The sequence below is a fragment of the Talpa europaea genome, assembly GCF_964194135.1.
Source record: "Talpa europaea genome assembly, chromosome: 4".
Taxonomy (NCBI): Eukaryota; Metazoa; Chordata; class Mammalia; order Eulipotyphla; family Talpidae; genus Talpa; species Talpa europaea.
The window spans coordinates 106,359,957-106,432,045 of NC_140070.1; the positions used below are offsets into that span (position 1 = coordinate 106,359,957).

Genomic DNA, 72,089 nt, shown 5'->3' on the forward strand with positions numbered 1-72,089 from the left:
CATAAATATGCCTTAAAGCACATAGGACAATCGATAATCATAGTGGTTACAACTACAAGCAATTGTACTACATGATTATTGAACAGCTGCCTTCCTATACATCATTTGTGGACCCAAACAATGGAAGGATCAAAGGAAATAATATGCTGTACTGGCAAAAAACAGCAAGCACCTTCCTATCCCAGTCACCACAATATGCTCTCTAAATGCCCAGTCCAAGACTAGCAGGATCAGTATAGTTTGAGTAATATTCGAGAAAACTGTCTCAGGATATTGCTAGGATACTGAAAGCCACCCCATGCAACTTACACTATATACTTAATACTCATTCTGCCAAAAACACCTATCATGGAAATTATTTAAGCTATGAAGATGGGAATTTTTTTGAAAAACAAAAAATTAAATATGATGAGCAATAATTACAAGATGCTTTTTTCATGTAAACAAAAGCACAGATATTTTGTTTCGTGATATTTCCTACACAAACAACAAAACAAAGCCTGTTAGAGAATTTCTTTTCCCTACTAAAAATGGGCTTATAAAAAAAGCATGTTCTGATTCCAAATCTAGGCTTTCCTTTACCAAAGGAGTCTGAGGAGTAACATCAATTGATCCTGAAAAAGTGCTGTGCAAGAGACCACTTATTGGAACACACATTTCCTGCTGCCAGTACTAGGAGGTCTTATCCTTATACTTCCATTTGGTCACCAGATAAAGTCAAAAAAAAAAAAAAAAAAAAAAAAAAAGAAAATAGGAAAGGAGAGAAAAAGGTGGGAGAAGGAATTAAGAGATTGATTATAGGAAAGAGCAAGAAATAAGAAAAGGCAGGTGACTTGCTTGCCCAACTTTGGCTCCATGGTCCTATGAGCCAAAATGCATACTCAGTGACATGGTATCTCACAGGAAAAGGGAAAAAAGGGGTAGGCTGAGAGAGGTCAGGCCATGTTGTTAATTTCTTTCCTGTACAAAGACAGTCTCTTGAGGACAAAGGCCTGCCTCTTGTAATGTAATGTCATAGTCCAGATGAGAGAGTTTCCTTCGAGGGAAGTTGGTGAGAAGTTCAAAACGTTCATTTGGATATCCTTTAGACTGGACATGCTTCACCAGAGCCTATGAGAAACAAGAGAAAGATAAAGTTGTTAGATGGAAATAAAAAGAGAGTGCATACTAAATAATTAAATACATAACATTCATTTTATCTTATCAGATGAGATATTCTTTCAGATAGCCAAAGTTTACCTCTGTGGAAGAGCCAATATCAACTCCTTTATCAACTCCAACCTGTATCCAATAATTAAGGACTATTAAGTGATACTGAAAAATACAGGGCTATTACTATTTTCCCCAGTAAACTCAATCGCTATTTATAAAATTGTTATCCTTATTTTTAAACATTTTATCATTTTCCTTCCCTCTTTTTATCAGGGAAGAGAAGTCCCTCATTCTACCAACAGCCAATCTTGCCACTTACGAACTGCTTTCCTGCACTCTCAGAAGCCTTGTTACTACAGAATATTCCTTCTTTAATAGATATCTTCAATGTCAGACTTAAACATGTTCACTCTCCTTCAACCAACTTTTCACTTGTCTACTGCCCACACTCCTCTAGATTCACAGCAAAACTTCTCATCTTCCATTCCCTCCCAAATACTAGATCAGGGAGACAGTCTGGATATCAGCACCATCAGGTAGAGCCTACTTATATTCCAGTCTGTCTGTAAGAATCAGCCTAATCTCCAATCTTAGCAAATAGCGACCTGCCCCAAGTGCGAGTCATTCATAAGCTAGGCTAAAGCAAGTCAGATTCATTTTCTTTGGAGCTGAAAAACAGAGGAGGTCCATCAGCTATGGACCTGACAGGGAAAGGCCCTCAACATCACCATGATGGTCCGTGCACAAGCTAAGAGGTGAACAAAAGCCATGGGTATATTGAGAAGAACGTATGAAGCAGAGGCTCACAAGACAGAAACCAAACATGTCCCACATTAAAAAACACACACAAAATAATAGCCTTTATACTTTGTTTTTAGATTTAAAAATTTTTGCTCTTTATTGAGGAAACATTGGCTTACAACACTTTATATGATTTACGGGAATAGGAAAAGAGAGAAAGGGTGGGAGAGGGATGTCGCTTCAGATGTATAGCACTACCCCAAGGCACATCAGAGCACCCATAGTCCTTTACCCTACGCCCCTGGGCCCCCTCCCTCCTTTGATCCTGCCTACATCATGCCACTCCTTCTAGCAGCCTGGACTGTGCAGTCATTGCTTCTAGGGTTTGTTTTGGTTTAGTTATATCAGTTCCTTTGTTTGTTTTCTTTATATTCCACATTTACATGAAATCATCTGGTATTTTTCTGACTGATTTCACTTAGTATAATCCCCTCCAGTTCCATTCATTTAGTCACAAATGGCAAGAGTTCATCTTTTCTATAGGTGAGCATATTCCATTGTATATATGTGTGCCACATCTTCTTAATCCACTGCTCTGCTGATGGGTACTTAGGTTGTTTCCATAACTCGAACAGCTTTGATTCTTAACCACTTTGCAGTTCCAGCTACTAGGAAACCCAGAAGGCCCCAACTCCTCTTTTCAAGGTAATAATTTCAGTTGGGCTCGTCTATTACATGCAACACAAAAAATCTTGACTGGAACAGAACCTGTATGACTTACCTAAGATAGTTTGGGAAGGAAATTAAGATTCACCACAGTTACATTTCTAATTAGAGGTCAGATAAAAAATCTCATGGCTATTTCAAGTAACCCTCACTAGATTAGATATACTTACTAGCAGTTTAGCTTGTTCTGGAAGAGTAATCTGTTCCCTTTTTCCATCTGGGTACCGCAACATCAGCTGTGCTTTTGGTCCTAAAGGCAGGGTTAACAAGAAAAAGATACATGGAGAGAGCTTAAAATAGAAAACTAATTTAAAGAAAGAAATAGACTGCTTCAGTAATATTCAAATTTTAAGTAAAGCAAGTATGGGATGTAACTCACCATTTACATCTATGCCCTCTACTATTCCATCTGATTTTTCAGGTGACATCTCCAATATTTCTGAATCCACAGCTGGTAATCCTTGGTGGTTTGTGGCTGTCCCGGGCTCAGTTCTGGCTGGGGGCTCTGTTAATGGCCTTCTGTTCTCCTCTTTTCTATGCCCCAAATCTTTGTGGGGAGACTTTCGGGACTTAGCAAGATTCTCTATCTCCTCTTCTTCATCAGAGCCACAAACGGATATGAACTCCTCACTGCCAGAAAAAAGTTCAGATTCAGATTCTTCATCTGAGCGGCTATCCTGTTTTGTCTGTGTTGAATCAAAATGTGTCTCTTGCAAGGAGGCTCTGATGGCAGCTTCTAGCTGGCTGTCTTCACTCGCATCTATAAGGCTCTCCTGCGAGATACAGTCATAAAACATGGGTGGAAAGAAAAGAAAACAGTTAAACCAAAAAATAGATAGTTAAGTCAAATAGAGCATAAAAAATATAATAGCTTACCATTATTCTTATCCGCTGAATATACATCTTCTACTAAATTTAAGTTATTTGAGGGCAATGACTTTGTCTTACACAGCCAGGTTGGAATGGATATTTTAAAAGCAAAAATAAAAAACTGTCATACCACCTGGCATAAAGATGCTGCAAAACACAGGTCTTTTTTTTTTTTTTTTGCATCAAAATGAGTTTTAAAAAAAAAAAGTTATTCCCTGTCCAGAAAAAGACAAAAATTAAGATTTTAAATACATATATAAGACCAAAACATTAGTCTTTAAAATGACTAAACAAAGAGAAGGATGGCTACTTTGATTACTGTAGTCTTCAGCTAGCACTGCTTGGGCACAAATATCAATAACTACTCAGCAAAAATCTAATAGATTTCTAAACTCAAAACAAAATACAATATAGTAAACATGGGAAAACAAATTTCAATACTTTTCTCCTTAAGTTCTAATGTCACAGATTTTTGTGAGTTTCTGAGTAGAACTTATTTAGCTCCAACAAAAAATACACAAAAAAAATCTGTAAAATAACCAAAACTTGAACACTAGGTATTTATGACATTAAGGAATTACCATTAATCTCTTATAGGTGCGCTCATGGTACTGATTATTAAAAAATAAAATTTTTACCTTTTGAAGATATATGCCGGTATTACTGAATGAAATAATGAATTCTGAGATCTGATTCAAAACAATGTAAAAAATGTATGGGTTGCTAACAAACTAGCAACCTAAGAAATTATAAACTAAGGAACCTCATTTTTTTTTTTTACTAACTGCCACTCACATAGTAAAGTATTATAGAGAAAAAATTTTAAATAACTCTAAGGTGACTTTCTACTAAAACAAGTATGTAGATGTGCCTATTTGACCTGCATGCATGGCACAGGAGGACTGAGGGTCTAACAATGAAATTGCACAATATGTAGTTTGATTTTAGGCTGTCCAGAGCAAACACTGCTGACTTCCTATCCAATATCCACTCTCCTCTGATTCCTTACTTCCAGAACTCTAATAATGTCTATAAAACAAAATATGTCCAACTAAAAATATTCAATTTACCAGTTTTCCCTTACAGAAAATATTTTTGGAATGGAACTAAAACAGCATTTACAGAGAAATTATAAAACTAAATGCCTAAAATATAAAAGAGAGCTCTCAAATGAACAACCAAAGCTTCCACCTTAAATAAAAACATATCTACATAGAAAATAAAATAAATTTAAACCCAAAATACACAGAAAGAAAAACAGAAAGAACAGAAATCAATGACTTAGAAAACAGGAAAAAAAAAAATCAATGAAACTGTAGCTGGTTCTTTAAAAATGAGTAGAACTCAAAAGCCTCTTGCCTGACTTAGGAAAAAAGTCACAAATTATCAAAAAGAGGATTAAAAAGGAGGACATCACCACAGACATTACAGTCATTAAAGGAATAACAAGGAAATGAATGAATAACTTTATGTCAACATATTCAACCCCTTAGGTAATGGACAAATTCCACCAGAGTAACCCCACACATATTAATGAAATTAAATCTGCAGTGTAAAACTAGCCATAAAGAAAACTGCAGGCCGAGGTTGCTTCACTCTAGATGCCACTGAATATTAAGGAAGAAATAATATCAATTCTACCCCAAACTCTTACAGAAAACAAGAAAAAATACTTTCACCTCATTGTGAAATACTTTCACCTCATGAACATACACACAAAAATTAGTGACAAAATTTTAGCAAATCAAACCTGACATCAAATATATCAAAAACCAAGTGGATTTTAGCCCAGAAATGAAAGGTTGGCTTACCATTAAAAAAGAAAACCACACAATCAGCTCAATACGTCTTAAACATAAAAAAATCATGACAAAATTCCCTTATGATAAAAACCCAGCAAACTAGAAATAGAAGGAAACTTTCTCAACCCAATAGTGTATCTGTAAGAAACATAGCGAACATCAATCTTAATAATGAAAGACTGAATAATTTCATGCCAACATGAGAAAAAAATTAAGGAGGTCCTAGCTAAAAAAATGAAAGGTATAAAGACTGGCAAGAAAGAAGTAAAATAAAACAATTTGCTGAAAACACAGCTATCTATATAGAAAATTCTAGAATTTCTATCTATATAGAAAATTCTAGAATCTTAAAAAAAAAAAACTGCTAGAACTAAAAAGTGAGTTTAGCAAGGCTACTAGGTCGATAAATAAAACTACAAATGGAGAACACATGCTATGTTCATGGATCTGAAACTCAGTATTGTTAAAGTGTTAATTCCCTTCAAAATGATTCATAGCCCAGGTAATTCCAAAGTCCCAGCAGTTTCTTTGTAGAAAGCGACAAGTGGATTCAAAAACTTACATAGAAATACAAAGGACCTGAAAAAACCACAACTATAAAGAACAAAGTTACAAGACTCAACACTATGCAAATCCAAGACTTATATAAGCTATAGTAAGCAAGTCAGTGAAATACTGATGTAAAGAAGCACATATCAATCATTAAAAAGAATACATAAACCCTTACCATACAATTAATTTTCGAGATGCAAAGGCAATTCAATGGAGAAAGGAAAATCTTTTCAACAAATGTTGATGGAATATGTTCACTGAGATAGTAAAACAAACAAAAAATCCTACTCTCCCCTGCCACCATAAATAAATACTTATCATGGACTTAACAGCTAAAACTAAAAAACATAAGGGGGCAAAATCTTGGTTTTGTCTAAGACTTTTTAGATAAAACAAAAAGTACAAAGCATAAAGCTGATAAAAGTTATTTCATCAAATTCTAAAATTTGCTCTTCAAAAGACATATATCATGAAAAGAATAAGGAAGCAACAAAATTTGAACAAAATTTGCAAGCCATATATTCAACAAAGGACTTATATCTAGAGTATAAAAAGAACCACTAAAATGCATTACGATATATGACGCCCCCCCAAAAATGAGTCAGATCCGAACAGACACTTCATCAGAAAAGTTAGCGATAAGCACATGAAAAGATGCTCATTTGTAAATTTTAAGTATGTTCAGTTTATTACATATTTATACTTTATAGCTATGCTTCAAAGCTGTAAAACTGTTTACAATAAAATAAACCTAACACTTCACGCACGCACGCATGCAAGCATATAGATGTGTCCACATGACAGGCAGTGCTGTAAGTAAGTTTACATTAAAGAATGATACTATGATGAATACTGTTAGTTTTCTATCTTATACCAACAGACTTCTTTGCTTCCTTATTAAAAGAACCTCAACTGTTTGCTCAAGAAAATGTGTCTTCTATAATACACAAAACTCTTATCTCTGGCCAGCTATTACTTTTGCAATAAAAGTTCCACACCCTTCCTCTTTGTCTATGCGTGCTTGGATAGGATACCTGGGAGTATAACACTGACCATGAGGACAAAAACCTATATTAACGATTGTGAGGGACGGGGGGAGCAAAGGAGTCCAGCCCTAGACACTTGCCTCTGGACTTCTGGTTGAACAAAGTAGATGTAGTCCTTGTTTAAGTCATTATTTGTTAGTGTTTCTTTTGTCATCATTTAAGAAAGTTTGTAACATTTAAAGAATTTAGTATGAGAAGTGGGATCTGAGGTGCCCATTACCCAAATCATCCTATATATTTATCCAACTTTATGGTCCTACATTTTTCCACTAAGTGCCTTAACTTATATTAGAGAGCCGATAAGGTTATAAACTCAATTTTTGTTGTAATTTAGTAACTCAACAAGCTCATGCTCTAGCTTTTGACAATATCAGCTTTATGACTATAAAAGATAAGTTCTCTTAGGGCAAAGATAAAACTGTCACCTTTTTTCTGCCTTAATAAAGAATTCTACCAAAAAAAAAAATTCTAAGGAAAACTTCTGACTAGTAAAACAAACAAAACCTTCTACAGATAAGGTGAAACAATGTTTTAGTTCTGTACTGTTATACCCACCTAAATAAAATGTCTCTGAGTAACGAGAGAAAAAAAATTCTGTACCACCCCTGGCAAGCAGCTATACATAGCCTTTCCTTAAATGGACACTTCATTCTAAATGAAAACTTAAGAAGCTGTTTCATCACTGCATGATATAGACTGCTAAAATGACATCCTCTAAAACTAACTGTATCCTCACTACCATCACACCTGAACAGAACTATTACCATTGTGAGATTTTTCTGAAGGTCTCTTACTTGTAACTAATCTTGATACCAATTATCAAATAGGTCTCTTCCTAGTAATAACATTATAGAAATTAAAACTTTGCACTCCGCTGTCCCCTCTCAGGGGACATTGGTAGCCAATGTCCAGAATGGTTCGGAGTGCAAAGGGTTATTTAAATATCAAAATAATCTCTGAGTAGGCCAGAGACCCAGGATCTAAAGCTACATAACCAATAATAATGCTCAAGCACACCATGAGAGTTGTTCTAGCAAAATTACTTCTTTCCCTGCTACTTGGACCTAGGTACCAAAACTTCTAATAGCATTACCCCCTTAAGTAGGTTCTTCTGTCACTCGTCTTGCCAAATCAGTCCTCTTGCTCAAATTGTCTGCTTCTAAAATCAGGTTTAGGTTACACGCCTATACCCTAGCTGCAAGGGAGACTGAGAATATCTTATGATTTCATTGAGAAGATAGACCCTTATGTGGGAAATCATTAAAATATAAGAAGGAAATCTAAGATTTGTATGGACACAAATTTTAACTATCCCCTATTTAATCTTTTTTTTCTTCTGGATTTTTTCCCCCTCTGAAGTTACATTATCTTTACTATCTTAACCCCAAATATTTTACACAAGACATTTATATACAATTACACCTAATTGCCCAACACTACTACTTAGTTATACTTACTGAACGGGCACATTTTTTGGGGGGACTGCTAGAAAGTCCATCCAATTGTCCATGTTCACCCAGAAATCCTGTTACTTGGTCCAAGAAAGAAGATACGTCTAATTGGTGCCATTCTACTAGCTTCTGACCTGAAGATTAAAAGCCAGGACATATAATAAAATCCAACACATTTTTTTTTCAAGATTTGCTTTTATTTATTTATGTATACAAGAACTGGAGTGTACACCTGAGATTTGGGGTGGGGGTAAAAGGAGTCACCAGAGACAAGAGTGGGAAGCAGAACAGGCAGATGTACTACTAAGGGGAGCAGTGGGTGAAATAGGAGAGGTCTGCTGCACCATATGTGGGTTAGCTCCCTAGCTGGGGATTAAACTCAGGCTCAGTGGTGATAGTAGTGAGACTTAACCCGTAGGCCACCAGGGAGGACCCTAAAATCAACACTTTTTCTGAACATTTTGATCAAGTATTTCTTTCAGCGTATGCATAATTAAAATTTACATATCCCCACTCTTCACCATCTTAAGTTACCATCTTAAGAGTTCCCAGCTATCACCATAGGTCCACTATCTTACCTGCTATTATCACTGTCATTTAGAGTGAAAAATTCAGCAAAGCAGTATCTATATAAAACTCAATGAATTAATAATAAAACCAGTTATATCTACTGCTTTTCTGGTAGGATTACAACCAGTAAATGAATCTTAGTATTTTAAATAGAAAATCTGATACCCTACGTAAAAATGACAAAAAAGATAAATATAACACTTACTCTTTGAAAGAACAGTATTATACAATACCCAAAGTTGTCAGAATAAGAACACTTCACCCAAATTACTGACTATTCTGAAACTGGAGCCAGTCAAATATCAAAGATCAATTACTTAGGTAACCGAAAGATAAAACTATAGATAAAGGCTGTAAGTTAACATAAATCTTACCTGTCCGTGGATCCAAAATAGAAACATAGGGGAAATCCCCTAGCTTATAAAATTGTATGTATCTCTGACCTTCTTCACTGTCATGATAAACCTGGTTAAATCATTGATACATATAAAAAAAAAAGTTAGTCTTTTAAAAAAAATACCAACTATATCTTTGTTATACACCAAAAACAATTCTCCAGCTATATATTTGGTATACAATGGGCTCTCACTACGTCACAGAGAAAAATAAAGATCATCTGGTTTGAATCCCTCAACTTCTTGCACTTAGTGCCTTCTGAAAATATTTATTAATATTATCAATCCACTCTTCCTTCCCAGTTCTGAAGAGGTATTGTTCTTCTTATTTATCTGACCACCTATATGAGTCCTGACTGTCACCCATCATCTTAATAATTCATAACATAATTCCTAAGATCATAACCTCAAGTGCCTAACATAGTACCAGGAAAAGATACTCAATCAGTGGTCACTGAATAAAATGCTACCATTCATTGAGTTTAGGAGCCTATAAACATATTGAGTTTAGGAGCCTATAAACATGAACAGGCAAGTTATTAACATTAGTAGTATATTTTATAGTGGGTAAAATTAACTTCTTTCATTTTTATTTTCTATGATTTTTCATAAATAAACAGAAACAAGAGCATGTAACCTTAGCTTGAAAATTTAAAAAGAAAACTAGAGCCAGCAAGAGTAAGTGATGAGTTGAACATATATAACTAGATTATCAAACTCAGCTAAAATCCAAGTCAGTCAAATCTTTCTCCATTACTAAAAGATCTACATTAGCACTATCAATAGGTGTCATTAAAGCACTTGAAATGAGGCTAGTCTGAACTGAGTCATACTTTAAGCGTAAAATACATGCCAGATCTTTAAGGCTAAACGCCCCCCAGAACTCATTACTATTTTAATTATTTTTATATTAATTTCATTCTTCTGACCTTTTTATTGTTTTTTTTAAAGATTTATTTATTTATGCATACAAGAGCTGGGGTACAGGCAAGAGGTGTGGGGGATGAGAGGATTCACCAGAGACAGATTGGGGAACAGAACAGGCAGATTGACTGACTGAAACACACTGCTGAGAGGAGCAGTGGGTGAGTCAGGAGAGGTCTGCTGCACCATGCAGGTTACTCCCTGGCAGGCCGGAGATTGAGCTCGTGCTACAGAGGCTGCAAATAGCTTCATAGGTTGCATCTTAACCCCTTGCGCCACCAGGGAGGCCCCTTCTGACCTTTTTATTTTTATTTATTTATTTATTTAAAAAGAGGGAGAAACTATACTTTTTTTTTTTTTAAAGATTTATTTATTTATACATATAAGCACTGGGTACAGTCAGAAGCGCGGGAGGGTGAGAGAATTCACCAGAGCCAGAGCGGGGAGCAGAGTAGGTAGACGGACCGAAGTACACTGCTGAGGGGAGCAGCAGGCGGCAGGAGAGGTCTGCGCGCCATGTGGGACCCTCCTCAGTGGCCGGGGAGCGGCCAGGGATCGAACTGGCACTGCAGAGGCTGTGGGCAGCTTCACAACCCAGCGCTCAACCGCTGCGCCACCAGGGAGGCCCGCCTGCTGACCTTTTTAAATGTGACTACTGGAACATTTTAAATTACACATGAGGCTCACATTATATTTCTATCGAATACTTCAGTTGTATACTATATCAAGACATACAATATCACATGACCTAGATCTTTTTTTTATCCCTCCTTTCCTTGGGAGTTCTTCACTGTTGCTCTTTCACTTATACTTACTATTTTATACTTATTATGGGCAGGGTTTTACATTTTCATGTTATAATTTAACTCATTTCTTCCCCTCACCCCCATCTATAACCTACTTCCTCCTCACCAATATCCTATTACCAAAAAGGTAAAATACTGCAAAAACTGATTCATCTCACCTGCCAGAAAATGAAATGTTCCCGGATTATATTCTTCACAGCTTCATTGCTCCACACATCACGGTTGAGGCACTGGCAGGCAAAGTCTTGAACATTTTGAATATTTATCATGAGCCACTTATTCTGCATCTGGCCACATTCTTTGGCCTGCAAAAGTTATACATCATTTACTAGCAGCAATTTCAAATTGGTAACTGCAATTCTGAATTTCAGAATTCAGAAATTTACCCCTTTTCACACAAATACTGAATTTTTTCCCTCAAGGGTGACCTCTAGGTTTTTTTGTATATGTATATACACATTATTTTCATTAATTCATTATGTGTATATAACACTCCTTTTTGAAGCATTTTTCAAATTTAAAGTAACTTTCTTTAAATTTAAAGTAACTATTATTTGTTGTTATGGTTGAATTTTTACTACACATTTAAACCCCTGAAAAAGATTCAACAAACTTAAGGTCAATGAGTCACATAATTCTATCATATAATCTCTTCCAGTCTCTATCCACAAACATACTTCTCCTTTAACCAGTGTATAAATTACTTTATGTTGCTTTATTATCTTCAAAATTTTCATACACATTTCTAATTACTAGGCATGTGCTAATTCTAGTTTGCAACACATCCTAAATATTTCAGTAAAAGTTGCTGAGGGCTTCTTTTTATGGGATCATTTCCTTACAAGTGGATTTTTAAGACTGAGATTGTAGGATCAAATATCTCAAATGATCTCCAAGAGACTCCCCAATTTATAACACAAACTGAAACATAGAAAATGCAAAAGGATGCACAGATAAGGCTTAGAATCATCAACAACTTACTGTTTCAAAGCTGCCTTTATGCATCAAATCAATGGGTGGCCGGAAGAGATCAGCAAGGGTAGTTAGTTTCTTATCTATTGCTCCTCCATTTCTTAATTCCTGTTCTTGCCGAACTATAACACAGGAGTTTAAGAAAGTTTTCAATTAACCACAGTCATAAATAAATTATGCAATATTAATTTTTAAAAAGCATCAACTGCAAGAATTACTTAAAATGTGCTTGACCTCAAATGCAAAGTTCTAAGAGGAAAAATACAAAGGGAGATTTGGGAAGCTAGTCTTAAGTCTTCGTGAAAATCTCTAGTCAAAAAAGGATAAAAGGAGAAATTTAAATTAGGATCATCCAATCAAAACAAATGCCTTAACATATTCAAAACTAAAATTAGTATGAGAAAACTTTCATCTCCCTTAATCTAGTTCTAAAAGGGATCCTAATTTATCTGTCATTTCTAGCTACATTCCCAATTTTTAAAGATTCTCAAAATAAGACAGGATGACCATTGTTGTCACTTTCTGTGAGGAACAGGAGTTGCTGCATGACCTAAATGAGTTTGGGCTCCCCTTTAACTATCTCCACAGTTATAACTCCTATCTGTGCTTCAATGCACTCAATATAAAGCAAGTAAAAAATGAAGCATGGTCCAAGAGTTTTTCATATATTCTATAAATATAACTACTATTCTTTCACATTTCATTGCTAAATCAGCATTAAACCTGCTAGAAGGCCATGATTCTTATTCTAACTTATGCCACAGAAAGATATAAATTTTTCCAAACAACTTAGCCAAATGTTTATACCACTTACTTTGGGTAGAGTGGCTTTTTCTTCTATTTTTTCAATCCCCTACAATAACCATTTTTCATTGTGGTCATTCCATTAAGTGGCAAATATCAGGGTCTTGAAGAAGACCCATTTATTTCATTATAGTCAGCATTTTAAATGCTCATCCAAAAACTGATTTTGTAAATTACCAGATTTTTTAGATTATCTTTATCAATCTCATTATTTTTGTATAACCAAGTAGGTTAGAATTTGGAATAATTCAGTTCAAGGGGAAAGTAGTAATAATCGTAGACTGAATTCATAATTTCACTTTTTAAATATGGTGAATACTCAAAGTAATTGGGCCTAATATTAATCATATAGAACAAATTAGGATATTAACCTATAGGGTAGCATATGGGTTTTTCTACCTCATGGTTTTTATCTGTGGGGGAGAACAGGGGAGAGAAAAAGACAAGGTAAGGGGAGAAAAAAAATGATAAACTGGTCTATAGATACCTACTAGTTTCAGTTTGAAAATCCCGGAAACCATCAAATATTGAGCGTGCAGGTCGTCGCCTTTTAGGAGCTTTAGGGGAAAAAACAGAATTGATACATTAATTTTCAAACAATTCTTCAAGCTTTTTTTTTTTTTTTTAAAGATTTATTTATCTATACAAGAGCCAGGGTACAGCCCAGATGCGCAGGAGGGTGAGAGGATTCACCAGAGACAGAGCAAGGAACAGAACAGGCAGACTGACGAAATACACTGCTGAGGGGAGCAGCAGGCGAGACAGGAGAGGTCTGCCATGCCATGTGGGTTTCTCCCCAGGGGGCCAGGATCGAACCCCCGCTGCAGGGACTTCAGACAGCCCCACAGTGCGGCACTCAACCGCCTGCACCACCAGGGAGGCCCCCTGATTCTTCAAGCTTTCTTAATAAAAGTATTTACTGTTTTAAAAAACTTACAGATTCATTATGGTACCTCCTTTGAAATACATGTATTTTCAAACACTGAAGGCATTCAGATATTATAACTCAGCCATCGTTGGCCAAGCCATTTCATTTCACAAATGAGAAAATTAATATCCAGTTAAGAGACTTGACCAAACTTATGTAAAAGATAGGAAGAGGGCCTCCCTTGTGGTACAAGGGGTTAAGTCTCAGCACTATGAAGCTATTCACAGCCACTGCACCATAAGTTCAATCCCCAGCCACATGAACACATGCGTGTGTTCTTAAATCATTATCAGATCATTTATATAAATTATAACAAATACGGACAATATGGGTAACAAGTTATTAAGCTGGCTTATGCCAAGCCTAGCCAGTGTATAACCAGAACAATGTTCCCTGTTATTAACTGATGACTAGTAAGATTAGATAGAAAGTGTTAAGTTGCCCACTCCACTTTAAAGCATCTTTCCCAACAGCCTGTATTATGCCACTACACATAGGGATAATTCTTTTTATCTAAGGACTATTGAGTAAAAAGAAAAAAAAATTAACAAAAAATACAGAACTATATGTAAAATCTTTTTCTTTAAAACATTACATTTATGCATTTATCAGTATTATCAGTATTAATATTTAAAAATCACAATAGTTTAGTTTTGTATTGAATTTTTAAATTTAAGTTCTATTTTATTTAATTTTTTTTAAACTTTAAATATTGAGGGCCTCTCTGGTGGTACAGGTGTTAAAGTCTCTGCGCTATCAAGCTATTATTGCCAGCCACTGCAGCATGAGTTTGATTCCCAGTCAGGGAGCTGACCCACATATGGTGCAGACGACCTCTCCTGTCTTGCCCACTGTTCCCCTCAGTGGTGAGTCTCAGTGGATCTGCCTGTTCTGCTCCCCACTCTGTCTCTGGTGAATCCTCTCAACCCCTACACCTTTGGTCTACATCCCAGTTCTTGTACGCATAAATAAAATAAATCTTAAAAAAACTTTAAACATTGAGTTACTTTTTCCTTTTTAAAGGAATGAGGGATGTTATTCTTTTCAATCTTGGAACTATTTTTGATCAAGAGTTCTTATTTCAAATATATCGGTTTCTTACAGGAAAATACAGCTTCTCAAAAACACCTTAAAACTAGTCTCAGATACTTTTTTAATTATAACAATTAAGAAAGTATGGGTTAAAAAAAAAGTATGGGTATCTTAGCATTAGATTAGGATAGCTACCTAATTAGTATATTATTGAAGAGGTAGTATATAAAAGACAGTATTCTACTTTCAAATTGCCCAAGGCAGGACAGTCAACATTCAACATTATTTAACACCTCCCCCCTACCTTCTCACGAAGGTCTCTAACTAGCCCCTTGTATGGATTAGTCTATCCAACCTCTTATTTCTTGGGCTCATAACCTGCTTGCATTTGTTTCCCCTTTATGTATGCGATATCTAAGCAACAACTTCTCCTCAGGTCACAACACTGGGCCATTATTACTCCTGCCTGCCTCTTCAATAAAGGGTGTCCTGACTCTTCCAAACAGCAAACATCAGTTCTTTATACTCTCATTTTATTGTGCACATAACAGGAATGCTGATCATGGAAGTCAAAGAGGCTAAGCTACAAAGAGCTGAAAGAGACTCAAAAAGAGCTTCACAGTCAAAATAGGAGAGTGGGACAAATTGAGGAAAAAATATATAGTGAGACGAGAAGTACTGTTCCGCATTTTCAAAAATCTCTTTAAAAACTGTCTTTAAGAAAAGACACATGGACTTTCAGATGTGCTTCTGTATAAATCTGTGGCTAATTCTAGGTCAAGCACATGAAAGAAATTAAAATTCACTGTCACATAGACATGTAGTTGTAAAAAGGAGGAGTATTTCAGCAGTGTTTTTACATGATTGTAAATATCCTCCTTTGATACCACACCAAATTTCATAACATGAATTCTGAACTTTTTTTTTTTTTTAAGATTTATTTATTTATGCAAGCACTGGGTACAGTCAGAAGCGTGGGAGGGTGAGAGAATTCACCAGAGCCAGAGTGGAGAGCAGAACAGGCAGACTGGCGAAGTACACTGCTGAGGGGAGCAGCAGGAGGCAGGAGAGGTCTGCATGACATGTGGGACCCCCGCCCGGTGGCCAGGGATCGAACAGGCGCTACAGAGGCTACGGGCAGCTTTGCAACCCAGCGCTCAACTGCTGCCCCACCGGGGAGGTCCATGACTTCTGAACTCTTAACCAGAGAACTTTTGTAGACTGTTCCACTAAAAACCCATTGGTCTACATGGCAGGCACTAAGATGATCTTCAATTATCCCCATCTCCCAGTATCTATAACCTGTATGTGAATAACTTGTATATGAGCAGGATCAAATAGAATGTGGCAGAGGTGATGGAATGAGATGCTACTTTCAAGATCAGGTTACAAGATAAGATACTGGCTCCCAACTTAGCCTCTTTGGTGCTTTCATTTGCTCTGCAGTTAGGAACAAATGCTAAATTCTGGAGCATTTGTTATGCAGTAAGATATATATACATATGCACACACAGCAATATAGAGTAAATATATGTGCAACCCACCTTGGAGTCTGAACAGATCTTGTTTAATTATGTATGATTTTGTAATGTCTTACATTGGTCATTTGAAAATATTTGTTCACTGAGTTATACAAATATTCCAAATAATGACCATTTCATTATGTAATATTTTTTTAAAAATCACCATTGTTAAAAGTCACCACTAATCTCATTAGAAAATCTTTACATGTCAGGACAAAAGTTCCAGAATTTAGCTTCCTGAAACAATAACTATCTGATAGATTCTGTGGGTCAGGAATCCAAGTATGGCTTATCTGGGTGCCTGTCAAGGTCCCAGCCAAAGCTATAATCATTTCAAAACTTCAAACATGTGGCTCTTGACTGGTTAGGAAGTCCTAACTTTAGTTATTAGAACTAATTGTAACTTGTAAAAGGCCTTTGGAGAACTGTTTTCTTCTTAGGGCAGTATTGATTTATTCACATTTTTAACTATCAAATTTTATTGATTAACCATTTGTTTGCAAATCTATATACTTTTCAGAAGCACAGCTTCACCTCAACATGTGCACATGTTTATACACCCTCTACAAAAGTTCCATTACTACTTCCTGGTCACCTTTACCCTTTCTATCTCCTCTCCTCTTCTCCCCCTTCCTCCCCGACCCCCATCCCCCAATATTTTTCACAGAGTCTAAGGATTATTTTTGTCATGTTTTGCCAATTTGTTTTCTTTGGTTATTTGTATTCCACAAACGAGTGAAACCATCCTGTCAGTAATTATCTTTCACGTTGACTTCACTTAGCATAATCACCTCCTCAAAGGACACGATTTCATCTTTTTTAATACCAAGGGGAAGGGGGGCAGTATTGATTTAATGTATGATTCTTAAAGTGTGGTCTGGGATTATTAACCTTTTCAGGGGCTCTGTTATGATCAAAGTTTTTTCATAATAATACTAAGAAGTTAGGGCCTCCTCGGTGGCGCAACGGTTGAGCGCTGGGTTGCGAAGCTGCCCGCAGCCTCTGCAGCACTGGTTCAATCCCCGGCTGCTCCCCGGCCACCAGAGGAGGGTCCCGCATGGCGCGCAGACCTCTCCTGCCGCCTGCTGCTCCCCTCAGCAGTGTACTTTGGGCCTTCTGCCTGCTCTGCTTCCCGCTCCGGCTCTGGTGAATTCTCTCACCCTCTTGCACTTCTGACTGTACCCAGTGCTTGTATAAATAAAAACAAATCTTAAAAAAAATAATACTAAGAAGTTATTTGCACTTTTCACTGTATTGATACTGGTACAATGGTTTAGAAACAATGACAGGTCAAATTGCTGTATTTTAATTAAAACAGGGCAGTGGCACCAAACTAGACATGTACAATTAGAATATTAGAAATTTCATATCCATGATACCTAACCATATAAAATCATTTTTATCCCATTCAAACCAGAGGGTAACAGTAGGAATGTGGGGTTTCAATGAGAACTCTTTTGCCTCTATTCAATAGTAAAATAGTACATAATCTATTTTCTCTAGCCTGCCCCAATGAATATTCGGCCTTTTCTCATGCAATAAAGAAAATACAGTTTCCAAGGGCAATACTCCTCAGTTTCATAATCTATTCATAACTCTTTTATGGGAATAAAATTATGAAGTGTTTTATTACTTCTGATATATTAATAGCACAATGATTGGCTGAACTGAACAGTTCAGAAAGTACATCTTATATTTCAATAATCAGAAATTATAGTATTCTTCCTCTCATCTTAATTTTTGAATCTAGATAGTACATTCTTTGATTTGTTGCTACAATAAATTCCAAAGCTGCCAAATTAAGGGCAGATCATATAAAAACCCCAACTGAAGTGCTTTTCAAATCAAAAGATACAACTTAGATTTTTTTCATTCTTTTCTTTCAACTTATTTCTTCTCCTTTATTCTAGTTTACCTTTTAATAGGCTAAATCGCTCTGGATTACTATTCTCATATGTACTATATTTCTAGGTATATAGAAACATTTCTAGGTATCTGCCTAATAGATTACTATTTTATTTCTATTTTTTAATAAACCAATTAATGCCTAAAACAATCTGGCTCAAAAGAGGGAAATAAGGGGCTAATTAAACTAAAACTATAAATTTTCTTCAAATCTGATTAAATGCTCCATTTTTATAATTTTCCTATGTACACAGATTAATTAATAATAATTATATAGATTAGGGATTACTTTACCCTTTGTTCAAAACTGGAATAGCACTTCTAGAAATTAGGAAGAATGAAGGCATATCAAGACAGTAAACACATGGCAGTCAAGTAGGTATGTTAAAAACAAAAAATTAACTGGAGTTTTCTATCTACCAATAGATTCAGTTCCATTACAACATAGCATTTTTTTGCTCATTTTTCTCCATTTGGCCTTCTGCAATAAATAACAACTTTGTAATCTGGTTCACTTCTTAACAAAGAACCAGTTTTATAACTTTCTATGAGGGGAGTACAGAGAATTGCAAGATAAGAATTGACTATACTTGAAGTAACAATCTCTGAGCAAGGGCCTCCCCGGTGGCGCAGCGGTTGAGCGCTGGGTTGCGAAACTGCGCGCGGCCTCTGCGGCGCCGGTTCGATCCCCGGCTGCTCCCCGGCCACCAGAGGAGGGTCCCACATGGCGCGCAGACCTCTCCTGCCGCCCGCTGCTCCCCTCAGCAGTGTACCTCGGTCCTTCTGCCTGCTCTGCTCCCCGCTCTGGCTCTGGTGAATTCTCTCACCCTCCCGTGCTTCTGACTGTACCCAGTGCATGTATAAACAAAACAAACAAACAAACCAGCAAACAAATAAATAAAGCACGCCTCTATAAAAAAAAAAAAAAAAAAAACAATCTCTGAGCAAGCCTCAACAATAGCTTCAACAATGATAACGTCAACAATAAAGTCAAATAAAGCTAAGGAAAAAAGATGAACTTACCACCAAACAAAGGTTCTGGTTCCACCAATATTTCTTGCTTTTGAGGAATTGGAGCACGAACTTCTTCTCTATCAAGAAAAAGATGAGAAAATATCAAAATGAAAACTTTGTTACCTGCTCTCTCTACATATATTGAGAATATTCAAATTAACAAGTAAAAATAAACAACCCACTATATTTAGTGACTTTTAGGAATAACAATAAATCATGATAAATAATTGTTGGACAGTTTCCATATAGAAACCAACTGGATTAAATTACCTGGCACAGATAGCTCAAATATTTAAAAAGAAAGAGAACAAAGAAAAATACGGGGGGAAAGATTGAAAATTTATCAAAGGGGGAAAATTACTTTAAAAATATAGGTTTAATAAAAGTATTATTACATTACCACTACATCAAATAATAGATCAGTAAAAGACACAATATATTAAAATCAGCTCAAACAGGTAATGAATTTGTTATAAAGAAGACTACATAGATATTACCTTGGATTATTTGTTGAATAGAACCTAATAGATAGATACAGAAAAACTACAAAATCCTTTGAAACCCTATAAATTCTTCAAAATTTACCTCTACAAAGTATACTAATGTTCCAACTCTTCCAATTAAAAAATGCTCATTTAAACATACTTTAGAGTAAAAATGGAAATGTCCCTGTAAATATCAGCTTAATAGTTTGAATTCAAATATTAAACACTGATGATTTATGTTCATAGCATTAATGACAGTAAGTTTCCAAATTCACTATGTTCCTGCTTATAACACAAGCCTATTTAAGATAGGCATTATGTTTTTGATTCAAGCATTTCCAATTCTAGTAACTGAGCTTGAGGCTCTGTTTTTGACAGTTCTGAATTTCAAAACACACTTTATGAAATAAAGTATGATGCTTATCAATCAACAAGAACAATTATAATATCCTCTAATCAAAGAGCAACCTTGAGACAGAGAAATCTACAAAAAGCTAAATAACTGAAAGCTAAAGGATAATTCAAAATTATCTTAAATACCCTTTCCCAAGAGACATTAATCTTTGTTCACTGCAGACTTTAATTTGAAGGGACAGAAAATGTGTCTGTAAAAAGATGTATTAATCCTCTTTCATGAAGAAAAACAAGCACATTATCCTAAAAAAACTATAAATTTAAAACTTTTACCTAAATAAATCTTTCCCTTTTGCTTTACTTCATTTAACAGTGTGTATATAATTACCTTAATCTATAAAATTTACTCAAAAATAAACCTTAATCTGATTAAGTAAATGAATCCGGGAGTTGGATTAAGTAGTAGCCTCTACACAGAAAGATTTAATTACACATAATTAAGGATATCAGTTACAAGATTATTTGCTACCTTCAAAAAATGGATAAAACAAAAAGATAAACTATACAGACTGAAAGTTACAGTTTGGGAAAGAGAGACCACATTAAAATGCTGATCAAATTAGGAATACAAATAACCAATTCAGTAGGAAAAGACATTTATCAAAACTAGTTTTAAACACAATTTTTAAAAAAGTTTTATACAGTGAGGATAGATATGTTTGCCAAAATCAGCTATGAATTCCTGTTATTCAAATTTCTATAAATTAAACCATGGTTTTATACTGATTTCCATTAAAGTTTGAGCTATCTTGGGGAGAATGGAACATTGTACTTGAAATACATGGCCACGATTGACAAGAAAAACTTTATTAAATATTAATAGTGATCTCTAAAGTTTATGCTTCATGTGGAAACAGTATTACTCTAGAATCTCAAGCTAGATCAATAAAAGAAGCAATTATGTCCTGAATGTTATTTGGCTTTTTAAATTTCTATTTAGTAAGAATACTCTATGTCTTTTGCCCATTTCTTGTTTAGTATTTCATGTTGTAAACAATGAGAGTTATAAAGAGTTATGTAAGGTCTCATCTAAGATCTTTTAAATTGTATAAAATATGGTTTCCCTCTAAGTAGCATTCATCTCTAATATTTTTCAAAGACTAATGGAATTTTACATAACAGGCACTCATCTCAAACTCTCCTAGGTATCAAATGTAAAGAGCAGAAACACCAATGATACTATTCTCTATGTATTCACCAATGATACTATTCTCTATATATTATAGGCTGCATCTGCTGATGGTTCTTCTAACGATCAACTTACATTTAACTAAGGTATAAAAGACTAGAATTATTTTTCACATGTTTTCAAGGAAACGCAAAACTTTCTGGAACAATGTAGAAAAATTTAGAATGTAGAAAGATTTAGAACACTTGAGCTTTATTGGACTTTACTTCCATAACTGCTACTTAGTTTGGGAAAATCACTATGTCTCTGCTTTCTCATCTGTAAAATGATATGAAATCCTATTGGTTTTTCTGAAGATTAAGTAACAGGCATGACAGTGCTCTAGAGAATTGAAAGTATCAAATTTTCTGCTTGCAAATTTTTAAATTTTTCAAAAACATAGGATTAACCTAATTGGCAAAAATGCAACAGTCCCATTTAGGCAAGGGGTATCTCCTAACAATAAATAAAAAATTCATACTCTGTATGTGGTCTGACAGTGGAGACACTTGCTGAACTGGTACTGGGCTCTTCAGCAATTCCTCCACCATCCAAAAACATAGTGACTGCCATCTCCAGATTATTGTTGCAGGCTTCAAGCATATGTTTCCCTACACTTTCACTTGCACCTGAAATAGCAAAAAGACAGGAAAAAAAGTTTTTTTTAAAAAAGACACATTCTTATATTCAGTTCCTGTTAGAGCACAGAATTTCCAAGCAAATTAATAATACTTTCCCCTTCCTTTTAGAATGAACAACTTACTTTTAAATTCATTTAGTTTACGTTTATACTTTTGGCTGATTAGTATAAAAAATACAGAACTAAAAAAGCAGCACCACTAAAATGCAGCATTCCATCACAATGAAACAAAAACTGAAGTATTTGCCACTTCTTTCAATAGACCAACTATATATTTGTTAATAAAGTGAAAAAAGAAAAATTAAAGACTACATTGTAGAAAGAAATACTTTATTAGAAATAATTTGTTTTAAAAAATTTAATAACAATGGAAGAAAAGTGAGATAGGGCTTTTTTCCAAAGATGTAACAGTCAAAACCTGGCAAGAAATGTCAATCCTCATTTAAAAGTGGCTTGATCATACACTCAATTACTAAGCAAAGTCTGTTAGATGCAACATAAATTGGGAAAGCACTCTCTCTAGGAAAAACAATTTTACAACATATATTAATAAACATAAAAAGGGCCTCCCTGGTGGTGAAGCTATTCATAGCCCCAGCCTACCAGGGAGCTACCCACATGGATACATGGCACAGCAGACCTCTCCTGTCTCACCTGCTGCTCCCTGCAGCAGTGTATTTCAGTCACTTTGCCTGTTCTGTTCCTGACTGTCTCTGGTGAATCCTCTCACCCCAGCACCTCTGGCCTGTACCCCGGTTCTTGTATGCATAAATAAATAAATCTTAAAAACCCATTCCAGTAATTTAGGCTTCCAGCCCAAACAAACAAATCTACATGTCCATAAATACATCTACTATACATTAGTCAATACTGAAAATCTGGAAAACAATGTTCAATAGTAGTAGAATCAAAACTGTAGAACCTATTTGATGGAGCATTTGTGGTCATTACAAAACATTTCATCAGGCTTTCAATTTTGAATAATTTTCCTTCTACCTGAATTATGTTCCTCTAAATCTCATTATGTAAGGTCTCTTGGTGTGCGTTTCTGTGTTTTTTGTTTGTTTGTTTGTGTCTCTTATCCTCCCAGCCCCCTCATCTGAAAATGTGTTAATTTTATTTCATTCCTGAAAGACCATTTTACTGGACATTCTATTTCAAGGCTGACAGCTATTTTCTCTCAGTACATTGAAGGTAGCATTCCAGTGTCCTCTGGCTTCTGTTGTTGCTGCTGGAGAATAAGTTGCCAGACTAAAAAACCATTTTTATAGCAATCGGTGGTTTTTCTCTACATTCTTTAAAGATCTTCTCTGTCTTTGGCCTTCTGAAGTTTCACTCTAATATGTTGGGGATGATTTTATTTATCTTCCTTGGGATTCACTGGGCTTCAACCCTGTAAAGCCTGTCAACTGTTCTCAATTCTGAAAAATCCTCAGTCATGGTATTTAAGTTCCCTTATTCTCCACCCATTCACACTATTTTCTTTTGGAACTCTAGTCAGATGCATATTAGAACTCTTCACTCTATGCTGATCAGTTTTTACCTGTTTGCTCAGTTTTTTATTTTAGTTTTTTTTTTTTTAATAACTAGAAGTTGTAATCCAGTTATACCAAATAATATGCTTGGTCATGTTTTAGAGATCTTTCTTCAAACATATTAATCAAATTTATTGGAATTACTAAGAATATAGGCTTTGTGCAGTCTCTGTGGGTCAATGTCTTACTTCTCCTGGCTCTTGCTTATTTGTGCCTTAATTTTTGTGCTTTTTGGGTAATATTTTACTGTGATTTTTTGGGGGGAGGGACTGAGGATGTTAATCTGTAAATTTTTTAAGGCTAGATTTAAGGTATATCCCTACTAAAAGGATTTGATTTGATTTTGTAAGGCACCTATGAACACTTTAAATACAGTCTTGGCTTCCAGACTTAAAGTTTCACAAGACGACATAGGAAATGTGAACCTGTTATAAATTCTCAGTATTTATCTCCCACTAATCCCAAGGTTGAAACATCGAAAACTGAGCCTCATAATGGAGAGCAGCTCCTTTTAGTTTCCTCTCCTCAGAAAGGCCAATCATTTTGTTCCTTGTTTCCTGTACTCTACAAGGTTATCAAAAGAAGTTCAAAATCATTCTGTTTGGCCAGATTCTATCATGGGGAAGGCTTATTTAAATCCAGCTAGCATCTGCATTCCCAATTTCATCTCACTTTTAGCCTCTGAGTACTTCTTTACTTTCTTGCCAGTAGATGCATTTTGAAAGACTTTAAGTACATATTTTATACAGGATTCTTTTTCAGCAGGAGATTTATTCATGTTATATCTCTATTTCAGTCCTACTGCTAGAAATGGAAGTGCTGAATGTACTTTTAATATCTCTCGTTGTCTACTACTACCAGTAAGACTTTAAATCAAGTCTTTAATACTTCTTACCCAGATCACTCCATTGGACTTTTTTTTTTTTTTTGAAGATTTATTTTTATACAAGAGCTGGGGTACAGGCCAGAGATGCGGAGGGTGAGAGGATTCACCAGAGACAGAGCAGGGAACAGAACAGGCAGATGGACGGACGGAAGTACACTGCTGAGGGGAGGAGAGGGCGAGACAGGAGAGGTCTGTCCCACCGCCATGTGGGTTTTTCCCTGGCCGGCCAGGAATTGAACTCGAGCTGCAGTGGCTGCAGATTGCTTCATAGGTTACGTCTTAACCCCTGCACCACCAGGGAAGCCCTCCATTGGACTCTTAACTGATCATCATTCTATCTTCCACCTTGCTGCTGAGATTATGTTCAAAACGCAAGTCTGATTACCTCCCTCCACCCCCATTCTCTGCCCCTTTCCCTCCACTCTTTAATGATTCTCTGAAACCTACAGTTAAATTCCAAAGTCCTTACTGATAACATCTCAGCTTATCTCCCTGGCTTGGACTCTCCTTGTCAGGTACTACACACCACACAATTCAGTAAAGTCATATGGAATTACATGCGTGGAATGCCCTTGCCCTCCTCACTTCCCCCTTTATCTAGTTCATGCATGTCAAGATTAACCTAAGTGTTACTATTCTCAATATGTGTGCTAACATTTCTTATATTCCCTCACTCCTCCTTTCCCTGTGATTTACTTCTATTACATATATGGCTACACTACTAAGCAGTAAATAAACTCTAGTTTACTTTCCTGGCTCCCTGAAAACAGTCAAAGCTTCATGAACACAGGGTTTGGTTTTTGTCTTGGTATCCACAGCACTTAGTATCCATGTTTGATTGAGAACATTGTCTAATAAGCGGACTTAGAGATAGCTCCTTCAGCTCACCCGTTAGTATATCAAGGAAAGAGGGATCAATCAGGCTTCAGCCAAAACAACTCTCCTATATCCTTTGAATTTTATATTGTGTATACATATATTTATGTTTTAAATTTCACTTATAAAGCAATACATTTACTCTGTGGGAATCACAAACAGCAAGGGGCTACTTAGGATAAATAAACTTAAGATAAAATTTCCAGTAAGAACATCACATACAAAATTTTTAGTGCTGTATCTCAAACAATATTAAGTGAAAACCACATGCTCCAAAAGCTGTTAAATGACAAAGTAGCTAGAGCTTTGTCAGCTGACAAAGACATACATCTAAAATGGTAGCTAAAAAAAAAAAACCTGAACAACATTATCTCATGAAACATGAGTGGAAAAGAGTATTACTATACAATATTGTGATTTAATGTTAAATAAAAAAACATGTTACAAAAAGCATCTGATCATTTCACCTTTAATCTAGAAATTTACATATTTGTTATTAAAAAACCTTTTTGGGAAACTGGACAAACAGAATTGTCTCACTGCTGTTTGCCTTATTTCTGGACATATATGGTAATTTAAGGTCTTAATTAAATAGGACCACAGAGGTTTTTTCCTTTACAAGAACTTCATATAATACTCAAATTTGAGAAGCTCTCTTCAACTCTCCTCTCTCCTTCATTTGAGAATATTCATTCAGCCAACCAGTAAGTCCCACAATTTGCATTTAATTAAAACCACTCCTTTCCATCATGTTCTTAGTCCACTGCTATAGTTCAAGGCTTTGACATCTCTTACAATGATTACCAAATCTCTTTGCTCTTAGTCATACTTCCCTTGAAATACTCCACACTTTAGAATAATGTAAATTTGAGTCTCTCTATTTCAATAATTGTGCAATGCGACATATAGGATTTTATCCTTATTTATTGCTCCCATTTTATACCCCTCTGCTTTCATTTCACCTTTATTCATCCCCTCCAGTCACACAGGTCTATACAATCTAGACAGATCCCCTAACTGGTATTTCATGTCTTGCCTTTGCGAGGTATTTTCAAATCAGTCCCCTTATTTTTCTTGACAACATATCTAATGCCACCTTTCTGTTAAGTTTTGAGCCTTCTCCCTCTCCTCACCCTGACAGAGATAATGGAATAGTTACACACTTTTCCATGGGGTCGTGATCTCTGTCCTTATCTCTGCTAGCTTTTCTCTCTTGCAAACTCTCAAAACTTATTTAACTGGTCAAGTTTTATTTTTCTTATACCAGTTATCTCTCCCTAAGTTCTCTGTCAATCTAAACCAAAAACTCTAATATGTACAAATCTGCATCTCACCATTAGAAAACAAACTTTTCTCTACAAAACTAAAATCTCAAAACAAAAACAAATGCAACTTTTTGAGGAGAAGGAGTAACCCAAATATTCCAATAGTCAACCTTATGTGAAGAAATTAAACAAAAACAGCAGCCAGTTTTTTGGCGAACAATTTCAAGACTCATGTGCTTCCTTATACACTCATAAAACCTGAGGCTTGGTTTCAGTGCTTTCCTAATTTTGACATTGTGTCCTGTTATACTGTAAAGTATTATACTTCTTTAAGTGCTGGTCTGTAAGTTCAATGTCTACTGTATCCCACTATTTTAGTTTACATTTCTACATGGCAGTATCTGAAAGTTAAAGGATCCTGTAAGTAGACTACTCTAGCTGCTTGTTCTAGAAGAGAGATGAATAAACTGCTGTTTGCATTTCTCAGAATGAACTCTAAAAATTAACGTCTCAAGGCATCTATTGATTGTCTCTTTTTAAAGAATTCAATGAATTTACCATATTGGCTTTTTCTCCCTAGGTGCTTGTGTTGCACTACAGTATCACAAAAAGTACAAACATGCTAAGGGTGGAGTGAAACTTCGTTCTGCTATAATAGTAACCAATGCTGGTTGTTGTCATTCCTTTTGAAATTTATTTGTTCATAAGAAAATTCAACTTAAAAAAAAATGACCACTGCATGCAAATAGATGTTCTCTTCCCTTTACCACCCTCCAACAGTCAGTCAAAACTCCAATTCCATTACATGGGAATCGTCTAAAGAAAGTGTGAGTTTTTGAGTAATAAAACAAGATACAAACTTAGAAAGTCAATCATCAGGAAATCTGGCCTGTCAACAATATGGTCTTTTATCCCAAGCCTTTCCTACCTGCCTTTCTTTTTTTAAGATTTTTTATTTATTTATACAAGAACTGGGGTACAGGTCAGAGGCGCGGGTGAGAGAATTCACCAGATACAGAGCGGGGAGCAGAACAGGCAGACAGACCAAAGACACTGCTGAGGGGAGCAGCAGGCGAGGCAGGAGAGGTCTGCTGCACCATATGGGTTTCTCCCTGGCCGGCCAGGAATCGAACTCGCGCTGCAGAGGCTGCAGACAGCCTCACAGGGCCACGCTCAACTGACTGTGCCACCGGGGAGGCCCCTACCTGGCTATTTTTTCCCCCATTTTATTATGTTGCATACTTACCAGATTAAACACTTTTTTAAAAAGTATTTTATTTTGTATAATTCTTACATCATTTTTCATTTTTGCACAATGTATGCATTTTCATTTTGGTTATATTCCCCCCACAATTGCACTCCCCCTTATTTTGACCCTAGTCTTTCCTCTCCCTGTCCCCCCGCCCCCTGTAATGTGTCTCTGGTTTATAGTTGCTTGTTGATTTTGATTTTTACTTTGGATTAATTAGTCTTTTTCCTGGTCCCTTATTTAGGTTTTCTAAATTCCTGCTATGAGTGAGACCATCCAGTATTTTTCTTTTTCTTTCTGACTTATTTCGCTGAGCATGATCCCTTCTAGCTCCATCCATGTTGCTGCAAACTGCATGTGTTATCTTTTTTGATTGCTGAATAATATTCCATTGTGTATATGTACCACATCTTCTTGATCCAGCCATCTATTTTTGGGCATTTGGGTTGTTTCCATAGCTTAGCTATTGTAAATAGTGCTACTATAAATATAGGGGTGCAGGTGCCCTTTGGAATTAATGTTTCTGTACACACTCTTTTAAAACTGTAAAAAACTAATGGAAAAAAGTTAAAGATGTATCTATTATTTCATATTATGAATTATTTCAGTGATATTGCTTCTTCCTAAAACCTAGTAACAATAAACTGAGAGTTAAGATGAGAATAAAGGGGTTGGTTTAGGAAAACTTCTTCCTCTGGCCAATCCTATACCCAGGAGTGAAGAGAAAACATTTTTGGGGCCTCCCTGGTGGTGCAATGGGTTATGTCTCAGCACTATGAAGTTATCTGCAGCCACTGCTGCAAGAATCTCATCCCTGACCAGGGAGCTAACCCACATGGTGTAGCAGACCTCTCCTGCCTCGCCCGCTGCTCCCCTTAGCAGTGTATTTTAGCCAATCCACCTGTTCTGCTCCCCACTCTGTCTCTGGCGAATCCTCTCACTACCACCCCTTGCACCACTGGCCTATACCCCAGTTTCTGTAAGCATGAATAAGTAAATCTTTAAAAAAAGAGAGAAAACATTCTCCCATATTTTCGTTTGTTTTAGGTGAAGAGGTACAGTATAGACATTAAGAGCCTGGGTACTCTTTATTAAATGTGAGTGTGAATTCTAGTTCTGTCATTTACTAGATGTGTAACTTTGAACTAGTTACTAATTTCTCTGTATCAGTTTCCTCAGTTATAAAATGAAATTATTACCAACTTCTCAAAGAGCTTGTATGAATTAAGAAAGTTCACACTGAAGAACTTAACATAGCTCTAATAAGCAAATAGTCAGCTATTACAAAATAGACTATCCCATTACATGGGGCATTCAACCTATGCATCAGTAACAAATGAAAAATACTGGAAGCACGAAGTGCGAATACTAATATATAGCTTATGGAGAAGCACATTTTGTCAGATAGTAAACAGGCAGAGTAAGACATCTCAGTTGTCTTTCTCTCACTCATCTGATGCCATGATTATGTGTCTCACTCATGTTAAACACTCATTTTAAAAAGAGGAAGCAGAATTACAATGAAGAAAGCAAAAAAACCATTGCTCTAGAAAACAGTGAACGTTCTGGATAAAGAATAAGCAATATACAAAAGCAATATGATACAAAGAACGTCGAATCAACTAAGCAGCACTCAGTGTGACTGCCGCAGAGGCACAGAAAACAAAGCATAGGCAATTATTCCAAAATTTTCAAGGTCCACATATCTATTGAACTAAAGATTAAAACAGAATTTATTATAGGGAATAACTAAGCCAAAAAAAATCTATAATAAAGAAAACAATAACTGCTATTTTGGAGACAGAGTAATAATCCACACTTAAACAGTTAATGTTATAATTTAAGCTATAGGTAGCATATCCCCAAGATGGCCCTCTTCGTATCTGTTAACAATTTGACAGGATAACTTCCATCACAGGAATTTGTCAGAATAATGACCCATAATGCTTTCCCAGAGTTTTTTTTAAGGAAGCACATGCTAAATACTGGCAAGACTGAAGAAGGTAGTATTAGAGAGGGATCCAAGATGAAAAGTACACCCTTCACTTCAAGTAAAAGCCAAATTATCTGAACCACCTGTGTGTGTAGAATCAGTTATTCTTAGTGTTATCACTGCGGTAACACTAAGTATATCATTTTAGAAACAAAAGTAATGGAATATTAAAAGTTCCAGTGGTTCTATGTCAGGATTAGAAGCATTTAGTAAGTGAGGGGCGTGAGTCAGGTAGGAGAACCTTCTCATATTTAGTGAAGCCAAGAATGTTACAGCAAGCTAAAAATGCACTCTCCGCACCCCCAAAGACTACTCACACTTTCATTTAAGACGACAAGAAATTAATAAATGCTGAGTATTCTGCAAGGGATGGAACAGTACTACACAACAAAAAATTGCCAATATGCTAATAACATCCCCACTGAGCTAAGTTAGAGGAATATTAGGAAGTGAATGAAGGTTAACTGAAACAAGGCAGTTAAAGGAAGAATAAATGATACAGGTTAAATGAACAGTGACAAACAGACTTAATCAAGTGACAAGTTTTACTATACCCTCACGTAAGTTTTGATGCATCGGCTATAAAAATCTGAACTTCTCTCATATTCAGAAGAACATATCTTTGTCAAAGGGGGAATTAAAAAACAGGTGTGCAGATTTAAACTATCTGTAAATTTGTTTAAATAGGTTATTTTGAGGCTCAAATGTTAAAGGCAGCAGCACAGTTTAATCTAACCCAGTCTCTCAGTTTATTCAGGTTGTTATAACAAAAATATAACCGGGGGGCTTAACTAACAAACATTTTACTTCTAGTACTTCGGGGAAGCTAGGAAGTCCAAGAGCAAGATTCCAGCAGATTTGGTGATACAGGCCCACTTCCTGGTTCACAGACAGTTGTCTCACTGTGCTCTCACTTGGTGGAAAGTATAAGTCCTCTCTCTGAGGTCTCTTTTTTTAAGGGCCCCAATCACATTCAAGATTCTACCCTCAAGAGTTATCTGACCCCTCAAAGGCTTTATCTCTAGTAATATAACATTGGGGGGTTAGGATTTCAACATATGAATTGGGGGGGCGGGGAGGGAGGACACACAAATTCAGTCTTTAAAACACAGTAATCTATAAGCTATGGAGTCTTACTTTACTTTTCTCACCACATGTACCCCTTTTATTTATCACTTGCTTTTCTTCTTTCCATTTGTTTTAAGCTGGCTAATGGTACCAAAGGAGATTATTTAACCCAGCATGTGGCTAATTTCTTGCTGCTCCCTCTTTACATTCTCTCCATTAACGACTTGATATAAAAAATAATTCAAAACCTGTAATACAGTCCCTTGTCTCCACTACAGATGTAAAAGTCAAAATATAATTCAAATTTTAATAGTCCCTTATGCCTATCCTCTATATTACTTTCAGTGCCATAAGAAGAATAATCTCTTCATTATTGTAACCAAGCAGGTGAGTGAGGGGCACCCCAGAACCCTAAAATCTGCCTGCTCTAAATAGGTTCTGCCATCCATTGCATCAGTACTAAAAAAAACTCTAGCACATCAGACTTTTAATGGAAAGGAAGTTTGATACAATTAGTGTGCAATAAAGAGAAGGAAAATAATATATAGTTTCCAAATCAAGCACTTGAAGTTACCCATCCCTTTGTGGATAAATGCCCAGCCAAAAAGGGTTGGCCCAAAGCAGGGCCACTGAGGTCCAAGAGCCTGCCACAAGTCTAAGGCACCACCTGTTAGGGACCCATAGGTAAAGGGCAGAAGGAGCCAGACAAGTCTGGAAGAAAAGGAGCAAAATCAAAATCAAGATAAACACTGCCATTGTTAACCTCCCCACAGGTCTCTCACCCATGTCTGTTTTAAGTGTTTTCTATGTCTCCCAAGTCCCTGGTACAAGTCCAAGACCGAGAAGCAAGTGCAGCTTCTTCACATGTCTCTTTGCTGGACGTGCATCCTCCAGGTCTCCTTCTGGCTCTCCATCCTGCTTCCTTTCTTCAGTCTTCTCTCCAGCTTCTCCTCCTCCCTGCTCAGCTCTACCCTTCCTGGGGTGGAACAGGGTACCTGGAACCTCCCCTTTCCCTGGGGGCCACCCTGTACACTCTTAAGGAACCAAAGTATAGCAGTCACAGAGGATTTTTAAAAAGGAAATAAAAAAACTTCCTCTATGGACCTCTCACTGCCCCAAAGGAATAGAACACAGATATGATAGCAACACAAGGAGATTACTTTTTGATTCTACATTGCCCCGGGGAAAGAATAACAAAGTTATACTATCCACCATGGAAAGTGGAGTGAGTGGTAGTTGGAAGAAATGAAAATAAAAGTTCGACCTCATCAGTTTCCCATCCTGGAGTTTTTAAGCATTTAGAAGTATGAAACTTTTTTTTTAATTATACAAGGGAAAGTTTAATATACAAGAGAAATGGAATGATTAAGTTAAAAAACAGATAAATCTTATTTTTATTGGATCAACAAAGTAAACTACAGTGAGCAAGGTAGTAAAATGGTGGAAAAGGCATGAGCCTAAGAATGAAGACACCAGAGGTCTAGCCCCTGCTCTGCTTTTACTAGATCAGTGTTACCTACTCACAATATGACCCTCAGACTAGCTATCTATTACTAGTTTGTGACAAGATAAAAACAACTGCCGCACAGGTATTTAGAATTGTTATAGCAATTTGATAGAGTAATTTCATATTTAATGAATCTAATAATAAAAAATTGGTGCCTTAAAGATTTATAGATGGCAAATTCTCGTGAGAAAATGCCCAATACTATTAGTCACTAGGTAAAAGCAAATTAAAACTGTTATGCCATACCATTAAATACCTATTAAAATGGATTTTTTTTTTAAAAACATATTACATGGTAACTGGAACTCACATTCATTGTTGGTGGAAATGTAAAATGGTACAGTGACTCCAGAAAACAGTCTGGCAATTTCTCAGCTATCTACTTATGATTTAATAATCTGTTGTATTTATCCATGTCTATACAAGGGAAATGAAAATATATTTACACACGTGTACACTGTTTTTATCAGCTTTATTTATAATCCCCCAAATTGGAAACAACACAATTATCCATTCACTTTATAAATGGATAAACTGTAGTATGTCCATACAATATTCACCAGCAAAAAGGAAATTACTCATACCACAGTGACATGAATGAATCTCACAGGCAATGTCCTAAGTGAAAAAAGCCAGATTCAAAAACCTACATACTGTGATTCCCTTTACATGACATTCTGCAAAACAAAACCAAGACAAAAAAGATGAGGCTACAGGTGGCAGAGGTGACTATAAAGAGACAGGAGAAATTTTTTTTTTTTAAACAACTGAGTAGTTTTCCGTTGTGTATCTATACCACATCTTTTTTTTTTTTAATAGAGGCATGTTTTATTTATTTATTCATTCATTTATTTATTTATTTATTTATTTATTTGCTTGTTCGTTTGTTTTGTTTATACATGCACTGGGTACAGTCAGAAGCGCGGGAGGGTGAGAGAATTCACCAGAGCCAGAGCGGGGAGCAGAGCAGGCAGAAGGACCGAAGTACACTGCTGAGGGGAGCAGCGGGCGACAGGAGAGGTCTGCGCGCCATGTGGGACCCTCCTCTGGTGGCCGGGAGCAGCCGGGGATCAAACCGGCGCTGCAGAGGCTGCGGGGAGCTTCACAACCCAGCACTCAACCTCTGTGCCACCGGGGAGGCCCAATTTTCATTTATTTTAAGAAAGAATTGGTACATGAAGATCAAAATTTTTAAAAAGGTCCTTTCCTAGAAGTTAGTTTGAGAACCACTGATCTCTGGCTCTTCAATTTCTCATTTGGTTAACTCAGAAACAGGTTAAGATGGTCTCTAAGATAGAGTTCAGACGTAACCAAAAAAAATAAATTCTGACTATTCAATGATTTTTTTGTTTCCTAAAATGCCTATCTAATACTTAATATTTGAGGAGTTAGCATACTACTGTTGGTTGAAGTTCTATCACAGTGTCTTGGCTTTCCTACCACAGCTTTGGTTTCTTCAAGTCTTCTCTGCCCTTTCTTCTTTGCAGTCTATCAGATATTAGTGTTTGTTTTGTGTCCTCGAGTGTATTATTTTCTCACACTACACTCTCTCCTACAAGATGCCACCTACCACTTTTATCGCTTCAACTGCCATCAATGTGACTCCTCAGATATAACTCCTCTTTCTAGACCCAAATATTCATTTACTTACTGAACAGCTTCATTTGGAAGTTCCCAAAATCTCCCCAACCTCCTACTATCCCATACTTTCATAAATAGCATCATTATAACCAGATGTCCAAAACAGAATCTTAAGCTTCATTAATTGACTCCTGACCTCTTCCCACATCTTTCAGAGTCCACTTCTCTGTTACTAACTTATTTTAAGACACCCGTTATCTAACTTATTTTAAGACACCCATTATCTTTCTTGGATTAATGCAACAACCTAAGGCCCTTCTTAATCTGGTACCCACTTCTCTTGAGCTCCATTTACTGCATCTCCCACTAGCTATGCTCCATTCATTTTTGAATTATTACCAATTCCCTAAACCAACTATCGCTTCTATTTAAACAAAAAAATTTTTTAACTATCTCTTTTTCTTATCTATTTGTGTATGTCTGTCCGTCTCCCCTCCAGGCACGTGCTCAAGTTCCTCTCGCCAGAAACATATCTTCTCTAAGTTTTAGTTAAGAAAATATTTCTGGGGCTCCCCGGTGGCACAGAGGTGAAAGACGCAGCGCTATCAAGCTATCAGCAGCCACTGCAGCACGAGTTTGCTCCCTGACCAGAGAGCAACCCACATGGCACAGCAGACCTCTCCTGTCTTGCACTGATCCCCTCAGCAGTGTATTTCAGGCAATCTGCCTGTTCTGCTCCCCGCTCTGTCTCTGGTGAATCCTCTCAACTCCCCACCCCCCACACCTCTGGCCTATACCCCATTTCTTATATGCATAAATCTTTAAAAAAAAATTTCTTCTGGGGTCTCCCTGGTGGCGCAAGGGTTATGATGCAATCTATTAAGCAACCTGCAGCCACTGCAGGATTCAATTCCCGACCAGCCAGGGAGCAACCCACATGGCGCAGCAGACCTCTCCCAACTTGTTCGCCACTCCCCTCAGCAGTGTACTTTGGGCAATCTGCCTGTTCTGTTCCCCACTCTGTCTCTGGTGAATCCTCTCACCCCCCCCCCCCACACCTCTGGCTTGTACCCCAGCTCTTGTATACACAAAAAAATAAATCTTTTAAAAAAAAAATTCTTCTGCAAAGTCTTTCTTGCCCTCCCCACTTCTTTTGTGCTCCTATAACTGCTCCCTATCATTCTCCCAGTTTTTGAGGACTCTATGTCTTTGTTCATGGTAGTTATCCCCCGAATCTGAACCATACCTGGCATATAGCAGACTATCAAGAAATACTTAAGTTATTACTAAGAGTCCACTCACAACACAAAAGATGTATTACCTCCCTAAATTTCTACTCAAACATCATCACCTTTTAAAATAGCTCTCAAAATTCTAAGTTTTCTTTTGATATCTAAAACACTTGAAACAAACTTCCCTGACAAAGAATTCAAACACATTTTAATACTAACACAAGAGAAATGTAGTACATAAAAATGTAAATGGAAATTGGCAATAAAGTCAAATATTACGCACACCAATTTCTAATTCTTGTAATAAATATTGCATTCAGTCAACAACTTTAGAGAAAGATTAAACTAAGATCTCTTCAAGTGTGGTCCTACAATGGCATTAAATACACAAACACAAAAAACGCCAACTATGTACAAAGCTTTGAGGAATTCTATACTAGCAACCTCTTTTACTCTTCCTCAGCCTCCACTTGCTATTCGCTCACATTTTGTCCTTACCTTCTATTTTACCTATTCTGTAGCATCTATGTGCCTCTCGTCTCATAAACTATTAATCATAATTATTAAGTTATTAAATTATTAATCATCTGTGCATTTTGTATATGTGTGGCTGGATGTCAGCTCAAGTTAGTGTTAATTGTGTACCAACATGGTTCAAAAGATTTTTTAAATTGTTCTTTCGAAATTACCTCCAGATCCCGCAGTAATTCTTTCTTGTATTTTGAGAACTGATATGTCTGCCAGTGTCAATCATTCAAAGCCATATATGATGAATATCAAGGAAGATCAAACTGAGTAATATTGTAAAATGTGGTACATCTATAAAGTAACAAAACTGGTTTCTTATGTAACCTTAAAACAACTGGAAAGGCATCAGTGGATAAGGTGTATAGCCTCTCAATCTTTGGATTACTTCAAAGCCCATCATTTCCCTTGGCTACTTGCTTATCAAAGAATTTGACCATGGGAAAAAGTTGACATAACAGTAACTGAAAATTGCAGAATTCTAAATTATATATACTAATAGCCACAATGTAAAAATAAATATATAAACACTATGCAAAATAATATAAACACTGTTATTCTGAGAGTGAATTATTTTTCCTTTTTGCAAAATTAGTTCAAGTTGTTCTGACATTTACTTAATATTTTTAAGAATCAGAATCATTTCATACTCACATATTATATACAAATTTCTCCTGTTTAGTGAGAAAACTTATAACTTTCAATTTTCTCTTCTATTTTTAAATTCCACAGGTAAAGTGAGACTCATATTTTTGAAAATGCTTTGCTTTTACCTGAATATTCGGCTTCCGGACAAGTAAAACCATCTTGAAAACAACATAAGTTCTTAAAGTCAGTTTAGTTAATCCAGCAAAGCGTAAGGATCAAATAACTTTTTATCATAAATACTAAAATTTACAATATATATGGACAAAATCACAAATATTCTTTTGAAAATAAGTAAAGGGCCTCCCCGGTGGCTCAGTGAGCGCAGCACTATGAAGCTGTCCGCAACATCTGCAGCACGGGTTCGACTCCCAGATGGGCAGGGAGATAACCCACATGGCGCAGCAGATCTCTCCTGTCTTGCCCGCTGCTCCCCTCAGCAGCGTATTTCTGTCAATCCGCCTGTTCTGTTCCTGGCTTTGTCTCTGGTGAATCCTCTCAACCTCCTGACCTGTACCCCAGCTCTTGTATAAATAAATAAATAAATAAATAAACAAACAAACAAACAAACAAATAAATCTTTAAAAATGTGAAAAAGGTTTAAGGGGAGGGTAAATCATTTGTTTCCAATAATTAAACACTATTTTGTTAAAAAAAAAAAAACCTCAAAAATTACTAGTAGAAACTCATGATATACTAAGAGGAATCTAAGGTATTTTCCCTTTTGCAGACTTCCACGGAGCATTATCTACTGATGGTCTCCAACTTGAGACAGGAATAAAAAAGGCCCGTGACCAGGAAACAAGGCTTGTAGACTTGCAAACTAATAGAACTGAAGCAATTAAGTGAGTCCTTCATCTCACCACAATTGGGGTGTCTATTCTCAACAGAAATGTTGCATTGGAAGAAACAATATGAGGTGAAAACAATCAGGTTCCTGAAGGGAGAGTAGTTAGCATTAAAAACTGAAATTAAATCATTTATAGTAAAACAAAAGCAAAATTAATGACAATGACTTCTGTATCTTATTTACTACAAACACTTTTCCATATAAGCAAAAGTTACTTATATATACAATACTCTTCTAATTTTCCCAAGAATGATGAGCTGCTTAGAAACTGGGAAATGCATTACATCTCTCAAACATAACAGTCCAATCACAGAATATTAAGAAAAGTATTTCATTCCTCGTTCCAACTTTATTACATATTTTACTTTATCAGCTTGGACGGATGTTTCATGCCCACAAACTACATAACGCCTCAAAACATCTAGTTATTACAGAGTGAAAAATAAAACTAGCTTAAATTTTACATACAGACATATAACGGCAACTTGCATGCAACCCGCAGTGGTTAAAATATAAAATTTTACATCGAACTCGAGGAAACGCCTTCGGCATCGAACCAATTACCAGAGAAAGCAGAAATCTGCTAGCGGAGGAAACTAACACTCTGACCTCCTTCCAAAATGACAAACCAGAACGGCAAAATTACACTCAGGCACATGGAGTACTCGTCTCTCAAATCACTCCACAGAGAACTTCATCATTTGCTCCGCCCTCTAATAACTCATGCAAAAAAAGTTCAGCACCACCAGAGAGAAGCAAGACAGAGAATTCACAGAATGGCTCGGGGCCTTTCCTCCAGCGTTCAGAGCATCTGCGTGTGCCCTCAGCAAGGGTCCCCAGCAAAAGAGAAACCGAGGGCTTGGGGGGATACGGACACCCAGAAACTGATTTTCTCTCAAAGAACTTTCTGCCGCCATCCCCATGTCATCAGCGGGAGGCCCCGGCGCCATCGCCTCAGCCTTTCAGGTTTCACTACGGGGAGGCGGGACAGGCCACCGGGATTCCTCCAGGCCGCCTCCATGGAGGGACTGGGGGTCTTCCTCCCCCTCGTTCTCGTGCTCCAGCCCCAGGCCCGCAGACGCCCCTCGGCGCCCCCCCGCAGGCCTGCACCGGGGTCGGCAGAGGCGCCGCGGATCCCCCAGCCTCGCGGCCGCGGCGGGAGGGCCCGGGCGCGCCAGGGCACCGCGAAGGCTCCGAGGGGCCCCGAGGGGGACAGGGGCAGGCCGGGGCGGGGGGCCGGGCCGGGGGCGGGGGGCGGGGGGCGGGGGGCGGGGGCGCCTGGCGGAGGAAGAAAGGAAAGGGCGAGCGCGGGATGCGGCGCCCCGGGGCTCGCGGAGCAGCCCGCGGCCGAGGCGCGGAGGGCGGTGGCCCGGGCGCGGCCCCCACCTCCCGCCCGGGTCCCCGGGCCGGCGGGGGCGGCCCGGCGCGGCCCCGGCTCGGGTCTGGGCCGGCAGAGCGCGGGCGGGGACGGGCCCCCCGCCGCCCGGGGCCGACGAGGAGGGCGTGGGCGGGGGGCTCCCCGCGGCCCCGCGGCCCCGCCGCCGCCTCTCCTCAGGAGCCGGGAGCAGGGGCAGCCCCGGGGGAGGGACGCGACGGGGAAGAAGTCCGGGGCAGACCGGCCGCCCGCGCCAGACCCCACTCTCCGCCTTCCGGTAACCGCGGCTCTTACCGGTGATGGCGGTGAACTGCTGAATTAACCCCTTCAGCGCCGACGACGCCGCGGAGCCCCCGTGGGCAGCCATCTTACCGCCGCCGCCGCCGCCGCCGAACAACAACACAGACACACACGGACGGCCCTCCCCCACCTCGCCGCGCGCTCTGCGCAGGCTCAGTGACCGCCCCAGGCCCCGCCCCTCGCGGCCCCGCCCCTCGCCTTGCGTGCGTCGGCGCAGGCGCGCCGGGTGTGCGGGCGCTCGCCGAGTTCTCGCGCGCGGTGGCTGAGGCGCTGCCGGCAGCCGCGTCCCTCTGTGCGCGCCCCGGCGCCCCTCTCGCCTCGTCCGTTCCCGGTTTCTGAGGGAAGCGTAGAGCCTGGAGGGTAGTAGGTTCTTGGCGTTTCTGCTTCACAAACTTTGTAGACCGAAGCCAGTTATTTTTTTTCTTTAACGGCTTCACAGTCCTCTGCCGGATTTTCTGCAGCTTCCATCAAAATACAAACCCTGCATCATCGCGCTGAAGCGACTTCGCATCCGAACTGATTTCTTGGTTAACCTAGTGCGGCAACTCATCCAGCAGTAGTAAAATGCCAGTAAAATATTCGTGCCAATAAAGCATTGTACTCAGAGTCTGACATGTAGTAATTTTATCTTTTTATAGTACGTCTTAATGAACTTGTTCCGTCTGCTTTCTTCAGTAAATCCAATTTATTTCTCCAATAAATTTGTCAACACTTACCGCCTCTCAAGGTCTCACTCAGTGTCCTACGTATAAGACGAGGAGATTCATGTTTATAAAAAGAGAATATGTAAATACAATAGAGAAAAGAAGTGTATAGAAAGTGGACTGGAAATGTGTCCTCAAAAACTAATTGTGGTTACCCCTAGAGAGGGGAGCAAACGTTGGGGAAAGGGTGAAAGGGACTTTAAGGGATTTTTCTAGCCTTTATTTTTAAACAGATAATATCCGTGTGTTACTTTTAAAATTTTAAATATTAAAAAACTTATGTAAGTATGATGCACTCAGATCTAATGATCCTCCACCTTGAGAATAAAGTTCAAGAGACTCAGTTTAGGTTCTAGATTCCCATTTCCTACCCACTTGTTTTGCATCTATATAGGAAAATGGTCCATTGAAAGATGGGCTAAGTCATCTAGAGAACTGACCCATCTTAAAAGTCTCTAAATGAACTCGTGGAGCAAATTAAGAAATAAACAAGTCAGTCAATGTAACTATAGCATTGTAGTTTGGAAGAAGATACGGTTGATTTATTTATAAGAAAGCAAACTCTTGGTCAAGAGTATTGTCAGTTTAATAACAAAGATGGTACTGACACAACCTTCCAGAATGGGGTGGTTGTTTGGGTAGTTTGAGAAAGGGACTGTAGTGGCAGTATATCTATGTAGAGCAATTGTAGAGCAAGATACCTATGATCCTATGCCGACGGGTAGAGTAGAGTCCTGGAGCCCTGGGTGGCTTTCTCAGGCTTTTATTGAGCTTGTACATGTGTACATGTAGTGCAGCAACCAGGTACACAGCAGGAGGAGAGGAGAGCCAGGAGGCCAGCAGGCCTCTAAGGCCCGGGACAAGTCTTCACTCTGGGCTTCTTTCTCCCCTTCTCTCTCACTTGCTGCATCTTCTTCTCTTGGCAGATGTCTCCATACTGAGCCATGGCCCACAGAAGTAAACAAAACAGCTTACAACAATGTAAGAACTTCAGGTGCCCCATCAGGCAACGCAATCCTGATGATGGCAGGGCAGAAAAGCCTGAAAACCTTTTACCCTACAGGAACCCAGCCCTGAAGCTATTTGGTTCACATGACACAGATGTGCAAAAAAGGAGGGCAAAGTCAGAGCCAAGAAACAGTATGAACTCTTCTTTCCTGCAGGCCTCAACCCTAAAGGCTATGTCACTGCAGCCAACTACATAAAATCAGTCTCCAAACAAAATGGTATATCATCATTGACTATGAAAATTAGATGCAGTCATTATTGTACCTCCAGGAGACTAACAGTGAGATCTGTAGGTTTATTTCTAAGGTCTTAAAATTCCAATTTAGTGCTATCATTTTTAGAGTAATCTTGTGATAAAATGGTGAAGATTATAGCATCCACAACTCCAGAAAGGATTTTGTAGAAATTTAAAAGTAAAATAAAGTGAAGCAGAAAATTAGTAATACAACCTTAAAAGTTTTTTTTTGCATTATTAAAGCGTGTAAATATCCCTAGAATCACAAGAAAACATATTTGAATACCTCCCCAAATCACAGAAAATGTTTTTTAAAAACATGGATTAATCTCAAAAAAGAAATTAAACTGCAAAAAGACATCGCATTAAGAAATGGATACCATGGTTTTACTTGACAAAGAACAAATATCCCAAAGTTTAAACATCAGTTACTAGTGTAAGGATTTATTACACTAGGATTTTGTTTTTAATATTGGATCTCATTTTCAAGACTCCTGTCTCAGAACTATTTTAACATATTACTATATTTTAATGGAATGACAAAATAAATGAACTAGAAGAAATAATCAAGATAATCCAATTCAGGACTTGAGTTTTATCTTGAGAGTTTGAGAGAGTTGTTCAAGGTCATAGGGTAGTGAGGTAGAGCCTGGAATCCAAATTCCTTGGGCTCTAGACATATGTACTGTACTTTGTAAATTTAAATGGCAATATTTATTCTGTTTTTAAGTACAGATGAATTACATAATTTAAATTTTTTTCAGCTATATACTGTTGACGCAAGACATACCTAAAACAAAAAGATAAAAAAAAAAGTTGAAGGGCAAAGTAGAAAAAAAAATGCAGAGGTAGTATGAAAATTAGAGTAGCCATATTCACTTCCGACAAAATGGACTTTAAAGCAAAATGTATTATTAAGGATAAACAGGGTCACTATATAATGATAAAAAGAACAAATCACTAGGAAGATAAAATAATTCTAAACCTGTATGTACCTGACAAGAGTCTCAAATGTAAATTAAGAAAAAATACTGTTTAAAGAAGAAATTTGACAAATATACAATTATACAAATCCCTTCTTTTTCAACCAAAAGTAATAAACCTATGGAGGATTCTATTTGAATACACATGAAACAAATTTAAAATTGTGTAAAGATGACAAAACAAGTCTCAACAAATATCAAAGTATTGCAAATAAACACGTTCTGCAAAACATCAACTAAATTAGAAATCAGTTTAAAAAGTATAATTTTTAAAACACTCATGTTTGGAAAGTTGAAAACAAGCTTCTAAATAAATCATTGACTGAGACTAAATAAAAATGGTATATCATGCAGGGGCTCAACAAGCAATAAACGGTCATTTGTTTTATAAATTTACAAAGAACCAAAATTTAACGGTGTGGGAGGGACATGCGGGAATCACAAGAGACCATAAAGGATCTGGGAATAGTAACAGTAGGATTATCTCAATTTCTGGAGCCAAGGGGACGAGGAGAGAATAGATACTGGGATCCCAAAGGAGAGAGGTCTGGTTTATAGAGCAGGCCAACTTTCAAGCAGTGACTTTCTGCCAAGGGTCACATCCACCCTAAAGCAATCACACAGAGGAGGGACCACAGAAATAATTAGCCTGACCTGGCTCTCCTCTTCTTCTATCTCCTGCCAGGAATAATCATTGGCAGAACTCAATCAGAAGACAGAAGGCCCTACCAGAGGGTGCCTCAGACTATGACAACTTTTCAGTCCTCAGCAGCCTAGCTTTGGGGCAACCCTGTGGGACTGGGCATTTACCCACAGGGGATAGATAACTTTGGGTGTTTTATTAGAAAACTATTACTCTTACTTCTCTCCTTTCTCTTTGCACACTAGTATATTAAAGTTATTTCACACTAACAAAAAAAAAAAAAAGGAAGAGAAGGGAAGAGAAGGGAAGAGACGGGAAGAGACGAGAAGAGACGAGAAGAGACGAGAAGAGAAGAGAAGAGAAGAGGACACAAGGCACAGCCTCCCATTGAGGTACTCTGTACAGGCAGCCTATGGGGCAGAGAGCAGAAGTAAAAGGGGAGAAAGTGGGTGGGTCTATAGGAGCAAGGTACAAATGAAAAGTGGAAAATATTTAAAACATAATGGTCAGGCCTCCCTGATGGCTCAAGGGGTTAAGACACAGCACTATGAAGCTATCAGTAGCCACTGCAGCACAAGTTTGATCCCTGGCCAGTGAGCTACCCACATGGCACAGCAGACCTCTCCTGACTCGCCTGCTGCTCCCCTCAGCAGTGTATTTCCATGGATCTGCCTGTTCTGCCCCCCCACTCTGTCTCTGGTGAATCCTATCACCCTCCAGTATCTCTGGCCTGTACCCCAGTTCTTGTATGCATAAATAAATAAATATTTTTTAAAAAATAAGTTAATAAAGAAATAACAGAAGTAGGAAGGACAAATGCAGATAATGCAGATCAATGAAACAGAAAGCAAAAAACAAAAGAGGACCCATAAAACCAAAAGTTGGTTATTTGACATAACAAGTAAAATTTGAATCCTTTGACTAACTAGATTTTTAAAAAGAGATATAATATTAAAAATGAAAAAGGAGACACAGTAGATACAGCAGTATTTTAAAAATTAAAGAACATTAAGAACAATTTTATGCCAATTAATTAGGAAATAGATAAATTGCACTTTCTAGGGAAAATATAATTTGCCAAAACCTACTCAACTATAAGTAAACTTATGACCCTTAACAAAACTGAGTCCACCACACAAATAAGCAACCAGTCTGAGATGATTTTCCAAGTTATTTCTACAAAAAAAAAAAAGAAAAAACAGCTGATCCCAAACTTATACAAATTAATCCAGAAAAGGGAGCAAAGGGGAAAAATAGCTTGTTCTACGAGGCTAGCATAACCTTGATACCAAAACCAAACAAAACAGTAAATAGACTCAGCCTCACTTAAAGGGTACTGAAACAAAAACATTAAACTAAACCAAAACAGATCCAGTTACACATGTACACATACACGCATACATTTATGTACACATTTTTAGTTGGTTTTATCTTAGTTGTGTAAGCACAATTTTACAGTAAAAAGATCTTTCAATACAGCAGCTTTCCTGCCTGCCTGTGACTATGCAGGTATTTTTCTTCACCAACCATGTCCCTTGCAAAGCAGCAGCGGCAGCTCTCCTCCCAAGAGTGCACACCTGTGATGATGAGACCTATCTTAACAAACCTGTCCCTTTCCAGGGCAGCTCTTTCTGCCCATTTGATTCTGTGCAAGCATCCTTTACCTCCCTTCCCATTTTATAATAAGCCTGCCTGTTCAAAAAAAAATATATATATATATAAATCTTTCAGTGTAATTCATGATACTAGAAAAATTATTAAGAAACCATTTGATTGGGTACAGAAAAAAACATGGATATAAAGCAGTATCATTCATATGCACGCACACACACACACACACACACACAAACTCTTAATGATTTAGGCAGAGAAAAATACTTCTTTAACCTAATGAAGTTTATCTACGAAAAAAACACAAAATGAATGGCATTATACTTAATAAAACACTTAAAGTCAAGAACAAGATAAATATGCACTCTTATTTTTCCTATTCAATAACATCCTAGAAGTCCTAGCCATAACAGTAATACAAGAATGAATATATAAGAATGTTTAAAGAAGAAAAATAATTATTATAGACTATGTGATTACTCACAGAGAAAATGTAAATGAACCAACAAAAGAATTTTAGAACCAGTAAAAGAGTTCAGATCTATTTCTTGGTATAAAGTCAATGTACATATTTAAAAGCTATTTCTAAACAAAAGCAACAAATAGTTGGAAACTATAATTTTAAAAATATTCTATGCACATAGCCGTTAAAAATACACTGTAGCGTCTTCCCTGGTGGCACAGGTGGTCGAGCACAGCACTGTGAAGCTCTCCGCAGCCTCTGCGGCGCAGGTTCGATCCTGGCTGGCCAGGGACAATCCCACATGGCGCAGTAGACCTCTCCTGTCTTGCCACTGTTCCCCTCAGCAGTGTATTTCAGTTGATATGCCTGTTCTGCTTCCCACTCTGTCTCTGGTGAATCCTCTCACCACTGCTTCCCTCCCAATCCCCACACCTTGGGCCTATTCCCCAGCTTTTGTATGCATAAATAAATAAAATAAATCTTTAAAAAATATACAGTGTAGCTAAGAATAGATTTAACGAAAATATAAAATCTCAAATGAAGAAATCTACTATATTCAGGTATGGGAAGTCTTCCAGTTTTCTATATATGACCAATAAACTCAATGTAATTCCAATCAAAATCCACTGAATTTCTCAGTTTTTTAGTAAGATGATTTTTAAAATTCAAGAGTAAAGGATCAACAATAGAGAAAACTTTTAAAGCAGAAGAAAGATGGAAGTTTTGCCCTCTTTGATATCAGGAATTATTAGGAAGATATCCTCACTAAGGCTGTGTGCTACTGGTGGGTCATAGACAAATGAAGATCAAACTAAGAGTCCAGAACCATATGCAAACATATGGGCACTGTGACAGACATGATGTTACAAATCAGTGGAGGAAAAGGTGGACTAAAGCACCAATGATCTTGGGATCAAATGAAATTGCAACCCAACTCCATATCAAATTCAAGAATAAATTGTAAATTTATTAAAGATATAAATAAGGAGGGCCTCCCCTGGTGGCGCAGCGGTTGATTGCTGGGTTGCGGGGCTGCCCGCAGCCTCTGCAGCGCCGGTTCGATCCCCAGCCACCAGCGAGGGTCCCACACAGACACACACACAAAAAAAGATATAAATAAGGAGAACAAAACTTTACAACTTTCCAAAGAAAATACAGAGGCTTATCCTAATGATTTCAAGCAGAACTATTTTGCACAACTTCTTTCACTTTGTGCTCCAGGGAGCACCATTCACACAAAACATAAGGGAAGCCTTGAAGTTGTGGTTTACCAAAGTCCTCTTCAGGGACAGAAAGCTTTTTTTTTTTAACATATTACAGAGACAGGTTTATTAGGAAAAGGAGAAAGAAAGATACCTGCAAAGTCACAGATAAGCAGGGAGGACAGCTGCCTGGAGAGAAAGATGTTGTAAGGAAAACATACAATTACAGACCATACAGGCAAAAAATAATAAATCTGACTACAATAAAATTAGAAATGTTTGTAATACAAGGAGTGAGACTGAGATCTGAATCTACACAAACAGCAATGATAGTTTGCTAAGTAATTAAAAATAATATATATATACACATATATATAATCAAACAAATTAAAATAATTCCACTTTTTTCCCCCAGAATTTTCAGGAGGGCCCAGGATTACTGCCACCAAAAAGGTATATTACATCGTGGGACGGCACTAAGTTTTTAGGGTGTATGTATTCTATCAGAAAATTCCAACTTAAATAATAAAAAAAAGTCAGGACAGCTTCTCTTTCCATTATCACAGGGTTTCAGCTTTGTTTCTTGATTTTTTCCTCATCTGCAGAGTTTTGTCCTAAACCGGTAACAAGATAGTTGCATTGCAAATACAATATCGAGATACAATAATATCCAGAGGAAAAAGAGAAAATTTATCTCTTCTGCTAGGTCTTTCTCTTTATAATGTGAAAAGGAAATATTTTCTAGAAGTCCCTTAGAAGACTGTCCCTCAAAATTCATCTGTCTGAATTGAGTCACAATTCTGTTTCTAAACAGTCCCTGCCAAGGGATATGTGAGAAACATAACTGCTTAGTAAGGCATGTAGCTCTGTGGAGGAAGGTGGATACTTCCCTAAGGTTTGGTGCTTTTAGGAAGAAAGGAGGGGATTGGGTGTGAATTTAGGCCATCACCAGAATCTGCTCCATTCATAAAGCTTCACTCTGAACTTGATGAAATATTCCTCCCCTTCTCTTTGTTCTGATTCTATCTTTATCTAGACTCCTTCTGAGTAATACTTAACCTTCTCGGGTTCCTTAATGCCAGGAAAGTGATGTAAAAGTATGCTGGAAACCCCTATTTCTGAAAAGATATTTTAAAATTGGTATTTTGGTTTTGGATTAGCATTTTATCTTCTTACGGCTTTTGCTATTTCCAGAACTTTATTTAGGGGGAGAGGAAACACAATCCAATCTCTAAATATGAACTTACTCATTTTTTATTTAATAACAAATGCAACCTCTAACAAGGGAGTCTTTACTTTCTTTTATCTATCACCCTGTGTTTGTCTTAGGAAATTTAGTCATCCGGTAGGATTCTCATGCTTGTTCTCATCACCATCCTCTGGTATATGTGTGTGGTCATTTCTTAAGAGTCAACTTTTTTTTAAAGATTTAATTTTATTTATTTATGCGTACAAGAACTGGGGTGTAGACCAGAGGGGTTGGGGTGGTAAGAGGATTCACCAGAGACAGAGTGGAGAACAGAAGAGGTGGATCAACTGAAATACACCGCTGAGGGGAACAGCAGGAGAGACAGGAGAGGTCTGCTGTGCCATGTGGGTAGCTCCCTGGCCAGGGATCGAACTCATGCTGCAGAGTCTGCAGACAGCTTCACAGTGCTGTGCTTAACCCCTTGCGCCACCAGGGAGGCCCTGATCAATAAATTTTAACACAAGAATATTCCCATTGTAACTATCAAAGCCACCAAGATGTGGAGCATTTCCATGACTTTCAATATCTGGTATGCTTCCTAGTCTAGTTAATATCCCCAGTCAAGGTTCTGAAAACAAATAGATGTCCTAGTTAAAGCGGATAATTTGAAAAGAGGGTTTATTTACAAAAGCATGGGCATGGTGTGGGGAAAGCACAGGATGGTTCCTTGTAGCAATGCCAAGAGCTGTTACTATTTTTTTTTTTTAAATGTACTTGTAGCAAGGATTACTATTAAACACCACTCACTTGCCAGAGATGCTTGTAGTGTTAGTGAAAAACTTGCCTTCATGTAGCACAATGCTGTTAGCACTTGTAAGTGTGGAGAGCAGGAAGCAGTTACCAGAAGCTGGAAAGGGAGGCTCTGTGGCTCCTCACAAAAGCTATGACTTTCAGTTAAGGACCACAGCCAGCCAGCCACACCAGGGTGGTTTCTGCAGAGGAGCCAGCAAGATAAATAATGTAATGTCACTCTTCTCTCTCTGGTTCCCTGCTAGGACTCCCCGAGGCACGATTCAACTAGAAGTCAGAAGGCAAGGGAGCCCCCTGGTTTACTCCTTACAGGTTATCCTCTTGGATCATTCCCAGGACAAGTATGGAAAGTGAATCATAAGTGTTAGACAAGTGTTAGACTTATTAGGGAGGTTAAGGAAAAAGTAGCAAGACCTCACATGCGAAGCTTTTGGGAGATGGCAAATGGGGAGGAAAGATCATTTCAAGTTCAATAGTTTCTCAGTTCATGCCAATGACCTGTATTAGTTAAATATTGATACACATCACTAAAATATAGTGTCTTGAAATAACACATATATTCTCTCACAGTTAGGAGACTAGACATTAACTTCATTTTCTGCTAAGGGTCTCACAAGGCTGCAATCAAGATGACAACTAGGGCTGGGTTTTGCAGATTCTGGGTTTTGCAGGTCAAGGAGGAACCTACTTCCCTACTTACATGGTTGTTGGCTGCATTTGATTCCTTGCAGCTGTAGTACAGGGGACTTCAGTTTTTTTGCTGGCTGTTGCTTGAAGGCCTGCTCAGCTCCTGCAGGCCACTCACAGTTCTAGGTCTCAGAAACTAACATCAGCAAGCATTCATCTTTGGAAGATAAGGACCCCATTCTGAGTGGAACTCCTATAAGCAGATCTGAGGTCCAGGGAAAGCAAAACCATTGCAGCAGTGGAGAGAGGTGAGTATGTAAAAGGGGATAGAGATAAAAAGTTGAGAGAAATTATATAGACCTACAGTAGCAGATTTAGAACAGGTAGTTCCTTTAGAAAGTGGAGGCAATATTCCTTAGTAGCAGCTACTGGTGATGAAAGACAGGAAGAAAGTGGTTGCAGAGAAATTGGACAAACAATGAAAAAAATTAAATCAAACCATACCTTACTTCCTCTACCAGGGTTAAGCATCAAGTAATTCAAATATTGGGCCTCTCTGGTGGCTCCAAGGGTAAAGTCGCAGCACTATGAAGCTATCCATAACCACTGCAGCACGAGTTTGATCTTCAGCCAGGGAGGTGATCCACAAGGCACAGCAGACCTCTCCTGCCTCACCTGCTGCTCTCCTCAGTAGTGTGTTTCAGTCAAGCCACTTGTTCTGTTCCCTACTCTGTCTCTGGTGAATCCGCTCACCCTCCTGCACCTCTGGCCTATACCCCAGTTCTTGTATGCATAAATAAATCTTTAAGAAAAATTCAAATATTGAAATGTAAAAAATAAAATCATGGACATATTTGGAGTGGGGTGGGGCAAAGGGTGAAAGCCTTTATTTGCTGTGGAGAAAATTCTTGTAACAAAAAATATTCAAAATCCGTTTTTAAAATGGTTTTAAAAAGTAAACTATATTAAGATTCAAAAGTTCAGCATGGAAAAACAAAAAGCATTATAATCAAAGTCAAATGACAAGTACGGCATTGGTGTCAAAATATGAAACCAAAACTCAGTAACTAAGACCCCAAATTTGAGTTTATTGGCTTAAGGAAGGGACAGGCATGGGTGGTCAGATGGTCAGCATCACATAAAGTAAATGATTTCTGATATGGGGTTTCAGGACGCAAGATGGTATTAGTTGTACTGGAAGTGTGTTTACTAGTGTGAGACTGCTGTTGATTAGCCGACTTTCAAAGCATGAGACTATCATTGATTGGGTGGTTTTTCAGAGATGGAATCAATGAACCAAGTTGTCATTGATTGATTAAGCAGGTTTCTAACCTGTTCTGTTGGCTGCTACCATGGTTACAAAATAATCTTTTCCTAGGAGTGGGGAATTCTTTTATTCCCATGGGGAAATTTATTTTTGCAACTCATTACATAAAAGAGCAAGCTTCCTGATACATGAAGAACCAAAAAAAATCAAGAAGAAAGTCCAGCAATACAATAGATAAGCAAAAGGGACCTCCCTGGTGGCACAAGGGGTTAAGCACCGCACTATGAAGCAATCCTAAGCCTCTGTAGCAGGAGTTCGATCCCTGGCCGGCCAGGGAGCAACACACATGGCGCAGCAGACCTCTACTGACTCGCCCGCTGCTCCCCTCAGCAGTGTATTTCAGTCAGTCTGCCTGTTCTCTTCCCCACTCTGTCTCTGGTGAATCCTCTCACCCCCTGCATCTCTGGCCTGTATCCTAGCTCTTGAATGCATAAATAAATAAATCTTTAAAAATATATATAAGCAAAGAACTCCAACAGGAAAATAATTACAAATAGTCCTAGAACATTGAGGGGGTAGGGGAAAAACCAGCCTCAACCTCATTCAAAAGAAATGTTCTCTGCAGTAAGTGCTCTCAAGAACCTGGAGAAAAATACAAACTCCATTCATAAAATTAAGGTAAGATGTCAAAATAACTTTCTGACATTTAAAGCCACCAAATTTAGAATAAAATTTTCAAAAAATACACGATACATAATGACTTTTTTATGCCTAAGAAGAGGAGTGGTTTGTTCAGCTCTCATCTTTTTGGTTGCTTTTGCTATCATGCAACATTAAAATTGCCACTTCTCCACCTAGAAAAACTCAAGTCTTAAAAAACAAAACAAAACAAAAACTCAAGTATTAGGTAATTAGACCTCTCTTTTTCTTAGTCTATGATCTGTTCTTATCAGGCCAAAGGGAAATTTCTCAGTTTACGTCATATTTTAAAAGGTACTACTGAAAAAAACTCTGCAAAACAAACAAGTTCAACTGTTTTAAAACTTTGAAGCTTAAATGGATAGATCAGCAAGACAAAAAATAAGTAAGGACACTAAAGCTCTTAATAAGGATCTAACCTCATGGGCTTAACAGACATCTATAGAATACTACACCCCAAAAAATCTGAGTACACATTTTTCTCAAGTGCACACGATCATTCTCCAGGATCGATCACATACTGAGACACAAGAAAAATCATACCAACCATCTTCTCTGACCATGAAGACTAGAAATAAACCGTAAAAAGAAGGCAAGGAACCCTCCCACCTCATGGGGATTGAAACCCACACTACAGGAAGACCACTGGACTAATGAGAAGATCAAAGAAGAAATTAAAAAATACTTTGAGTTGAACGACAAGGAGGACAATAATTTCCTAAATGCATGTGATGCAGCAAAAGCAGTGATAAGAGGGAAATATATAGCAATACAGGCTTATATCAAGAAACAAGAAAGAACTCAAAGAAACAACCTAATCTCACATGTCAAAGAACTAGAAAAAGAACAACAAAAAACCCCTAAACCAGTAGAAGAAAGGAAATAATAAAAATCAAAGCAGAAATAAATGAAATCGAAACTATAAAAACAATCCAATAGATCAATGAAACTGTTAGGGGGAAAAGGATGTCCTAAAGCTTATTCCATACAGGCTTTGTGGACTCCACCCCCACTCCAGACCAAAACCAAAAGACACTGGGAACTCCAAATCCCATCACATCCAAACAGAAGGTTGCTGGAACCTGAGGGTGGGGTTAAGCAGCCAGGTTTGGTAAAACCGGACATGTGGGCTTTGGAGGGGTTCCCCCATTTTGGCTCTCCGTCAGCTTGCAGCGCTTGGCCAGCTCTCAGAGTGCCTTTGGGTTTCCAGGTCAGCGGATCGGGTACGACTCATTAAAGACTTTATTTCCCTATTTTCTCCCTGAGTTGTACATTTCCTTAATTCCCTTTCCCTTGTAAATAAACCTTTTATTAACCTTTTGTGTGTGCCTGTAGTGGAGTAGTAATAAGTCCCTTTTAAGCACTCCGGTGAGGACCCACAGCCAGGCAACCCGTTTTATATTGGGATTGCTCCGTAACAAAACCAAAAGTTGGTTCTTCGAAAAAATAAATAAAATAGACAAACCCCTAGCCAGGCTCACAAAGGAAGAACGGGAGAAAGCACAAATAAATAGAATCACAAATGAAAGAGGAGAAATCACAACAGACACAGCAAAAATCAAAAGAATAATCAGAAACTACTATGAACAGTTATATGCAAACAAGTTCAACAATCTGGAAGAGATGGATAAATTCCTACAACTTCACAATCACCCAAAGCTAGATAAAGAATAGAACACCTTAAACAGACCAATTACAAGCAGTGAAATTGAAATGATAATCAAACCCCTCCCCAAAAACAAAAGCCCAGGACCAGATGGATTTACAAATGAATTCTACCAAACATTCAGAACCGAACTAGTACCTATCCTTCACAAACTCTTTAAAAATATTGAGAAGGAAGGGATAACATCAAACATGTTCTATGAAGCCAACATTATATTAATACCAAAACTGAGCAAGGGCAACACTAAAAAAAGAAAACTACAGGTCAATCTCTCTAATGAATACTGATGCAAAAATCCTCAATAAAATTTTAGCCAACAGAATCCAACAATGTATCCATAAGATAATTCACCACAACCAAGTAGGATTTATTCCTGGGACATAAGGATGGCTCAACATCCGAAAATCAATCAATGTAATCCAACACATCAACAAAAAGAAATATAAAAACCATTTGATAATATCAATAGAAGCTGAGAAAGCTATCAACAATGTACAACACCCATTTATAATAAAGGCCCTTGAAATTCTCAGGATACAAGGAACATACCTCAACATCATAAGGCCATATATGACAAGTGCATAGCCAATATCATTCTCAATGGTGAAAAGTTGAAAGTATTTCCATTAAGATCTGAAACAGCCGCTGTCAGGGCCAGGCTGTGGGTCCTCCTGCGGCCAGTGCAGGCCATGGAGCGCCCAGGGCCCAGTGAAGTGACAGGCTCGGACCCGGCAGGACCCACAGCTGGTGGTCACCATGGGCTTCACCGGGTTCGGGAAAAAAGCCGGCACATTTGATTTGGAAGCAATGTTTGAACAAACTCGAAGAACAGCTGTGGAAAGAAGTCGGAAAACACTGGTGGAACCAGTATTTGGAAGGCTGGGGGAGAGGTGGCTGTCAGAGCTGTGTCCACCATTGACTGTTGACCCAGACAGTATAGAAAAATGAGACATACAGTGAATGTGCCTGCTGCTGTTGAATCTCTGCATTAATGAGTTGTATCAGACTTTAATGAAGGCTTTAATTCAGATTTTAATTTGATACCAGATGGTGGCAATTCTAGGTCTTCAAAGGAAACAAACTCCTCTACTGCTTTCTTTGAATCTGATTCAGATCATTATTACCTGAGAAAAGGAATAAATATAACTTGATAGTGCAGAATGGACTAGAAATCAGAGACAGGGCTTCAGGAAAAAATTTAAGTGAATGTTGTTCTGGTACTTGTCATTGTTGGTTTTAAAATTATCTATATTGTATAGCAATATTTAATATTTGAGAAGAGAGCTTGATGTCAAATAATTTTGGTCTTTGGACGAATGAGTTTTTTTTTGTGATGAAAAGACAGCTATCTATAATATTGAAAAACTTTAATTATTATGTGAAATTTAAACATATGCAACAGTATAGTATGAACTCCCTGTACCTATAAAACACATTTAACTACTGTGAGAATTCACTTCTTTCATATTACACAAATCTTAGACTCGTTAAAAAAAAAAAAAAAAGATCTGGAACAAGACAAGGATGTCCACTCTCACCACTGCTTTTCAATATAATACTGGAAGTCCTAGCCAGAGCAATAGGACAAGAGAAAGACAAACAAGGAATCCAAGTAGGGAAGGAAGAAGTCAAACTATCACTATTCGCAGATGATATGATAATATACAGAGAACCCCAAAAACTCCACAGAAAAACTAATCAAACTAATCAATCAGTTTAGTAAAGTAGCAGGATACAAAATCAACACACAAAAATCAGTAGCCTTCCTATATACAATCAATAAATCTGAAGAAGAAGAAGAAATCAAGAAAACCATTCCTTTTATTATTGAAACAAAAAAATCAAATATTTGGGAATAAACCTAACAAAAGAGGTAAAGGATCTATACAAAGAAAACTATAAAACACTGTTAAAAGAAGTAGAAGACACAAAGAAATGGAAAGACATCCTCTGCTCATGGATTGGAAGAATTAACATTATCAAAATGGCCATCCTACCAAAAGCAATATACAGATTCAGTGCTATTCCAATCAAAATTTCAATGACATTCTTCAAAGAAATAGAACAAATATTGATGAAATTCATATGGAGCCACCAAAAACCCCAAATAGCCAAAGCTCTCCTGAAAAGAAAAGAAGGGAATGGAGGTATCACTCCCAGACTTCAAGCTATACTACAAAGCCATAATCATCAAAACTGCATGGTATTGAAACAAGAAAAGACACATGGACCACTGTAACTGAATAGAAAATCCAGAAATAAACCCACAGATTTACAGTCAACTAATCTTTGACAAAGGAGCAAAGAATATGCAATGGAGCAAAGAAAGTTTGTTCAATAAATGGTGATGGGAAAACTGGGTTGCTACATGCAAAAGAATGAAGCTTTACTACTACCTCACACCATGCACAAAAACCAACTCAAATGGATTAAAGAACTAGATATAAGACCTGAAAACATAAAATATATAGAGGGAAATATAGGTGAAACACTACATGACCTACACCTCAGTAACATCATTAAAGACACATCAACCAAAGCAGTGATGGTGATGGCAAAGATAAACAGCTGGGACTACATCTAATTAAAGAGCTTCGATACAGCAAAAGAGACAGTAACCAAAACAAAGAGACAACCCACGGATTGGGAGAAAATTTTTGCACACAACACTAATGATAAAGAACTGATCACAAAAATCTACAAAGAGCTGACGAGACTCAAAAAATGGGCAGAATAGCTGAAAAGAAACTTCTCCAAAGAGGAAATGCAGGAATCTGAAAAAATGTTCAGCATCACTTGTAATCAGGGAAATGCAAATCAAAACTACAATGAGATACCAACTTACACCAGTAAGAATGGCACATATTAAAAAATCTAGCAACAACAAATGTTGGTGAGGATGTGGAGAAAAAGGAACTCTCCTGCACTGCTGGTGGGAGTAAAAAGTGGTCCAACCACTCTAGAGAGCTGTGTGGTGATTCCTCAGTCTGCTAAAGATGGAGCTTCCATATGATCCAGCAAATCCACTCCTAGGTATTTACCCAAAGGACACAGAAACATTAATTCCAAAGGGCACCTGCACCCCTATGTTTATAGCAGCACTATTTACAACAGTTAAGCTATGGAAACAACCCAAATGCCCCCAAATAGATGACTGCATCAAGAAGATATACATATACACAATAGAATATTACTCAGCAATCAGAAAAGAGTTTTCATGCAATTTGCAGCAACATGGATGGAGCTGGAAGGGATCATGCTCAGTGAAATAAGCCAGAAAGAAAAAGAAAAATACCAGATGGTCTCACTCATAGCAGGAATTTAGAAAACCTAAATAAGGGACCAGGAAAAAGACTAATTACAAAATCAACAAGCAACTATAAACCAGAGACACTCTGGGGAGGGTGGTGGGAAGAAAGGAGTAGGATCAAAACAAGGGTGGTAGGAATTGTATGAGGACTATAACGAAGATGAAAATGCATACATTGTGCAAAAATTAAAAATGATGTAAAAAATACATAAAATTAAAAAATTTTAAAAAGATGAAACAGAAATAAAAAAAACTTTAAAGTTTAAAAAGTTAAACTCTTTCGTAGATAAGCAAGTAAAATTCATGTACTTTTTAGCTTTATACAAGTAAAAGATTTAAATATTTCCAAAGCACTTACCAGTAAAAGTAATCAGGTAAAATTTTGTTTATAAGGCATGCCTATGATTCTGGGGTTTTTGGACACTTTCACTCAATAAACTTTTCAGTTGCATAAATGACAACACTATAAGCTCTTGGAGTAGATTTTTTTTTTTAAAGATTTATTTATGCATACAAGAACTGGGGTACAGGCCAGAGATGTTGGAGGTGTGTGTGAGAGAGGATTAACCAGAGACAGAGTTGGGAGCAGAACAGGCGGATTGTCTGAAATACACTGCTGAGGGGAGCAGCCGGCAAGTCACAAGTCTGCTGCACCACATGGGTAGCTCCCTGGTCGGATATTGAACTCATGCTTCATAGGTTGCGTCTTAACTCATTGCGCCACCAGGGAGACCCTGGAGTAGATTCTTTAGCATGTTAAAAGCAAATCAATTTAGTATTATCTCAGTGTCTCCCGCCAATGGAAATGTGTACATTTTCTGTCATCTGATATTTTACAGACTAAATTTAAACTGATATTTTACAGACTAAATTTGCTCCAAGTCCTATCAAGACAAGACAAATTTATCTATTTCAATTACAAAAATGTTAGCCTTTAACTTTTTTAAAAAAGATTTGTTTATGCAAACAAGAACTGGGGTGTAGACCAGAGGTATGGGGGGTGAGAAGATTTACCAGAGACAGAGTGGGGAGCAGAACAGGTAGATCTACTGAAATATATGTCTGAGGGGAGCAGTGGGCGAGGTAGGTGAGGTCTGCTGTGCCATGTGGGTTAACTCCCTGGCCGGGATCAAACTCATGTTGCAGTGGCTGGTGATTGATTGATAGAGCTGTGTCTTTAACCCCTGTGCCACCAGGGAGGCCCCTCAGCCATTAACTCTTTTTTTTTTTAAATAAAAATTTTATTTTTATATTCCCCATACAATTGCAACCCCCCCATTTTGATCCCAATCCCTCCCCTTCCGCCCCCCACCCCCCAAAAAGTGTCTCTGGTTCATAGTTTTTTGTTGATTTTGATTTTCACTTTCTTATATTCATTTTCCCGGTCCCTTATTTAAGTTTTCTAGATTCCTGCTATGAGTGAGACCATCCGGTATTTTTCTTTTTCTTTCTGGCTTATTTTGCTGAGCATGATCCCTTCCAGCGCCATCCATGTTGCTGCAAATTGCATGTGCTTATCTTTTTTTGAATGCTGAGTAATATTCCATGGTGTATATGTACCACATCTTCTTGATCCAGTCATCTATTTTTGGGCATTTGGGCTGTTTCCAAAGCTTAGCTATTGTAAACAGTGCTGCTATAAACATAGGGGTGCAGGTGTTCTTTGGAATGGATGTTTCTGTGTCCTTTGGGTAAATCCCTAGGAGTGGAATTGCTGGATCATATGGAAGCTCTATGTTTAGTAGGTCCAGAAATCTCCACACAGCTCTCCATAGTGGTTGGACCAGTTTGCACTCACACCAACAGTGCAGAAGAGTTCCTTTTTCTCCACACCCTCACCAACATTTGTTGTTGCTAGTTTTTTTAATATATGCCATTCTCACTGGTGTAAGATGGTATCTCATGGTAGTTTTGATTTGCATTTCCCTGATGACAAGTGATGTTGAACATTTTTTCATATGCCTGTTGGCCATTTGCATTTCCTCTTCAGAGAAGTTTCTTTTTAGCTCTTCTGCCCATTTTTTGACGGGATTATTTTCTTTGTTGTTGTTGAGTCTCATCAGCTCTTTGCAGATTTTTGTGATCAGTCCTTTATCATTAGTGTTATGTGCAAAAATGTTCTCCCAGTTGGTGGGGTTTCTCTTTGTTTTTGTTATTGTCTCTTTTGCTGTGCAGAAGCTCTTTAATTTGATGTAGTCCCAGCTGTTTATCTTTGCCTTCACTATCACTGCTTTGGGTGATGTGTCTGTAAAGACGTCTTTGATGTGCATATCACGTAGTGTTTCGCCTATATTTCCTTCTATGTATTTTATGGTTTCAGGTCTTATGTCTACTTCTTTAATCCATTTTGAGTTGATTTTTGTGTATGGTGTGAGGTAGTGGTCAAGCTTCATTCTTTTTTTTTTTTTTTTTAAATAGAGGCATGTTTTATTTATTTATTGTTTGTTTTTGTTTATACATGCACTGGGTACAGTCAGAAGCACGGGAGGGTGAGAGAATTCACCAGAGCCAGAGCGGGGAGCAGAGCAGGCAGAAGGACCGAAGTACACTGCTGAGGGGAGCAGCGGGCGGCAGGAGAGGTCTGCGCGCCATGTGGGACTCTCCTCCAGTGGCCGGGGAGCAGCCAGGGATCGAACCGGCGCCGCAGAGGCTGCGGGCAGCTTCGCAACCCAGCGCTCAACCGCTGCGCCACCGGGGAGGCCCTCAAGCTTCATTCTTTTGCATGTAGTGACCCAGTTTTCCCAGCACCATTTATTGAACAAACTTTCTTTGCTCCAATGCATAGTCTTTGCTCGTTTGTCAAAGATAAGTTGACCATAAATCTGTGGGTTTATTTCTGGATTTTCTATTCGATTCCATTGGTCTGTGTGTCTGTTCTTGTTCCAATACCATGCAGTTTTGATGATTATGGCTTTGTAGTAGAGTTTGAAGTCTGGGAGTGTGATGCCTCCATTCCCTTCTTTTTTTTTCAGGAGAGCTTTGGCTATTTGGGTTTTTTTGTGATTCCATATGAATTTCATCAATAATTGTTCTATTTCTTTGAAGAATGACATTGAAATTTTGATTGGAATAGCATTGAATCTGTATATTGCTTTTGGTAGGATGGCCATTTTAATAATGTTTATTCTTCCAATCCATGAGCAGGGGATGTCTTTCCATTTCTTTGTGTCTTCTATTTCTTTTAACAGTGTTTTATAGTTTTCTTTGTATAGGTCCTTTACCTCTTTTGTTAGATTTATTCCCAAATATTTGATTTTTTTTGTTTCAATAATAAAAGGGATTTTTTTTTATTTCTTCTTCTTCCGATTTATTGTTTGTGTATAGGAAGGCTACTGACTTTTGCATGTTGATTTTGTATCCTGCCACTTTGCTGAACTGATTGATGAGTTGAATTAGTTTTTCTGTGGAGTTTTTGGGGTTCTCTATGTATATTATCATATCACCTGCGAATAGTGATAGTTTGACTTCTTCTTTTCCTATTTGGATTCCTTGTATGTCTTTCTCTTGTCTTATTGCTCTGGCTAGGACTTCCAGTATTATATTGAAAAGCAGTGGTGAGAGTGGACATCCTTGTCTTGTTCCAGATCTTAATGGAATTGCTTTCAGCTTTTCACCATTGAGAATGATACTGGCTGTTGGCTTGTCATATATGGCCTTTATGATGTTGAGGTATGTTCCTTGTATCCCAAGAATTTCAAGAGCTTTTATCATGAATGGGTGTTGCACTTTGTCGAAAGCTTTCTCAGCATCTATTGATATTATCATATGGTTTTTATATTTCTTTTTGTTGATGTGTAGCAAGCCTTTAACTCTTATCCTCCTATCATTTCTAGAACATGCCCTCCAACGACTCTGGGAAGTTAGTGATGATGCCCCAGGCCTTTTAAATTCCTGTGGTGGAAATTTCAGAGGGAAATGGAAAGCTTGTAAGGACTCAGAACAATGGTGGCTTTTGATGATTGTTAGTCACACAGCACATACAAATCTTACTCTGTGCATCATCTATTCTGGTCAAGATGGGGGCAGTTGTGGTATAACCAAGGCAGTAGAAACTAAACAGTTGGGAGGTACTGGGAGGTTTTTCTACAGGCAGTTACGGTTCTCGCTTTTTCTGGAGGTACTTAAATGAGGTTTTACTTCTGGGCATTTGTGTTTGAGAATCATTTCCCCACACATATTATTCCATCTTTTTTTTAGATTTACTTATTTGTGAATACAAGAACTGGGGTACAGGCCAGAGGTGGGGGGGGTGAGAGGATTCACCAGAGACAGAGTGGGGAGCAGAACAGACAGATCTACTAAAATACACTGCTGAGGGGAACAGTGGGTGAGACAGGAGAGGTCTGCTGCGCCATGTGGGTTAGTTCCCTGGCTGGCCAGGGATCAAACTCATGCTTCAGTGGCTGGTGATAGCTTGATAGCACTGTCTTTAACCCCTGCGCCACCAGGAAGGCCCTGGGGGGTGTTCCTTTTGCAGAGGTTCCATCTTCCCCTAAGCCCCAAGCACCTGTGGTCTCTTCTGCTCCAAGGGAATACTGTCCCTATAATGAATACTGTTGAAATACCTATTCTGGTTTTGTTTTCTTAACTGGACCCTAAACAATACATTCAGTATAATTTGGCTAATATAAACGGAGCAGGGAGTGGTAATCCTGAGACTCAGGCAAGTTCAAGGTCAGTCTAACATGCAGTGAAAAAAGAGACACTCAACCCTATTTTGGTCTTGAGGGATGGAGAATAATAATACTAAAATGAACAACTCAATTTATGATCATCAACTGAAAGCCTTTTAAATTGAACTAGTTTGGGAGATAGAGACTAACAGCAGCAGCAAGAGCTAAAGAAGAGAAAAATAAAGTAACATGTAAAGTAAGAGTTCAGTTGAACTCAGGGCCATGTTGCTCCAAGTCCTAACAAGACAAGACAAATTATTCTGGGGGAAAAAAATCACGATCAAAATTTAGTCATGATTGTTTATTAAGTTCTTTACATAGAAGAGTAAACATACAATGGCAAACACCCTAGTCTTTTTACCACCTCAAAGTTTTTAGTGTTTGACACACTTTTATGCATATCAAATGTGTTGAACTACTACATGAATTTAAGGAAGCCAGGAAGTATTTGAATGATTTCTTTTAGGGTCAAGATATTGTGAGACACAGAGAACTGTGGACATAGCTCTGGCAAGGAGAGATGAGTGAAGTCTTCAGTAGACAGGAGATAATTACAATTAAGTGGAGCTACATCTGGGGATGTACATACCTCCTGGATAAAGTGGGGGTGGTAGAGGTGAAGACAGCAGTGGGTAGGAACTAGCAGGGCATTACCAAGTGCTCTCTCTATATTACTTCCCTTAACTCCTGATAGCAACTTTGTTGGTTACATTCACCTGAGGTAAACAAAAGTAGCAGAGACCCTCTGAAGGCAGGAAATTTTCCCCTTCTTTTCTGTACCACATGTCCTTGTTTTGATAGTCCAAAACTCATGCACAAATTACAATAGTTCAATTCCTTACCAATTAAATATTTGTGAACTAAGGAATCTAAAAGTCATTTTACAAGTTTTACTTCACAGACCCTTATTACAATAGGGGCCAAATTGGGATGTCTTTTGCAGTCTCTCTGTGCTATCAATTGAGTCCTTTCTTTCCCCCTGGAAGGTATACTGGACTCTACTCTTTTGCCTCATCAGCACTATCACTCTGATGACAACTCCCAGTTTTTCACAGATTTTTCAGTCTTTTAGAAAACAACTGCAGCTTCATGAGATGGCCAACAGCTCTACTGGTTTCTGTTTACCACCAGCAGCCCTGGTTCTTCTCAGGCTTTGAGAATAGGCATATACTACCAGTGAAAAAGTGACTGTAAACATCAGTTCCTCTCTCTTAAATCTCCCCTCTCTAGAACAGGGCCCAGCCTCTTTGTCTCGGAAGCTGCTTGGTGTTGTTAGGCAGACTACTTTATGTTTCCCATGTTCTCAGCAAGACCGTAGGTAGAAGATAGCATTAGAAGGTAATGCTACCTTCTACCTACTTCTAACTGGAAAGTTTGTTTTGCTTTTCAAATGATTTAAAAATAGTACATTGAAACTAAATAAATTCAGGTTCACACGAAACTCTATTTTGAAAAATATACATTATTTTTTCCACACTAAAAAAAATTCCTGAATTATGGTTCTTAAAACGTTAACACAAAAAATATTTAGAGCAGTACAACTGAGAAACATAAGCTTTCCTTGCAATATTTTAAGAACATGTAAGTATTTTTTGACAAATGACATATTCAATGATTTAAAAAGTATAAAAATGAAGTTATTTCTCATTATTATTTCCCAGTCACCCAGTTTCTCTCCCTGTTGCCTAATTTTTTTTTTTTTTAAAGATTTATTTATATATTTATACAAGCACTGGGTACAGTCAGAAGCGCGGGAGGGTGAGAGAATTCACCAGAGCCAGAGCGGGGAGCAGAGCAGGCAGAAGGACCGAAGTACACTGCTGAGGGGAGCAGCGGGCGGCAGGAGAGGTCTGCGCGCCATGTGGGACCCTCCTCCGGTGGCCGGGGAGCAGCCGGGGATCGAACCGGCGCCGCAGAGGCCGCGGGCAGCTTCGCAACCCAGCGCTCTACCGCTGCGCCACCGGGGAGGCCCCCTGTTGCCTAATTTTTTTGCTTTTCCTTCTAGAGACACTTTATGCAAACATATACATACATATTTAACTGTTGTGGATAAGTGGTTACACGTTGCATATGCTAGTCTACATCTTATATGTTTTTATTTAACTCTGTATCAAGTAGTTCTTTTTATATCAGCATTGTTTGGGGCCATGAAGTATTTCATTGTACCTTCATAGATTTACAATCTATTGATGTGACATTAAAGTTGTTTCTAAAGCTTATTATTACAAACAATGCCATACAAAAAGGTTTTGAACATATCATTCTACATACGTGGAGAGAGCTTTATGAAATTCCTAGAGGTAGAACTGCCAAGTTTACCTTCATAAGGATTCTTAATTTTCTATTTATAACAAGCAACACATAAATTCCTTGCTTTTTCAAAATTAAAAATACATATCCATATGCAAAAACAAGAAAACAAAACCAAAAAAGCACCTTTAGCTTTACTAACCTAAAAGTCAGGAAAAATATGCATGAGCGTATGTGAGCATTAGTACAAGAGACATAATGTATCTTTTCACATTATCTGAGAGTCACTTATATTTCCTTTCTTGGGAACTGTTCCTTTGAAAAAAACTAAAAATTTTCTTTTAGGGCTGTTAGTCTTTCTTTTTTAATATATCAGCAGATACTTAATATAAAGGAAATTAGCTCTTTGCGATGGACTACAACTACTTCTTTTCCAGTTCGTTATTTACACCTTTTTATTTTTATGTACTTTATATTTTTTATTGGGGTAAAACATACATATATAATATTCCATTTTTATTTTTAGTTATTACTTTAATTTTCATATTTTTACCAGTTTTATTACTCCCTGAGAAATTAAATACTCTTATGTTCTTGGCACAAAAATCAGAGGAAATGCAGCACTGCATTCTAATGACAGACACAAAACATCAGTTTCTAATGAAAAGGCATACATAGTAGGACTATCAAAAACTAATAGAGAAATTAAATTTATCTTAAAACCAATGTTAGTCAGGGAGACTTCTTCACAGACAATTAAATGGGTAAATATATAAATTCTAAATACACCCCATTATTTTTCTGCTTGGTCATGGACTATTGTAGGAAGATTTAATTACGAAACTTAATTTGAGGAGTCCCAACAATGTCTACCCTAAAATGTAAAGTGAATTTGCTGTTAGAGAAATATTGGTTTGATAAGACAGTTTTTAGTATATTTTAGACAAATTTGGTTAGTTTTTGTCTATACTTCATTTTAGAACAATCATTACTCAGAGGAAAATCACTTTTTTTTTTTGAAAGCACAAAGTAACTTTTTTGAGAAAGGGCAAACTAACTTTTAAATTCTACCCATAATTATACAATCTATATTGGAAGTAGATGTCATTGAACATGTAAATAATAACAGAATTTCAGTAACAGAATCTAGAGGAAAAATATTTTAATGCTGTATAAAAATATTGGCATACATAAGCTAGAAATCAGCTCTAAGACATTTTATTTTACTTACTAAAAGGACAGATAACTAGACATCAACAGAAATGCTGTTAAATCTTGTTTGCTCACTGTTCATATTAGTGAAACAAAAGATTAATAGCCTCTAAGTTAAATTTCACAAAATGAAATCACTATCTTCTGATTAAAGTTTTAGGGGTAAGACAGGGCAAAACCCCAGTATCAGACTTTCCATTTCTGTCTATAAGCACATAAGTCAGAATCAATAAACACACGGTTATGTCTCAGGTTCTACAAGAAATGATATTTCTTGGAATAAATTTTCAAAATTTCAGGTAATTTTGTAACTAATTTTGATTTTGATCCCTGATACTATGGAGTGAAAAGATGTAAAACTCAAATATTTTCTGTGTCATTTAGTAAAGGAAAGACAAGGGACAATGTTCTGTCAAATTATACTTCCGGCTCCATCTTGGACACAGTCTCACATCATCCATTCAGTTCCAATGATTCCAAGTTGTCAATCCATCCCAATTAGCATCATCCAACTAAGAAGTCCATTTCTATCAAGAGTCCAGTTTCCTTTCTATCATCTAATTTCTAATTTTCCAGAGAACTATAGTTTTCCTGTTTTGACATTCATTGATCCTAACCTGTTTTAGATCACATACTACAATATTTAAAATAATTAAAGCAGAAATCAAAATTTGATGACTTTAGTGTTATGGGTGATGCAATTTCAAATGTTCTACAAATACAGGGGAGAGCAGCAAGAAAACTTAGATCTTAAATACTACATGGACTCCTTAGCTAGGTTAACTACTAGGTACAATCTTGCTTTGATTACTAATCAGGACAAAAAGGTGAACAAATGCTACAAACATGCATTTTTCAAAAAAAGAATAGTACCTTCTTGGCAGTTTAACAAGGCATTTTTATATTCATAAGGATTGTCAAACTCAGTATCATCAGTTATTAAGAATGGAAAGGGTCAGGACTCTTGCTTACCACTGAGTTTGGCAGAAACACAGTTGTCTATTTTTCCTTAGTAATCACACGATCCTTCACTTAAAGACAATGAATGTGCCTGCAGAAGAATTAATAAAACTTTTATAAAGATTCTGTGACAGTTTCACAACCCAGCTTTACTAGATTATAAAACATTCCCTTCACTCATACATTACTTTTGGTATCTCTGAAACATTTGAAAAATACTTTTCTGTGACTTACTAGACTGTAGGGAATGCGTGTTTTTAGGTACATTACAATTATCTCTAGCAAAATTTGTCATCTCTCTCCCAGGAAGTGAACGTTTCAACTGGACCTTGAAAGAAGGTTGCCAATTTTCATTTGTTGAGCCTTTCCTAAGTTTAGTATGTTGTATATTAGTTTGTTTTTTTAAGTTCCTATCTTTGGAATTCTTCCTCTGTCCATTTAACAATTTGTCTGGAGGGGAGGTTGAGGCACGTAACTGATACTCATCTGGGGAGCCTTTTTGCCGATTTGGCTTTATTTGATCTTTATCCACTTCCTTCTGAAGTTGTAATGCTAATAACCTGTCCTGTTCCTCTTGTTTATGTCTCTCAAAAAGTAGATGTTCCAAATCTATCAGTTTTTGGGTAAAGTTAATTTCTGTTTCCTCTTGGTCTGAGGAAACTTTGGGGAATATTTTCTTTCTTTTTGCAGAAAAGCATGGATCTCTGACTGCTTCATATGAAGATTCTTGGTTTTTTCTTTTGGAAATGTCTTTACTGATCAATAGGCGAGACTCTTCATTTTCCATGTCAATTGTATTATTTTCAATTATTTGTTTCATATCTGATATATCACACCCACTTTTTGTTTTGCCACATGGCTTATCTGCAGTTTCTCTAGAGTAGGGAACTCTGGTTTTAGGTTCCTCATGATCTATGACAGGTAACTCTTCATCATGATTGTTTGGTGTCATTTTGACTTCTTCTTCATGGCACCATTCTGTACCATTGGCATATAACTGAGGCATAGGTGACTCTACTGAAGACGTTGCATCTTGTTCTTGAACTTCAAGACCTATTTGCGGAGAAAGTGTTGGCATATCTTCCACAATTTCTGTGTCTTGCCATGTAGGGATCTTTACATTGCTTCTGTCGGTTTCCTATAGAAAACAGAAAGAGTGAACCAAGTAAAAACATCAAGTCATAATATATACCTTATATTGATGCCATAGCTGAGTTGTTGTTATAAAGCAGTTATTATTTCTACTAATAAAATATAGTAATTCTTTTTTAAACGATTATTTTACTTATTTATGCATACAAGATCTGGGGTATAGGCCAGAGGGGTGGGGGCGATGAGAGGATTCACCAGAGAAGAGTGGGGAGCAGAACAGGCAGCAGACTGACTGAAATATACTGCTGAGGGGAGCAGTAGGCAAGACAAGGAGAGGTCTGCTGAGCCAGGCGGGTCAAGCTCCCTGGCCAGGGATCAAAGTGGTGCTGCAGTGGCTGCTGATAGCTTCATAGTGCTGAGACTTAACCCCTTGCACTACCAGGGAAGCCCCAAGATATAATTCTCTACAGTATTTTCATTTTGTCTGCCAATTTAGATTAAGGCATTCTTTCCTTCACTGTGAAAACCTACATTCAAAATCCACAAACTAGATTCTACATACTGCCAATAGCAGGCACTAGGACCTGACTTCTCTCTTACTTTCTCTAAAAGACCCAAGAGAGTAAGCAATCTTGAGAAAGAACAACAAAGCTATAGGCACCATGTTCCTTAATTTCAAACTCCATTGCCATAGTAATCAAAACAGCATGTTAATAATCCTAATCACAAGAAAAAAAATTATACCTATATATGGTGACAGATGTTAACTAGACTATAGTAATCACTTCACAATACATACAAATCATGTTGTATGTCTGAAATTAATGTCAATTACACTATAATACTAAGGGAAAAATTTATATTGCAGCATAATTATTTAAAATGTTAAAATAGATATAATAATGTGTATATGAAAACATTAAATAATATGATCTAGTAGCAAGTCTACTAACTTGTAATATTGAAGTAGGTATAAATATGAAAGATATTTTAAGAGATCTTTAACAAATGTAATTTGATAAAAACCTATGCTTTCTATTGATAAAGCCAAGGTGTACTATTAACAATATTACGGTTTATTGTCTAATTTTTAATAGAAACACTAAAATGACAGCAAGGTGAACATAAACTTTTTCTTTTAAGTTTATGCACTTCCTGGATTCTTTTTTTTTTTTTCCCCAAAGATTTATTTTTATTTATTTATACAAGCACTGGGTAGAGTCAGAAGCGTGGGAGGGTGAGAGAATTCACCAGAGCCAGAGCAGGGAGCAGAGCAGGCAGAAGGACCGAAGTACACTGCTGAGGGGAGCAGCGGGCGGCAGGAGAGGTCTGCGCACCATGTGGGACCCTCCTCCCATGGCCGGGGAGCAGCCAGGGATCGAACCTGTGCTGCAGAGGCTGCGGGCAGCTTCGCAACCCAGCGCTCAACCGCTGCGCCACCAGGGAGGCCCACACTTCCTGGATTCTAATCCTAGACTTTAGGTTAAGAACTCTTGCTTAATGGGAGTTGGGGGGGGTGGGGGGGTAACAAATATTGTTTAAAAATGAACAATGATGTTAAAAATTTTGTAAAAAAAAAAAAGAACTCTTGCTTTAGCCAGTATAAAATTCTTCTCACTTGTAGTTCTTAGGTTAAGTCAAGATTTAGCATTAGCGCTGACCGGGGGAAAGTACTTAAAGAAGTTGCAGTGCAAATGTTTCAGAATAAAAATTACTCCTTGTTGTTAGAATAACCTCAAATCTATTCTTTTACCTACTTTGCTTTATATTTACCATTCCTGAAAGCATTTCTTACAAAGCAATGTGGTTTGGATTGAACAAATTCTAGGTTTGCTAGTTTTGTTATGAGCATGAACACCAGAGCAGAAAAAACATTCCTGTGTTACACAGCCTCTGCCTAGTATCCCTCAATTCTAATATGAAGGAGACTACTTTCTAGACTTGAATTCTCCCTCTACCATCTGTACTTAGGAACTTGGGGAAGCAACTTAGCTCTGTGTGCCACATGCACACAAGAAGGATGCCTACTTTGTAGATCTGGTAGTTGTGATGAAGACTGAAGAAGATAATACATAGTCTGGCAAATAGTAAATATCCACTAAACATTAGGTGCTATAAAACTACTTACCTGAATTGAAAATCTTTTAGGAACCTGTAAGTAAAAGGTCAACAAAACTTTTATGTAGGAAACTGCCCCTTTTGTCAGTTTACTTTTCCTCTCTCTATTTTCCTGGAAACCTGAAAAAGGTAGAATGTTACCCATGTCACTAGGTCATAGTGACACTTATTTTACTATAACTTAGGGTAAAAATGATCCTTACTGGGCCTCCCCGGTGGCGCAGCAGTTGAGTGCTGGGCTGCGGAGCTGCCCGCAGCCTCTGCAGCAGTGGTTTGATCCCCGGCCGCCAGCAAGGGTCCCACATGGCGCACAGACCTCTCCTGCCCTGCCTGCTGCTCCCCTCAGCAGTGTGCTTTGTCAGTCTGCCTGTTCTGCTCCTCGCCCTGGCTCTGGTGAATTCTCTTACCCTCCTGCGCTTCTGACTGTACCCAATGCTTGTATAAATAAATATTTAAAAAAAAAAAAAAATGATCCTTACTGGTGAACTACAACTGTACTGGGAAAGTATCAGTAACCTCTAAGTACTGAACAGGAGTCAAAGCTTGGGGCTTCTATGGCCTATCTTTTTTGACTAGATTTATTCCTTACCAGGACCCCTAGAAGCTACACCCATGGGTTGTTACAATAAATTATTAATTCTTAAGGTGCATGGGGCTTCTGGGTAATGCAGTTATCATACTCATCTCCATGGTCTCAATTCCAAGCTGTCACTCAGGAGCTCTGAGGTGAGGATACCAGCTGAATAAATATGCTTGATGCCTTACAAGCATCCTTTGTTTCCCATCCTGTAGTATTTTAAGGGAAGCTGGTACCAGAAGTGGTTTATTCAGTTTGAATTGATTATCTAGGTCAGGGGTCCACAAATTACAGCCCATGGACCAAAATCAGCCTTGTTTTTATAGTTTATTAGAACAAAGAGATGTTCATTCATTTACATATTGTCAAGCAATGCTTTCACACAACAAAAGTATAATCATATAGTTGCGACAGAGACCACAGAGAATGAAAAGTCGAAAATGTTTACTATCTGGTCCTTCAGAGAAAAAGCTGGATGCCTTCTAGCATAGAATGAATGTTCCATTGCTATAGTGCTATAGAAAAGTTAGGAAACTACAAGTATTAGCAACCAATAGCATTATTAAAAGTGCCAACTAAGAACATCTTTAGCATCACCATACCTTAGACATGGAGTTTTTGCTGATTTCTTGTACAACTTCAGGCTGTGACGCTGACCCAATTTCAGATTTAGGTGTCAAGTACCTTTAAAAAATTTTTTTACCAAAATTAGAATGCTTTGAAAGATAAATGGTATATACAATATGATAAAGCCAGATTTATTTTAAAGGGATTAGTTTGCTGCTTTGCCAATTTATCTAAAAGAATATATTGCATTTCCTTGTCTGTTTCTATGCATTTCACTGTATATACTTAAATGTATAATAATCCTGAGTTACATGCTTTAAGCAAATTAGATCAATAATTTCCCCCTTTTAATGGTTTCTACTTTCATAGTATCATTATTAACAATATTGGCATTGCCACATCTACCTTTTCTTTTAATAGTAACCACCTTATTTAAGCCTACCCCCAAATGTGTTTCTCTCCACTCCCAAAATCCAAAATTTCTATAAATTTTGGAAGGAGGCAAACTTGCACACATTTATTCAGCTGAACCAAACACATTTGCATGCTTTTGAAGTCTAGATTGTGGTTCTTAAACTCTTCCAAATGTGAATTACTATGAGAAAGCTATCAACTCTACCTGCTGCTGCTAGAGAGGGCACTATGAAGAAACCAAATCACTTCACTGCAGACTACTTAGCTCATGTTTTCTGTATGATAGAGAAGAAATGTAATGCATAGATTGGGAAAAAGAGGGTGCAGGAATGACTTAGATGCCAAACTGTAAATTCTTTCAATGAGTGTGACCAGCTTTTCTCATTTCAATCTAAATCTAGAGAAAGGTCTCCAACTGGCTAATATTGAGGAAATGGGAATTGCATGGAAATCCTGAGTAATCACGACAGACTTCACATCTGTCAGCCAAGAATATAAACTCTAAGAAGCTCTCCTATTTTCACTTAACATCAATCTCAGACCATCTATAGGAGTTCATGCAGAGTTCATAGACTAAATTTTGATAATCAGTGGGTTTTATAAACAAAAAACACTGATTATAAAGTAGGTGGTTAATAAATATTTGATAGTCATCTTCACTTACTTCTGAATATCTCCAGTGTTTGTTTGCTTGTTCTTACTTTTCTTTTGTGAATTGGTTGCAACAGGATTACTTTTTCTGGAATTCAAGGGAGAAGCCAAGACACTTCCCTCACAGAAATTGTTCTGTAACAACAGAAAAGGCATAACAAACATTAAAAATAATTTTATTAAATAATAAGCTATCTGAAAAACTATAATTAGTTCAGAATCCATAAAATTTTCATGAGTTATGCTCACATTTAAATTCTGTACATCCTTCAAATACCAACCACACTAAAATTTGTATGAACAAGATTAAATCTCCATTCAAGTGGTCTAAATTGCATTTTACTTCACATTAAGCACAAAGCCATGATTATACTAATCTCATTAATTTATAATATCTGTAAATTTTTAAAAAGATTTATTTATTTATGCATACAAAAAACTGGGGTGTAAGCTGGAGGTACGGGGTGGGGGGGTAACAGGATTCACCAGGGAGAATGGGGAGCAGACAGGCAGATCTACTGAAATACACTGCTGAGGGGAACAGTGGGTGAGACCGGAGAGCTCTGTTGTGCCATGTGGGTTAGCACTCTGGCCAACCGGGAATCGAACTCATTTTGTAGTGGTTGGCAGTAGCTTGATAGCGCTGTCTTTAACACCCTGCGCCACTCCAATTTTTCCTGTAAGTTTTTCTGATGAATAATTTCAGACAATTATAACTATCTAAACCTGCAGGGAAATATTCAAAGAACTGTGAACATATCTGGAATCAAAGTTAGCTTCATGTGCAAATAATCTGGAGACTTAAGTGCATATCAATAAAAATCATGAATACTTACATGCCATAACAGCCTCAAATTTATTGCTATACTATTACAAAAGTTATTATCATTAGCGGCAAGGGACATTTGGCCTGCACTATCATACTTCCACAAGTAAAACAAAAACTATTACATAATATCAACAGATCTACTCTTACAATCCCATGTGAAAACAGGAAGGATTAGAACAGTAGGCTCTTGAAAGAATAAGAAATGTAAAGATGACCCCAGATTCTTCTCTTTGATATATTTTCTTTTCCATCCCATTTGTTACTCTACTGGTTCAGTGTTTAATTTTCTGATTGTGCACCTTTCCAAAGCTCTCCTGATTAAATTTAAAAAAGAAAAGATACAAAAATTGCACAGAATTTAAAATTTGGGTATAATGTTATGAATGATAGGCCTCTCAAAACTGGGGGGGGGGGGAATCCCAATTCTGGATTTTCATTTTGATACATATATCTTAAGGTATTTTCTGAAAGCAAAGGAACTGGTTTTAGAGGCTCTGAAAATATACAGGCATTAGATTTCCCTAGATGCCTCTGGGCAAAGTATTCCCTAAATCGGAAACTCAGAGATTCTGATTCACTAGATTTAGATAAATCTATTTAATAGATCTTCAAATTTGCATTATAAAAGAGCTCCAGTTGATTCTGCCAGGTTCTTTCAAATCACTGGGTCCCACTGTAGCCTTTGATCTTAATTACAGCAAGACTACTAGTAGTAATACAAAAAAAAAGTATCTTAACTTACAGCAAGTGAAAAAAGGCAAGGAAAAAAAATTGTGCATCCTTATATTTTTTAGATACAAGGAAAAAACGTTATTAGAAATTACTAATAGTGGTAACCTTTGGGGAAAGAGATTGTGTAACAGAAACTTTCATTTTTCACAGAACAGCTTTCCCACATAATTTAAATTTACTAAATTAATATAAAAAAGGTTTTTAAAAGTATACTGGAATTGAAATAAATATGTAACAGTATACAAAAGATTTAAAAATAGGGCCTCCCCGGTGGCACAGTGGTTGAGCGCTGGGTTGCGAAGCTGCCTGCAGCCTCTGCAGCGCCGGTCGATCCCCGGCTGCTCCCTGGCCACTGAAGGAGGGTCCCACATGGCGCACAGACCTCTCCTGCCGCCCGCTGCTCCCCTCAACAGTGTATCTCATCACTCTGCCTATTCTGTTCCCCGCTCTGGCTCTGGTGAATTCTCTCACCCTCCCGCGTTTCTGACTGTACCCAGTGCTTGTATAAATAAATAAATCTTAAAATAAATAAATAATCTTTAAAAAAAAAAAAGATTTAAAAATACACAAAAAAGTTTTGTTTGAAGCAGAGTAATTATGTCAGAAATAGCTTCTAGTTATGGTGATTGCTTCTTCACATCATTGAAACTACATAGTCAAAGCAATTTCAAAGATCTCCCCCAAAACTTACAATATTAATGCTTAGCTTTCTTGCCAGTTCTTCATCTCTTTTCAGTTGTTCTTCCATCTCTCTTCGCCTTTGTTCTGCCTGTCTTTTCTCCTCTTCTTC

General features: G+C 37.6%; 2 protein-coding genes and 1 pseudogene across 4 annotated transcripts in view; 1 reads left to right on the forward strand and 2 right to left on the reverse strand.

Annotated features, from left to right (window-relative positions):
* Positions 1-948: 948 nt before the first annotated feature.
* Positions 949-38,889, reverse strand: UBXN7 (UBX domain protein 7; the record flags this gene model as incomplete). 2 transcript variants are annotated; one of them, XM_084231097.1, is made up of 11 exons in its annotated part: positions 949-1,110; positions 2,790-2,869; positions 2,999-3,392; positions 8,347-8,474; positions 9,285-9,375; positions 11,194-11,340; positions 12,017-12,129; positions 13,303-13,368; positions 19,223-19,290; positions 21,762-21,909; positions 38,802-38,889. In XM_084231097.1, the coding sequence occupies 11 exons, from the start codon at positions 38,872-38,874 to the stop codon at positions 949-951; spliced, it is 1,470 nt and encodes a 489-aa protein (XP_084087223.1). The 2 variants fall into 2 exon arrangements, with proteins under 2 accessions (XP_084087223.1, XP_084087222.1); XM_084231096.1 differs by lacking the exon at positions 13,303-13,368 and having other exon boundaries at positions 38,802-38,874.
* A 13,714-nt stretch (positions 38,890-52,603) lies between these two features.
* LOC311170313 (WD repeat-containing protein 70-like) lies at positions 52,604-52,862 on the forward strand (annotated as a pseudogene). The gene has a single exon. The product of its transcript is annotated as a WD repeat-containing protein 70-like (transcript).
* Positions 52,863-64,503: 11,641 nt separating this feature from the next.
* The window catches only part of RNF168 (ring finger protein 168), a gene marked incomplete at its 3' end in the record, with an annotated part of 21,029 nt that continues 13,443 nt past the window's right edge, over positions 64,504-72,089 (reverse strand). Inside the window, 4 exon segments of the mRNA XM_084231090.1 lie at positions 64,504-65,457; positions 68,709-68,790; positions 69,752-69,873; positions 71,991-72,089. The exon segment at positions 71,991-72,089 is cut by the window's right edge and continues 81 nt beyond it. Of these exon segments, the coding sequence (XP_084087216.1) occupies positions 64,504-65,457; positions 68,709-68,790; positions 69,752-69,873; positions 71,991-72,089 (1,257 nt within the window).